Source organism: Eriocheir sinensis, unplaced genomic scaffold (genome assembly GCF_024679095.1).
Source record: "Eriocheir sinensis breed Jianghai 21 unplaced genomic scaffold, ASM2467909v1 Scaffold276, whole genome shotgun sequence".
In the NCBI taxonomy this organism is placed as follows: domain Eukaryota; kingdom Metazoa; phylum Arthropoda; class Malacostraca; order Decapoda; family Varunidae; genus Eriocheir; species Eriocheir sinensis.
In genome coordinates, this window is record NW_026111583.1 from 1 (window position 1) to 72,089 (window position 72,089).

The 72,089-nt window shown below is 44.1% G+C and overlaps 1 protein-coding gene and 1 pseudogene across 1 annotated transcript; both read left to right on the forward strand.

Annotated features, from left to right (window-relative positions):
- The first annotated feature begins 3,779 nt into the window (after window positions 1–3,779).
- LOC126991416 (uncharacterized) lies at window positions 3,780–28,232 on the forward strand. The gene is made up of 15 exons (XM_050850183.1): window positions 3,780–3,872; window positions 8,166–9,679; window positions 9,815–9,980; window positions 10,848–10,952; window positions 11,434–11,722; window positions 12,836–12,990; window positions 13,812–13,990; window positions 14,715–14,823; window positions 15,821–16,040; window positions 17,540–17,646; window positions 18,041–18,235; window positions 18,944–19,096; window positions 20,831–21,040; window positions 21,567–27,488; window positions 27,578–28,232. Exons 1-14 carry the CDS (start codon window positions 3,846–3,848, stop codon window positions 22,503–22,505), a joined length of 4,368 nt encoding a protein of 1,455 aa, XP_050706140.1. The 5' UTR covers window positions 3,780–3,845; the 3' UTR covers window positions 22,506–27,488; window positions 27,578–28,232.
- Window positions 28,233–33,020: 4,788 nt separating this feature from the next.
- On the forward strand, window positions 33,021–45,051 carry LOC126991423 (bifunctional peptidase and (3S)-lysyl hydroxylase Jmjd7-like; annotated as a pseudogene).
- Window positions 45,052–72,089: the final 27,038 nt, after the last annotated feature.

Below are 72,089 nucleotides of genomic sequence, written 5' to 3' on the forward strand. Positions count from 1 at the left end.
TCGATGACGACCTTGAAATGTACAGCGTCTTAAGGCAGTCACTTAATAACAATAACTCACTGATATTAGGAGACTTTAACCTCCCCCATATCGACTGGGCAACACTGTCAGGTACAGAAGTCGAGTCACATAGAATGATCGAATTTCTAGAAGAAAATTATCTAAGCCAAATGGTTTCTGAGCCAACTCGACAAAATAATATACTCGACCTTGTTATAACGACCCAAGATAACCTAGTCAGTAATGTCACGGTAGGAGAACACCTCGGTTCTTGCGATCATAAATTAGTGCGCGTCGACATTAGAGCTCAATCATCAGTGACTTAAAATAAAGTAAAGGTGCCCGATTTCAAAAGAGCTAACTTCGTAGAAATCCGACAAAAACTAACAGAAATACAACCATCAGATGACGGCAACGTAGAGGAAGCCTGGCTAAGCTTTAAAAATCACTTACTCACTCAGCAGAACACATTCGTCCCCTTGTGCGAGAAGCGAATTAACACTAATAAAAGCCCACCGTGGTTTAATAGCGAAATTAAAAAATCAGTCAATGAGAGAAAATTGTTTTACAGGTTAAAGAAAGAACAAAGCACGCCCGAAAACATTAGACTTTATAATGATGCCAGGCGACGAGTAAAAAGACTAGTAGGTCAGGCAAAGCGTAGATATGAAGAAAATATTGCAGCCAACTGTAAAAATAATCCGAAATCTTTCTTCAGTTACATAAACAACAGAAAGGCGATCAAAAGTGGTATTGGACCTTTAACAAACAACGACGGTGCACTAGTGACTGACAGCCAACACATTGCAAACCTCTTAAACAATTACTTTTCCTCGGTGTTTAATACTAACAGTCTTCCTCTCGCTACCACCAACACCAGTACTATTGTAAATCTCGAGCATGCATTGCCTAATTTTGAAATAACAACCGATGAAGTCCTTAAAGCTCTCCATTCACTTAAAACAAATAAAAGTCCCGGACCCGACAAAGTATTTCCTATACTGCTTAAAGAAACAAAGATCGAAATACTCTCCTCTCTCACTATCGTATTCAATATGTTCTTGCGACAAGGCATCGTCCCTTCGGATTGGAAAAAGGCTAACGTGACACCATTTTTTAAGAAAGGAGACAAAAAAAAAATACCAGGTAACCACCGACCCATTAGTCTAACTTCAATTGTAGGTAAGCTACTCGAGAGCATAATTAGAGACAAAATTGTGAGTTACCTCGAAAGCCACTCATTAATTGGGGACTCACAACATGGCTTCCGTAACAAAAGATCCTGCCTGTCAAACCTACTGACCTTTTATAACGACCTCTTCTCAGTTTATGACGTAACCAAATCAATGGACGTAGTCTACCTTGATTTCCAGAAAGCGTTTGATAAAGTCCCACATCATAAATTACTTTATAAATTAAAGCAAATAGGTATTGACGGTCAAGTAAACCAATGGATCGCGAATTGGTTGAACAACAGAAAACAAAGAGTGGTGATTGATGGATTTAACTCAGAGTGGGCGCCGGTCACTAGCGGCGTTCCTCAGGGCTCGGTTCTTGGCCCAGTGCTCTTCATTATTTACATCAACGACGTGGATGTTGGACTCAATAATCGCATTGGTAAATTTGCAGACGACACAAAGATTGGTAACTCGGTTCTCACTGACGAAGACAGGCAAAGCCTCCAAGAGGATTTGCACAAAATTTCAGCTTGGTCGGATAAATGGGAGATGCCCTTTAACGTAGACAAGTGCCAGGTACTTCAAGTTGGAACAAAAAATAAGAAGTTCGATTACGAAATGCGCGGCGTAAAACTCACAAGCGTTCAATGCGTTAAGGACCTGGGGGTCAAAATCGCGTCAAACCTCAAATTCTCACAGCAATGCATCGATGCAGCAAATAAAGCGAACAGAATGATGGGCTTCATTAAAAGAAACTTTTTATTCAAGAATAAAGATGTAATACTTCCGCTCTACAATAGTTTAGTCAGACCCCACTTGGAATATGCGGTACAGTTTTGGTCTCCCCACCATGCAAAGGACATTGCTAAATTAGAAGGTGTTCAGCGTCGGGCAACAAAAATGATCCCTTCCTTGCGCAACAAATCCTACGAAGAAAGGCTTTCCACCCTTAACATGTTCTCTTGAGAAACGTCGCCTGAGGAAAACTGATCGAATGTTTTAAAATACTTAATGGTTTCACGAATGTAGACAGAACAAAATTGTTTATGATCGATGACACTTTGCGAACGAGGACCAATGGCATAAAACTCAAATGTAGACAAGTAAATTCAGACTGCACCAAATTTTTCTTCACCAACGTTGTAGTGCGAGAATGGAATAAGCTTCCACCGTCAGTGGCCCAGTGTAACACGACTGACTCCTTTAAAAACAAGCTCAACCGTCACTTCCTTGAACTTAATATTAACTAGAGTAGAAAAGCAACGTTTTGGAGCCATCTGATTAATGTAGAATCACTTAGGTTTAAGGACAGACCACCTAGTCTGGACCATGGGGTCTGTGTGGTCTGATTTTCTATGTAATTCTATGTAATTATATGTACCTTCTCAGCCCTTGATTCAACCTCATTTTTAACCACAGATATTTCTTTAGATAATTCTTGCTTGAATTCATCCAATTTTTCCACAATGCTGTTAGCCAGAGACGCTTTATGGAGGCATGGGGTGCATATCTAATTTATTTTGGGTATATTATCCTGCTTGATCCCAGTCAGTTTAGCACACTTCACATGACACCACCTAGGACACAAACAACATCCAATCCACTTTTCGCCTGAGAATTCCACACAAACAACACAAATCCCCAGTCCCTTGGCCCTGACAGCCATGTCGACACATTCTGTGTGGAGCTAGACGCAACACACATCCGCTCAGTACCACGACCAGTCGACCACTCTCACCACACTTCAGTCGAGTGAGTCGACCTTACTTGAAGCCCCTCCAAACATAAGTATACCTTAAATCTAGTACCTTTGGGCCCATGGGAAGATTATTTAAGGTGGTGCTTGGGAGGAAGGTCCTGGTACGGCGCAGGTGAGTCGGTGTATGTAAGATTTTGGCCTTACAAGTGTGTTGCTAAAGTATAAATTCGCAATAAACCTTTTCCCGTGAACACACAACTTAGCATAGTCTGCCATTAAATCGTTTTCTATCTTTACTATTCTGATCATTATTCCTAATTAGTATCAGTCATGTAGGACAAGCAAGTCGTGGAAAATACATAAAAATAAATATGGTTTACGTTTTTTGTGTGTAAGCTAATATATAAATCTTTTGTCAATGTGAATGAGTGATTGCTTGGGGGATATATATGCCATGGTTTCTGCTGCCTTATCTCGTCGATATAAAGGTAAAGACTCATCTAAAACCACAATTAAATAATCTCTGCAATATTTAATGGTGTTTTGGGCTGTTAATGGCGTAAAATGGGTCGTGTTTGGGGTAAATATAGGTGTTGTGGGTACTTTTTTACCATCCCGTCAATATGAAGGCGAAAACTCATCCAATAAGCACAATTAAATAATCTATGCAATATTTAATGCGTTTCAGACTGTTAATGGCGTAAAATGGCCCGAGCTTGGGGTAAATATATGCCGTGGGTACTTCTGCCATTAGGTGTCACTACTATCTAGTCAAAGTGAAGGTGAAGACCTATCCAACAAATAAAGTCAAATAACTTATTCGTTATTTTATGGCGTTTTATGCTGTTAATGGCCCAAAAGGTGCCGTGCGTGGGGTAAATATTTTCCGGCGGCCGCCTCGTCCCGCCCCGCACGGCGGCTTGTTTTCCTCGCCATGACGCGGGAACAGGACGAGAAATACCTAAACAATGGACTCTCTCCGCGATCCTACTGAGGTGAGGACATCACTACTCCACCACAATAATCTACAGGCAATGTAGATTCCGCTGACAGGCTGGGGGGCACGGGGGGCCGGGGGGCGGCCGGCACGAGGGGAAATATCACGGTGGGCTGCAGGTGGCGTCCGTGGGGGCCATGGCGCCAGCTTTGAACACGTCGCCTTATTTACCGCTGCCCCCCCGGCCACGGCGCCCGCCGCCCGGGGGTGCTGCGGGCCCCGGGGCACACGCCGGGAGAAGGGCTGGGGCCGGCAGGGGGAGGGAGTGGCAGGGGAGCCTGGATGTGGAGGGGCCGCCGGGGAGGCTGTGGGGGCAGGGGCGAGGAGGGCTGGACAACACAGGGGGTGAAGGTGCTCTGATAGGGGGGTCAAGAGGGCGAAGCCCTTCTGTTAGGGAGATCGAGGGGGTGAAGACCCTGTTGGGTGGGTTGGGGGACGATGGGTAAAAATCTAGTGTTTGCCCCCTCTAGGCCCAGTGCCCCTCATTATTTACATCAACGATGTGGATGTTGGACTCAATAATCGCATTAGCAAATTTCAGCTTGGGCTGATAGATGGGAGATGCCCTTTAACGTAGACAAGTGCCAGGTCCTTGTTGGAACAAAAAGTAAGAAGTTCGATTACGAAATGCGCGTTGTCAAACTCAAAAGCATTCAGTGAATTAGTCAGGCTGGCGAATCAGCAGTGTGGCTTCCTTTTGGGCCCTGTGTCTACTGGGTTCTGGTAAGCCCACCAGGTGAGAGAATGCGTCAAGGACCCGAGTGTCAAAATCACGTCAAACCTCGACTTCTCACAGCAATGCATTGATGCAGCAAATAAAGCGAACAGAATGTTGGGCTTCATTAAAAGAAACTTTTTATTAAAAATAAAGAAGTAATACTTCCACTCTACAATAGTTTAGTCAGACCCCACATGGACTATGCGGTACAGTTTTGGTCTCCCCACCATGCAAAGGACATTGCTAAATTAGGTGTTCAACATCGAGCAACAAAATTATCCTTCCTTGCGCAACAAACCCTACGAAGAAAGGCTTTCCACCCTTAACATGCTCTCTCTTGAGAAACGTCGCCTCCGAGCAAAACTGACCAAATGTTTAAAATACCGTTTACCGTTGATGAAGTTTCAGGCCCTGCTCCGCCGCTGATGCAGCTCTCTCAAGGGCTATACTTAATGGTTTCACGAATGTGGACAAGTCAAAATTGTTTATGATCAGTGACACTGCGAACGAGGAACAATGGCACAAAACTTAAATGTAGAGAAGTAAATTCAGACTGCACCAAATATTTCTTCACCAACGTTGTAGTGTGAGAATGGAATAAGCTCCCACCTTTAGTGGTCCAGTGTAACACGATTGACTTCTTTAAAAACAAGCTCGACCAACACTTCCTTGAACTTAATGTTCCCTTGAGTAGAAATGCTAAATTTTGGACCCATCTGATTAATGTAAAATCACTTGGGTTTAAGGACAGATCACCTAGTCTGGACCATGGGGTCTGTGTGGTCTGATTTTCTTAGTAAATCCCCCAAAACAAGCTTGGGGACCTGTGGGAATGAGGGGCTTCAGGTAGAGGGGACAAAAAGTGTTGCAATCACATTTTTTAAATTATGGGGGGTAGGAAGAATACTCTAGATGTCGGGAAATTCTCCACATTTAGGGATATCCCCCCAGCCACCACTAAATTATATGTTTGCGCCAAATTTAGTGTTCCCAATATGGAAACCATGCATTCCCCCAGGTACCCAAGCTTGTTTTGGGAGAGAAGGGCAATGAACCCACCCACGCCGCCGCCACGTCCTGTCCCTCGCTGCACATTTCCACCGGCTCACACGCCATACCTAATATAGCCTATTCAAATTAACTTCACCTAAATCACCCTAACGTAACGTACCTTAACATCTCCAAAATTAAAAAGCATATTTTGTCCAGAAATAAACCATCCATCTCAAAAAGTAGACTACCCTTTGCTCAACAATCCCCCAGGGAAGGAGGCTGTGAGTTTATAAGGGCTGGGGGGAGGTTGAGGCCTGGCAGGGGAGCTGGGGGGTGGGTTGAGGCCAGACAGGGGTGCGGAGGGGGGGGGTGAGGCCTGGCAGGGGTGCCAGGGTGTAGTGGGGCCTGTCAGGGAGGGAAGGAGGCAGGGAGATTATGTGGGCAGGGGAGCTGGGGTGTAGTGGGGCCTGTTGGGGAGGGAAGGAGGCAGGGGAGCTGGGGTGAGGCCTGGCAGGGGAGCTGGGGTGTAGTAGGGCCTGCTGGGAGGGAAGGAGGGCAGGGGAGCTTGGGGGTGGGGTGAGGCCTGCCCCCACCTCTGTATTGTAGTGTTGTTGAACTGAATGCATGTCCTTGAGACATAACATGAAGGTGGTTGTCATAATGGTAAAGCCAGGGTCACATTCATGATCCTGACTCCTGGCGTTGGAAATGTCGCACTGCCAGACGTACGTTACGACCATCGTAAGTAGATCTTGAATGCCAACCACTGCCAACGTTGTTGAGACGTTGTTGAGATGGACATCTGATGGTTGTAGCTTTTTGACGACGAGTGACAGATGTCGGGGAAGGCTCCCATTGTTTTGAAATTTCCAAAACTGTCGGCTTGTGACCCGACGTCAGGAGGCGCTGGGAGTCAAGAATGTGACTGTGTGACCCCAGCCTAAATATATTAGAGGCTCATGTGATCTAATTCTGTGACACTGGCTATTCATTTTTATTGTAAAACATGATGCTCTATAATGGGAAATATTTATTCTCACCACAAATGTCTACACAGGCACCTGATTGAGTTTGTCTCAGAATCACATTCAGGCATTTCACAGTGAAAATGATTATCCATGACCTAAGTCACCATGTATTACACAGAAATGAATAGACAGTGTCTTGTGCTAACCCTAAAACCTCTTGGGGAATCATAGGAAAGATTTTATTCCTAAAAGAAAGTGTTATGAATATCTGTGCCGGCACAGTGCGGCAGCCACCAAAGTAGCCAAAGCAGGCTCACCACCATTACACTAGCCTAAAGAGTGTTTATGTTGATGAGGGGTGAGTGCCCTCAGCCCCCATAAGAGACAAGGGTACTAAGAGTGGTGAATGTGTGTAACGGCATGATGGCTGGCTGTAGAGGCGGTTGGCTGGGCCAAGAGTGCCATGGTCATGTTATGGTTATTTCTTATTTACACAACAAACAGTGCCACAAACACCAAAAAATAAAAAGCATCAATAAAGTAAGTAAGTACCCAATGAATCATTATATTAAACCTAACCTAGTAATACAGGTAACTCAATTTACGCCAGTATTGTGTCCTTGAAGAGGTCACGTAAATCAAAAACAATGTAAATCAAACAAGAGGTAGGTTTCTATCGAAAAATAGATATTCACTTCATTCAGTGGGGAGAGGGAGAGAGAGAATATCTATATCACTGAGATATCCACTCAGGCACCCAGCCTCAGCCTCACTCGTGTGAGGAAGAAATGAGGGACACCATGAGCGACTGGCTAGTATTGGTACCGGTACCGAGCAGTCTGGCACCAGTACCGTACTGTATAGCTGGTACCGTTAGTACCAGTAACTGGGCACCCCCACCCCCCCACCCCCTTTTTTTTTTTTTTTTTTTTTTTTTTTTACGTCGTTGCCTGTTGCGCCAGTAGGCATCTTCCTGGTGGGGCCTGATGGTCGGTCCAAGGCTTCTTCCAGGTGGGGCCTGATGGTCGGCCCAGCCCGTTCTGGCGCTGGCGAGTGTTTATAGTGGCGCCATCTTGCATTGTTGAGTAGCATGACAGTGTGGGTACTGTATAGTTGTTCAAGTTGCGCGCGGGAAGAACTGAGCTCAGCTGTGTGGCCACAGCGCCATGTGAGTCCAGTTGCGTGAGATATCTGGTGGCCACTCCATAATATATCGCATATAAGTGAAAAAAATGTGTAAATTAAACATTTATTTGGATTTTGGACCCCGCGTTATTTAAAAAATGCAGAAACCAAACTCGTGTAAATCGAGAGTTACCTGTATCATCTAATAGAAGGCCTTTGACTCTCTCCCTCGACCCCAATGGTAACCAAACCAAACGTAACAGAACCCTCATCTTGATCCAGCCGAGTCTAATCACTTACTGACAAATACTAAAGTACTGCATGTTACCTCTACTGAGAGCCACTGAAGTGCTGTACTGGTGAGAGCCCAGGCCTAACTCTTGCAAAAGGAAACTGGGCTGCAAGGGATGAGATTTAGTGTTGTTCCATATTCTGAGTGTGTTCACCGCGGCCAGGTAACCAGCACAGTCCTTTACTTGCCTTACAGGTGGATGACGGCCCTACCCTGACACCTGGAGGGCCAGCTGACGACGAAGACGACGGCGGTGGTGGTGAGGGAGGAGAGGAGGGAGTTGGGGAGAGCTGTGGCAGTGGTGGTGGTGGTGGTGGTGGAGAGGAGGGAGTTGGGGAGAGCGGTGGCAGTGGTGGTGGTGGTGGTGAAGAGGAAGACCAGACCCCAGCCAATGAGCTGCAGGAAGTGGTGGAGACCAGCACCAATGTGGAGGAGGGGAGCGAGGTGCCTGTGATGGAGGGGCAGGTGAAGGAGGAGGAGGAGGGGGGCCAGGTGGAGGAAAGCAGCCAGCCACCAGAGGAACAAGACATGTCCGAGGTGAAGGATGAGGAGCTGGTGGAGGAGGACCTGCCTGTGGTGAAGGACGACCAGCAGGTGGTGGTGGACGGGGCCCAGGTGGTGGTGGATGGGGGCCAAGTGGTGATGGAGGAGGCCAGGGAGGTGATGGAGGGCACTCAGGTGGTGATGGAGGGCACCCAGGTGGTGATGGAGGGTACCCAGGTGGTGATGGAGGGTACCCAGGTGGTGATGGAGGGCAGCCAGCTGGTGATGGAGGGGTCAGAGGTGGTGATGGAGGAGGCGCCGGTGGCCATGGAGGAGGGGGGGGTGCTGGTGGAGGGGCCGGAGGGGTTGAGCTTCGACACAGCCATGTTGGAGGAGAGCGTCAAGAACGGCGGCGAGGCCAGTGGTGGTGGTGGTGCGTCCCCCTCAGGCGGCCTGGTGATGGTGAAGCAGGAGGACCTGCAGGACACACGCTACGGCCACAACCAGCAAATCCTGGGCCTGATGGGTGGCCCGGGTGTGGAGGGGGAGGAGGAGGCGGCAGGGGGCCAGGACAAGCTGCTGCTGGACAGCCTGGTCAGCGAGGCCATGCAGTCCCCACCGCGGCCCGGCCTGGACAACATCGTGGTCACCACCAGCACCATCGGCGGCCATGCCCCCACACTGGTGCGGAGCACACCTATCCATGCTGCTGCCGGCCCCACCAGGATTGTGGTGCAGACCAACCAGAGCACCACCCCTAGGCCAGCCAGGCCACTTTCTCATCCAAGTGGTGGCGCTGCTGTGCCTGTGGCCCCCCCCGCCACCGTCATTGCCCCAGCCACCACATCGCCCTCCAAGAACCACATCGTAATCCGGGCAGGGCACAACCAAGCCCCGGCCGTCAGCCCCGTGGCAGCCCCGAAGGAGGAGCCTGGCAGCCCTGGGGCGGCAGGCAGTATCTTCAAGGTGATCATCCCTGAAGGCACCACCAAGTACACAAAGGCCGCCACGCCGCCCGCCGCTGACAAGCACGAGCCCGTCAGGAAGCACGTCCAGATCAACCTGTCCGACGGCAGCAGTGCCAAGCGCCCGCGGCGCTACGTGTCCCACACTGCTCAGACCTCCCCCGCCGCCCAGCCCAAGCCACAGCCGCCGCCCGCCAACCCCAAGAAACTCTACGAGTGCCCAACCTGCAACAGCAAGTTCATGCGCCCGCTGTACCTCAGGTGGGTGGCCCTGTGTGTGCAGGTGTGTGTGTGTGTGTCTGTAAGTGTGTGTGTGTGTGTGTGTGTGTACATATAAGTTTGGTCAGACCCATCTCCCACAAACATACATATCTAACCCTGTGTGTGTACCTGCAGGAAGCACATGAGAGGCTGCAAGAAGGAGGAGGTGAAGGTGGAGAAGTCGCCGCTCTTCATGTGCTCCTTCTGCAAGATGACCTTCAAGACGCGGCCGCAGATCTCGCACCATTTCCTCAAGTGTTTCCACAGCCCCTACCGCAAGAAGCCCCAGGCCGGAGTCAAGGTGGGCGGGGGGATGGGCTCTGGGTTTGTGCCTTTCCTTTCCTCTTATCAGTTTTCCTTTTCCATCTCTTACCTCTTTCCTTTCTCTTCCCCTGATTTTCCTCTTCTATCCTTCCCTCAGTTTTCCTCTTCTATCCTTCCTTTTCCTAACTATTCCCTCAATTTTCCCTTTGTTTCCCTATTCCTTTTTTATTCCCTTCCCGTCTTCCTTCTTATCTCTCCCTCTTTTCCCCTCATACCTTTCCGTCTTTCCCTCAATTTTCTGTCTATTTTCCTATGCCTTCTTTTCCTCCCTACCTTCCCTTCCTTTCATTACTTTTTGCTTTCTTTCCTTCCTTTCTCCTCTCTCAGTTTTCCTTTTCTATCCTCCTTTTGCTTTTTCCTTCCCTCAGTTTTCCTTTTATTTTCCTGTCCTTCCCTTCCTCATCTCGCCTTTCTTTTATTATTCTTTGCTTTCCTTTTTCATTCCCCTTGATTTTACCTCTCATTCTCCTCTCTATTTCCCTTCCATCTCCTTCTATTCCCTTCCCATCTCCTTTGTTCCCTCCTCCTTTCCTTCCCTGTACTTTTCCTTCTTCCATCTTCTTCGTTCCTTCCTTCTTTTCCCTTCCCTACTTTCTGCCTATCCTCTGCATCCCTTCCCTTCTCTTCTTCTTCCTTTCCCTTCCCTTCCCTTCCTTGTTCCATCCTCTCTTTACCTTCCCTACCCTTCTCTCCTTCTTTCTTTCCCTTCCCTTTCCGTCTTCCATCTATCCTCATCCCTTCAAAAATTACAAGTTATAAAAATTAACATATGCCCCCCTTAATACCCCATCACCCCACCCTACCAGCATCCCCTCTGTCACCTGTCACCCTTCCCCCATAACAGCGGAAGAGCGACGGCCAGCCATCATCCGTCGCAGCCAAGCGGGGACGATCGGAAGACCCTGACATCGACCCACTGCTAGAACAGGCCGTGCAGTTCAGGTGTCAGGTGAGAGAGAGAGAGAGAGGGGGGGGATATATGAGGAAAAAGAGGAGAGAGAGGAGTGTGAAATAACAAGACATAGGAAGAAAAAGAGTGAAGTGGAACGGAGAGAGAGAGAGGGAGAATCTTTGACGTAAAGGAAAGAGGGGATTGGAAAGAGGAAAGTTGATAAAGTGTGTGTGAGTGTGTGTGTGTGTGTGTGTGTGTGTGTGTGTGTGTGTGTGTATTGAACCTAAGAAAAAGAAAGATATGGAAAGTGAGAAAAAAAGAAAGAAGATTTAAAAGTGTGTGTGTGTGTGTGTGTGTGTGTGTGTGTTGAACATAAAAAAAAAGAAATATGGAAAGTAAGAAAAAAAGAAAGAAGAAATAGGAAAAAGAAAGGTACGAAAAGTAAAAAAAAGAAGAAGAGAGAAGATTAAAAGCGTGTGTGTGTGTGTGTATTTAACGATGTACTACTACTACTACTACCACTATCCCCCCTCTCCAGGACTGTGACCGCACATTCAACAAGGAACGTCAGTACACCAGTCACATCAAGCGTTGCACCAAAGTCTCCGTGCATGACCTGACCGGCCCGCGCACCGAGGCCAAGGGCGAGGATGATGACGATGACCCAGAGTCGCAAGAGGACCCCTTCGCCGACCCAGACCCCTTGCCCCCACCCCCCCGGAGAAGCAGGGGGCCGGGGCGTCGGGGCAGGCCTCCGGGGCGGGGGAATAATAATGCCGCCATGCCCCGCACCCCCACCAAGCCATCCAACCAGCTCTTCGACGGGGGTGAGCATGCAGGAGTGTTATGTTTTCTTCTTTTTTTTACTTTTCTTGTTCTTTTTTATATTATTCTTCTTTTTTTTTTGATTCCTCAATTCTGCCGTCGATTTTTTTTCCCCTTTTTTAACGTTTTTTCCCACTTCTGTTTTTTTTTTATATACGTTTTTCCACTTGCGTTTTTTTTCTTTTTCTATACGTTTTTTTTTTCCTTTAATTCCTCTGTTCTTTTTTTCCTTCATTTCTGCCATTTTGTTTTCACTTGTTTGTTTTTTTCATACTTTTTTTTTGCTGTTTCTTTCCTTTTCCTTTTTTTTTTTTTTTTTTTTTTTTGCCATTTTTTTGGTGTTTTGTTTCCTTTTCTTTAGTTCTACCTTTTTTTTTTCTTCTTCTTCTTCCCTCTCCTGTCTCTTGTTTTTCCTCTTCTCCACTTCTGCCTCTGTTTCCTTTCCTCTCTCTATTACCCTTTATTTTATTATTTTTCTCTGTTTTATTTTATTTATTTTTTCCTCATTTCTGCCTTGTTCTTTTTCTCTTCAGTTTTTCCATTCCTCTTTTGCCTCTTTTCCTTTTCTTTTTCATCTTTCCCATTTTTTTCTTCATTTCTTCCATTTCTTTTCCTCTCATCTTGTTTTACCTTGATTTCCACTTTTTTTTTTTTCTTCTCTGTCGTGTATTTTATCTTTTTCAACTCTGCCTCCTCTTCTTTCTTGTTTATTCTCACCTTCAATTCTCCCATTTCTCTTTTTTTCTCATTTTCTTTATTGCTTATTCTTATCTTCAATCTTCCCATTTCTCTTTTTTCTCTTTTGTGTCTTTGTTTTTTCTCTTCTTCAGATCTGCTTGTGTTTCCTTTCTTCTCTCTATTTTACCCTTGATTTTATTTGATTTTACTTTATTTTTTCTTCTTCATTTGTGGCTTTTCTTGTTTTTTCGCTTCTTCAATTCTCCCATTCTCTTTTTTCTCTTCTTCAAATCTGCTCTTCTTTTCCTCATGTTCCAATTCCAATGTTCTCTTCTTCTCTCTTGTCATGAGTGTTTCTTTTACATTTACGATGAAGAAGCTTTGACACACACACACACACACACACACACACTAACACACCCCCTCACCCCCCCCAGAGTACCCGGTTGGCACGTCACGCGGCCTGATGGTGGCGGACAACGAGGGTCTGGTCCGCAGCACGACTGGCCTGGCCCACACCGTACAGCTGACCCTGGAGACGGCCAGCCAGGAGGGCCAGCCACAGCCCTCGGCCCTGGTGGCTGACTCAAAGGTGGGTGGAGGGTGGGAGAGAGAGAGAGGGAAGGAGAGTGAGAGAGGATATGTGATGGAATGGAAGAAAGAGGGGAAAAACATGACAGAAGAGAGTTAGAGAGATGAAGGAAAGTAGAGAGAGAGAATATGCGATGGAATGAAAGAAGGGAAAAATATAACAGAGGAGAGGAAGAGAGATGGAGGGCAGACAGGGGGTGACAAATGTTCAGGTAATATTATGTGCTCCTGTTCGCTTTGGTAATTCTTTTGATGCGGTGGAGTCTACAAAACTTCATTAATATCACGCATTACGTATTAAGGGCCTTAGGTCACTTAGTATACAAATTTACTTTATTATTGTTTGTTTTTCGATAAGAACATTAAATGAGATGTTTGGCTTTCATGGTCGTCGTCCTTTAATTACCTTTGCTCTCTACAATCTGCTTGAGTCTATTTAAGTGTTTATTTATTGTGCTGTTATGCAATTTATAAGGTGGGTGAGAGATGTAGTCAGAAAGGATGCGATCATCACTCTTTTAATTGCCTTTGCTCTCTCTATGATCCATCTGGCCTGCTTTTAGGTTCTATTTATGTATTTATTTATTTATTCTGTTATGCGATTTGTAAGGCAAGGGAGAGCTGGACAATAAAAAAAGTGCGATTGTCATCCTCTGACTGCCTTTGCTGTCTCCATAATCCATCTGACTTGCTTTTATGATCAGTCTTTATTTATCTATTAATTTATTTACACTATTATGTAATTCATAAAGTAGGGGAGACCCATACACTCACCTGTATGACCCACCTAACCCTCCTTCCATTCCTGCCCCCTTCCCCCAGGGTGTGAGAGGTAGGGAGCGCCCCCCCCAGGCCTGGTCGCTGGTGTGTGCCCTGTGCCAAAAGATGTTCATCACCAAGGCGGCGCTGGCACACCACGTCATGGCGGAGCACGGGGCCGACCTCATACACTCACGCAGCATCCTGGAGGGCAAGATAAAGAACAGCCAGCCGCTCTCAAGGTGTGTGGGAGAGAGAGAGTGTATGACTGTATGAGTATATGTCTACAGGAGGGAGCCCATTGGTAAAAAAATATAAAAGAAGAAACAAAAATAGCCTTCTTATAAATTGCAAACAGGAAGAGAATTGCATGAGAGAGGGTCAGAATTGTGTGTGTGTATGTTTACAGAAAAGGAGTCCGCTCAAAGGCAGAAAACAATAGGAAACAAAAAGTGTACTGTCAAAGAATTCTAAAGAAGAGGGTCAACTTGTGTGTGTGTGTGTGTGTGTATTTGAATAGGATTGAGTCAGGCTTGTAGTGTCATGTATTCTGTTGAATATTATCACAGAACTTCTTACGACAATGCGGTTTAGTTCTGACACACACATTCACTCAGTGCTTGTGTGTGTATGTGTGTGTGTGTAACGGGCAAGAATAAGAGGATGATAAAAACTCGTTAACATCTTTCCTACCTTTCCCTGGCCACCTTACTCATCCACCTTTGGCCCTGAAAGTGTCCGGTCATAAAGAGAGAGTTCTAATTCTTTGGGAAGGGGGCCGAGTAAGTAAACTACAAGAGTGACATGAAAGGTACTTGATGATAAAATTCAATTAGTATCCAACCTCTCCCTTGATCACCCTTATTCTTCCACCTGTGACACAAAAGGTTCATAACATATACTCCATATACTCATTAGCAGCCAACCTTTCCCCCAACCACCTGACTCACCCCCTTTGTCCCTCAGGTGTCCAGTGTGCAGCCTCAACTACCAGTCAGAGGACCAGTTTGTGGAGCACATGGTCCTGCAGCACACCGCCCGCCTTCAGGAGACCTTCACGCGCCTGCAGGGGGAGGTGAGAGAGGGGTGAAAGAAAGAGAGTGTGAGTGAGAGAGAGAATTATCAAAAGCTAAGTAGATTTCTGAGACATTTTTGCATCATGTCTTCAGCCAGCTTCATCTTCCTTGATAGAAATGTCACCTAAGATGGGGTATGAGAGAGAGTGAGATTATTATTTTATGCCAGACTTAGGTTTGTTCACAGAAAAGATGGTGGTGCAGTTACAAAAAATAGAAAGAAAGACAGAGAGAGAGAGAGAGAGAGAGAGAGAGAGAGAGAGAGAGAGAGAGAGAGAAAATGGGATAGATTATATAGGTCAGATAGGTAAGAAGTTAGGTAAATAAATTGATACATACTCATAGATAGATTAAGAGAGAGGGAGAGGTTATCACATGCCAGATTAAGTTTTGTTTACATAAATGTGGGTTAAGTTGCAGAAATGGGGGTGCAGGTACAAGAAGTCACTGCTGTTGATAAATGAAAAAATAAAGTGATGAAAAGTGCATCATTCCCAGAACTTGCTGTAAATAAATAAGATAGATTGAAAAGAGTGAAAAATACATTAATCTGAACACTTACTGTAAACAGATGTGTCCAAAATAAGATAGAAGATAAAAAAAAGAATAAAAAATACAGTAATCCCAGAATTCACTGTATTAAATAGATAACAGGAAAAAAACTAAATGATCACTAGTCCGAGAACTTCCCCGTACGCCCTGTGACGACTTTCTAAATAAACATGACAGGAGAAGAAAAGAATAAAACACTAATGACTAATCAATCAATCCTAGAGTTCACTATAAAGAAACAACAACAACAACAACACGAAAAAAGAAAAGAAAACAACCACCAGTCGAAGGACCCACCATTATCCCCTCCAACTCTTTGTATATACTAATAATGGACGATAGGAAACAGTGAAAAAAAATAGTAATCCTCAAACTCACCATAAATAAAGTAGAAAAAACAACCACCAGTCTGAGAAACCCCTCACCCCTTCCTTTCCCCCCCAGACCTCCACCTACGTGTGTTCGCTGTGCTCGCTGGTCCTGCTCACCAAGAACCTGCTGGTGGAACACATGAGCCTGGTGCACCTGGAGGAGCTGGAGGCCCAGGCGCGCGGGGACACCCACGTCGAGATAGCCTCCAAGGTGCCCGGCCGCCCCAAGGTGCAGCCAGCGCCCACCCTCCGGGACAGGAGTGCCACCACCGCTGCTGCCACCGAAGGGGAAGGTGAGGGTGTGGGTGTGTCCTGTGTTGCTCGGGTCTTCCTGTATTTACCTAGTTGTCGTTTTACAGGGCCTGGGCTTTACATTCGTGTGGTCCCGTCTCTGTATCTACATTTATCCAACTTTTCCTTAAAGCTTTGCACACTCCTTGCTGATAGTACATCCTCACTTAGTCTGTTCCAAACCTCTATATTTCTTTGTCTGTCAAGCATCTTCCCTTCCTCAATTTTTTACTATGTCTTCTTGTGTTCCTGGTGGTAATTTCTTCTTTTAGTAGTAACTCCACGTTGTCTACTTCTTCCAATTTGCTCAATAATTTGTAGATTTGTATTACGTCTCCTCTTTCTCTTCTTTGTTCTAGTGTTGGTAAGTCATTTCCTTTAGTCTTTCCTTGTGTGTCAATCCCTCCAGCTCTGGAACCATTTTTGTTGCCATCCTTTGTATTCTTTCTAGTTTCTTTTTATTTCTTTTTATGTGGAGACCACACTGCCTCTGCATATTCCAACTTTGGTCTGATCATAGTGGTAATTAATTTTTTCATCATTTCCTTATCCATGTAGTGGAATGCTATTCCTATATTTTTCACCATGTTATACGTAGGCTGAGAAATTTTGTGGTGGAGGATGGGAAGCTGACTGATTAATGACATTCTTACCTGGTGAGCTTACAAAATTAAATAGATGAGAGCTAAGCTATAGCTAATCAGTGATATTTAACCCCTTCACTCCGGCGATGCCGATGGGCGTCCGACTGTGTCACTGTATGGAAAGGATTAGTCCTCTTCTAAACCTCGTAATCCTCTTCCATTTCCTCTTAATCCTCTTCTAAACCTCTTAAGAGGAAATGTAAGACGAATTTAGAGGAGGATTGAGAGGTTTAGAAGAGGATTAATCCTCTTCCATTTCCTCTTAACCCTTCCCATACTGTCATGCCGACGTCGGCGTCACGGATGGAAAGGGTTAAGGAGTTTATCCCCCAAAATGCTTATCAAGTGCTGATTTGAATGTAGACACTGTAGAGCAACTAGTGAATCTGGGAGGGAGTTCCACAAGGATATTCCTCTTACACTGAAAAACCTCATCCTCACATCCAACTGATCTCTAACATGTGCTGTATTATATTGATGACCTCTAGTGGATGGATTGAAAGGTCTGACACAAAAATTCCATAGGAGACATTGCACTCTTATGAAAGGTCTGCCAGTACCTTACCATATGATAGAAGATAAATTAACCCGGTAGCATCAGGGATCATGTTTCTTAATGGTCCCTCCAAGCGAGAAAAATGAGAAAAAATCACCCCTCACACAAACCATTTCATAATATATATCAAAGCATTTGTGATCAGATTATGTATCATCTATTTTGAGGGGTTTATATCATGGCACAGATTTTGCCCGTCGCAGCTACACGGTAAAGCCACAAATTTGGCCCGTCGCTGCTACCGGGTTAAGAGAATAAAAGTGAATTACCGTAGCTTACTATCACTGCTCTCCCTCCACAGGCGCGAAAGAGGTGAAAAGGGAGCAGGAGGTGAAGATGGAGCCGGGTGAAGAGTCCTCCCTGGAGTGTGGCTTCTGTGGGGAGGAGCTCGCCAACCAGGAGGAGATGGTGAGTGACATGCTGCCTCACTTCACTTTCCTGCACTATTAACCTCCTTTTTTTGTGTGTGGCCTATGACACCATCAATACCGTGTTTATTGTTCATCATTCACTATATAGAACCTTCATTGTGCTTCCTCTTGATTGTGTTTTGGGAGGGTCTCTCGATGTGTTTTTGATCATAAGGGAAAAGAAATGCTGTCATATATCACCATTATTTTCATCATTATCACCATCTAACATTATCTTGAGTATTATTATCACCACCATCATCTTCACCCATCCTCTTCACCATCACTTGTATCACCATCATCATCATCTTCACCACCACCATTACCACATCATCATAATCATGCATCCTCTTTACCCCTCATCACCACACCACCACCATCATGATCTGCAGGTGGAGCACTACATCGAGAGTCACGGGGTGGAGACGGATGAGGACGGGTGCCTGCTGGACCTGGGAATCGATGTGGATGTGCGGGTGAAAGACACCAAGGGGCTGCTGCAGCTGGCGGATGGCCGGATGAACGACACAGTGCCCGCCAAGACCGTGCTGCTGCGGAAGAAACCAAGGCAGAGCTGGCAGTGCAAGGTGAGTGAGAGCGGGGGAGGGAGGCAGGGCTGGTGGGTGAAGCAGAGGGGAGTGGGTGAGGTGAGGGGGGTCATAAAGAATACAACCACATGATGAAAGGGAAAAAAGTAAGGCCTGTATTCTCTCACAAGTATTTTCAAGGTGTGAGGTGAGTGAAATATCTTGTGTTCCCATGGGCAGGTGAAGCATTAGTTAAATTCAGACTCACTTCATATGACTGCTCATCCCAATGCCATCCAAATCCCCTATGCAAGAGTTAACCAGCATCTTCATTCCTTTCACTGGTTAACTCTGGAACAGCCTTTCTCTACAGACTCACTCTATATTCCTGTTCATCCCTATGCCATCCAAATCCCCTATGCAAGAGTTAACCAGCATCTTCATTCCTCTCACTGGTTAACTCTGGAACAGCCTTTCTTTGTATGTCTTCCTGCCTACGACTTGGACTCTTTCTCTCCCTTCAAAATTGACCTCTCATGTGGCCACTCCTTCTGACAGCTTTTGCAGGAGCAGTGATTAGCATTTTTTTATTGTTGTTTGTTTTTCCTTGTTTATCACCCTTGAGCTGTTTCCTTCACCATAAAACAGAATCTTCTCTTCTGGTCATGTATTTCTCATCTCTTCTCACAAATCGATAGGTCAGCAAATAATGATCAAGAAAACTCCATCTTCTCGTTCCTTACCCTGCCCCTTCTTCCCCCCCTTCAGGAGTGCCAACAGGTGTTCTCGAAGCACTTTGACTTCCTGCGGCACACTCGGGAGGTCTGCACGGAGGTCAGCCAAAGCAACAAGCCCACCGTCTCGCGCGGGGGGAACTTCAAGTGCCAGGAGCCAGGGTGCAGCCACCTCTCCTTCTACCAGGTGGGTGTAGTGTTCTTCCTCTTCTTATTTCCATTTTCAGTTTTTCATATTCTTTTCTTTTGTTTTCGTTTCTTTGTCTTCTTTTTCTTTCCACTTTTGTTTCTTCTTTTTCTTCTATTAGGTGTGGTGTGGTGGCAGGGGGAGGTGTTGTGTGTGTGTGTGTGTGTGTGTCAAGCTTCACTACTTCTCCATGTATACCTATTAGTGTATCTATCTATTTGTCCAGTGTGTGTGTGTGTGTGTGTGTGTGTGTGTGTGTGTGTGTGTGTCCTTACCTGCATTCTTCTCACCTTGTTGCAGTGTTACAGGCTTGACTCCTTCCTCCAGTGTGGGTTTTATTTTCCTTTATATAGCAGGTTTTTTTTCTGTATCTTAGTTTTATTTATCTATTAATTTTTGCTTATTTTATTCTAGTTTTATTTTTCTTGGCCTGTCTCCTTAACTGTAAAAAATATACTCTTCCTGTCGTTGTCCTCTTATGCACTGTATTTATATAGTGCCTTTGTTTATTATTTTTTCTATTTTTTCATTTCCCCTCGAGTCATTTTGTCTGCCCTCTGACCTTGACCCTCTTTTCACATAGTAGACTTTTTTTCTGTTTACTTTTTTGTGCCTCATCCATCTCCTTTAACAACAAAAATTACCGTTCCCTTGCGTCTCATACATCCACATAGTTAACCACACATATAATTCTTGTTTTGGTGTTTTCTCTTTTCCTTTAGTTATGTTCTGCTTCTCTTTCTTGGTAACACTTGGCTATCTGTCTCTGTTACTGATTTTTACTCACCCATTTACCATTGCCACTAATATTTGTCTTTTACTCTATAGGCTTCCAATTTCTTTCCCATCCTTTCCCCTTGTGTCGCCGAGGTCAGGCCGCTAAAGTAGGTCCATAAGATATAATTCCTCTTTTTCTCTCATTCTCTACCCTCAACATGGACCACTACAGTATGTCCCCACCTTTCTCTTTCATCTTTTTTACATCCATCCTGCATATGCCCGAAATCTTACCTTATAACTTCACTATATACCTTCTTTCATGTCCAACTCCACACCCTTATAAGTGTCCCAGCCTTACCTTTGACCACCTTTTACCTTATACATCCCTCAATATGCACCCCCAACCTAACCTACCCTACCCTCCCTTCCCCAACCTTTCCACTCCCTTGTGTCGTCCAGGTCAAGCTGCTGTTCAAACACATGGGGCAGATTCATGTACCCCAACCTTACCTATCACCTCCTTTTACCTTCACATTTTACCTTTTACAGCCCTTCATGTGCCCCCATAACCTTACCTTTCCCTTGTGTCACCCAGGTCAAGCTGCTGTTCAAACACATGGGGGAGGTTCCTATACCCCAGCACGTACCCCAACCTCACCTTTCAGCACTTTTTACAGCCCCTCATATCCCCCCTAACCTTACCTCTCCCTGTGTGTCGTAGGTCAATCTTTTGTTCAAACACATAGGGAAGGTTCCTACACCCTAGCAAGTACCCAAACCTTACCTTTCAGTACCTCTTACCTTCACTTTTTTTACCTTACATCTCTTCATATGCCCCCCTAACCTTACCTCTCCCTGTGTGTTGTAGGTCAATCTTCTGTCCAAACACATAGGGGAGGTTCCTACACCCCAGCAAGTACCCAAACCTTACCTTTCAGCATCTCTTACCTTCACTTTTTTACCTTACATCCTTTCATATGTCCTCCTAACTTTACCTCTCCCTGTGTGTCGTAGGTCAAGCTGCTGTTCAAACACATGGAGGAGGTGCACAAGATCGTGGTGCCGAGGGAGTTCAAGACCTTCCGCAGCCTCTCCCTCTTCTACAAGTGGCTGACGGGAGAGGAGCAGAAGTACAACGTCCGCTACATCCGCGACACCACACGCATCGAGAAGAACGACATGAAGCTCATCCAAATGGTCTGCCACCGCTTCCACACGGCCAAGGTGAGGCGGAGGGATGGGGACGGAGTGGGTGGTGTGTTCTTCTGTGTCTTCTTTTTCTTCTCCTCCGTCTTCTTTCTTTTTCTTCTTTTCTTCTCTTATTTTTTTCTTTTTCTTTGTCTTCTTTTTTCTTATTTTTTTTGTTTTTCTTCTGATTCTTCTTCTTTTCTTATTTTTATTCTTTTTCTTTGTCTTCTTTTTCTTCTCCTTTTTTTGTTTTTCTTCTTTGCTTCTGATTCTTCTTCTCTTTCTTATTTGTATTCTTTTTCTTTGTCTTTTTTTTCTTCTTTTTTATTTTGTTTTCTTCTGATTCTTCTCTTATTTTTATTATTTTTCTTTGTCTTCCTTTTTCTTCTTTTTTGTTTTTCTTTTCTTCTTATTCTGATTCTTCTTCTTTCTCATTCTTATTCTTCTGTTTCTTCTTCTTTTTCGTTTTTGTTTCTTCATCTTCTTCCTCAACTTTTCTCCCTTCCTCCCTCCCTCCTCTTTCCTCCTTTCTCCATATAAAATTTTGCGTGTGCCTCCCCAGATTGACCAGTCCAAGGAGAAGAAGGAGGGTGAGGGCGACGCTGACTCCCCCAGCAAGAAGCGTCGCTGGTTCGTCCGTATCCAGCGGTCGAGCAACTGCCACGCGCGGATCCACCTCAAGGTACAATACAACCCCTTGACGCAGGACTACGACGGGGAGACGCACATGGTCTACTACCCCCAGCACACCCACACGGACGGCGACCACCCGCAGGACCTCATGAACCGCATCATGGAGCGGCACTCTCGTTCCAACTACCTCTCTCGTAACGGCAATCGGAAACGCCTCCCGACACACCCGAGCCCAGGCCGCCGCACGCCAGCCAGTGCCGCAGGAGGGCCGGGCGAGGCAGATGACAATGAGGAGGAGGAGGAAGAAGACATGGAAGAGGAGGAGATACCACAGGAGGAGGGAGCCTTAGCCATGGACCAGTACATGAAGGAGTTTTGCCAGACACAGTTGGCCGGGGTGTCCGAGGTCGACGGTTCGGCCTTAGTTGTGTCATCCTCCGCTGGCCCTGCTCACCGACAACCACCACAGCAGCCGCCACAGCAGGAGCAGGCACAACAGCAGGGGGAGGTGTTACTTGGGGAGGAGGCTGTGTTTGGGGAGGGGGGTGGACAGGCGGTGCTGGTGGAGGGCGGAGAACCAGGGACATATGTGGTGCAGGAGGCCGAGGATGGGGAGGAGGTGGAGCAGCGTGGGGACGGGGCCACGGAGGAGTATGTGCTGCCGGCGGATGAGGACGAGTGGACCAAGCTGTTTGAGGTGCTGCGGCTGCGTCTCATGACCTCGGAGTTGACAGCGCAAGAGAAGGGCGATGGGGAGGGCCTTCTCTCGTACCAGAATGTGATCTCGTATCTGCCCCTTGCCGAGCAGGTCACCATCTTCCAGCAGCTGTGTGTCCTGACCAACACTGCGATTGCCACTGCTGACTAGAGCACTTGCTGATTACTGCTGACTCTCTCTCTCTTCCTCTGTCTCTTGTTCCTTTCTTTTTGTCAGTTTTCTTTTTCCTCCTCCTCAACTTATTCGTTCTCCGTTTCTCTTCCTTTTTTTCTCCTCCTCCTCCTCCTCTTTATCCTCTCTCTCTGTCCCTGTTTCTCCCTTTCTTCTGTTCCTTCCTTCTTGTTGATCTTCTTAATCCTCTTTCTCATCTCATTTGTTTTCCTTTTCCTTTTCTAATGCATTCTTTTTTCCTCCTCTTCCTCCTACTCCTATTCCTTCTTCTTTGTTTTCCATTTCTTTTCCTTCTCTTCTAACTTGTTCCCTTATTTCTCCTTCCCCTCCTCCTCCTCTTCCTACTTTTCTTTCTCTGATCTCTATCGAATCTTCTTATATCACACCACATACCTCTCCCTTCTCTCCCTTTCTCCCTCTTCTTATATCACACCACATACCTCTCCCTTCTCTCCCTTTCTCCCTCTTCTTATATCACACCACATACCTCTCCCTTCTCTCCCTTTCTCCCTCTTCTTATATCACACCACATACCTCTCCCTTCTCTCCCTTTCTCCCTCTCCCTTTCTCTTCATATCTCACCGTTAACATTGAGAGCTTAACCCTTGACCCTCCGTTCCCTTCTCTTCCCCTCTTCTTCCCCCTTAAAGACACACTAACAACCCAGCTATTTCCTCTGTGCACACTATCAAGAAACAATATTAATGATGTTAATACTAATGGCGGTAATATATTGCAAGGCCTCCTTTTTGATTCACTGCACAAGACTCACTCACTTGTTCATTCTCTTTGCTTGCTTGTTGCCTTGCTTTCCTTCCTTCCTTCCTTTTTCTTTCCTCTTTTCTCTACCTTTCTCCCTTTCATTCTTTTCTTCGTCTTTCTTCCCTCTCTTCTTCCTTTTTTCTTCATCATTTATCTTTCCCTTCTTATCTTCCTCCTCCTCCTCTTCCATCACTTCTCTATCATCCCTTCAGTTCATAATCGCTTTCCTTCTCTCCTCTTCCTCCTCCTCCTCCTCTTCTCTCTTCCTTCTTTGTCCCTCCCTCATTCCTCTTTCCCTTCTTATCTTCCTTCTCCTCTTTGCCACTTATCACTTTCTTTGTCCTTTTTTTTCCCCCTCCTCCTCCTCCTCTGCCTCCATTGTACACAGTAGGCCTAAGCTCAACAGAAATGTCTCGCTGGTTTGAGAGAGAAAAAAAAATGTAAATAAAAGGAGGATCATATTTTTTTACGCGCATCCCAGCCGGAAGTGTTGACCTGGGCTTGGACTGTGAGAGCGAGGACGTAGGTAGTGTGACGACAGACCGAACATGCCGTATTAATGCCCCGTATTATCCCCGTGTTTGTTACTGTTGTTACTGTTATTACCGTTTTTATTTTTATTTTATTTTTTCTTGGTGTTTTTCGTAGCAGTGTGTGTGTGTGTGTGTGTTTGTATGCTCCTTTCCGCTCGGCATTTGTTACATCTACTACTATTATAATTTTTTTGTTTGTGTGTTTGACAGCTTGTATGTGACGCTCCAATTGGCATTCAGATTGCAAGGAGAAGAATGAATCCTTGAATTTTCACTGTTGCATTTCCAGAGTTTAGGTTCATGGCTTCTGCGAGTCACCATTCACTTCTCACCCCTTGAATTAGATACCGTCAGATTCAGCAAAGACATTAGCAAGAATTGGTTTACTAACAGAGTGGTGGGTGAGTAGAGCAGGCTTGTCAGTCATCTAGTGAGTGCCGGTGTGAGACAATAAAAATGAAAGTACATAAATTCGTGGATGTTGATGTTAGGTTGGGTTAGGTTCACAGGAGCAGCCTTGTATAGCCTTCCGGCCTCTTGCAGACTCCTTAAGTTCTTGTGTTCTTGTATCTGTTAACTAAAAAAATATGTAATCTGAAAAACATACCTGGTATTTTTTTCTTCATTTTTTTCTTTTCCCTGATACTAGTCTTAATTTGGGATGATAGTACAAATTGATATCCTTTCCACTTATCCCCTTTTTTATCCCTTTTAACTATATCTTATCTGTCAACTGGAAAACATACTTGGTAATCAGTTCTTCTCTCATTATAATTTTCTTCTCTTTTTTCTCTGGTACGAGTCTTAAATCACGATACCACACACAAATCATGTAATCAAACACACACTCAAACACATACACTTTTTTTTTTTTTTTTTTTTTTTTTTATATAGTTTTTGTTTTCGTGTTCACTCTGCCTCCCCGTTCCCTATCCTCCTCCTCCTCCTCCTCCTCCTCCTCCTCCCCCCGCACGCTCGGTCTCGGTCTCGGTCTCGCCATTGTGTACATAGTCTTGTTGTTGATGATAAGTTGGTTTGTACGTACCTCTTAGTGATCCCAGGAGTGGCTGCGGCGGTGGTGGGGCCGGGCAGCCACTCCATCTACACACACATACACTTATTATTCGATTTATTCTCTTGTTCATTTCATTTATTTATTTTTTATTTATTTATTTATTTTTTTATTATTTTACTTTTCATCCATGCCCAGCGGTTTAGTCAAGGTCGTTCGTCGTCGGTGAAAGACAAAACACGAAACCATAGATGTAATTTTTTCATGTCAGGAGAAAAAAAAAGGAGATGAGTTCCATGTGTTGATTGACTGACTGATTGTTCTTGCTTTTTTATTATTGTTGTTATTATTATTATTATGTTTGGGCACCACACGGAGGATATTGAATGCTACACACACACACACACACACACACACACACACACACACACACACAAGATGATTGCCACATTGCACACACCATCCATTCCTTCCTTCCAACTCCCACACACTCGAGTTAAGATAAATACTCCCGTCAAAATGCCCTGCCCGGCCCCCAGAAGACAGTGAATAATTAATTGATATGTCCGATTATATAATAAATCAAGCCATAATTAAAGTAGTATCCATATATGAGTTATCTCCTTGAGCCATCCCTTCAAAGAACTTAAAATCTCCATCATTCAGTTTATTTCATTTATTTTATTTCTTTTTTTTTTTTTTTTGTTCTTAAACTTGCCTTCCATAAAATTGTTGAAATCACCATCGATTCCTTAATCTAATCCACGAAAGAAGTTTAAATCTCACAAACTGCTTCAATTTATTTATTTATTTATTTATTTATTTTTTTTTTTTACCTACTTTTTTTACCTAGCAAGAAAAAAATGTTGAAATCACCAATTTTTTCCAGCAGTTTTTTCTTAATCTAGACTTTCAAAGAATTAAAATCGTTAACTCCATGTCATTTTTTTCCCCTTTAAAGTTGGCTTTCCAAAAATTGTTAAAATCACCAACTCAGTCCTTCATTTTCTTCCCTAACTGTGAATACTTCTTAAAAATTTTCTTTCAAAATCATTAAAATCACTAACTCCCATGAATTTTTTCCCCTAAGTGAGAGGACTCCTTCAACTAGGCGAGAAAAAATCATCAAAACCACCAACACCACCCATCACTTCTTCCCTAAATACATGTACTAATTCAAATGCAAAAATTATTAAAATCAACGAATTAGAATCACAAACTCGTCGGTCTTTTCCCTTAGACATGCGTACTAAATGGAACGGTGTGTGCAGAATGGCGAACACCCCCCACTACACCCCCACCAACCCACCCCATGTGTACATAACAGACCCCAGACCCCATCATGCCCTCCCTTCGCCCGGCCACACACGTCCGGCTGTCTGTTGGTCCCGGGGGCGGCAACGTCATGCAAACACTGTAAATATGTGTTCCCAGTGCCACTCTTCCTTTCTTAGCTTCTCTGAGTATTGAGGCGGTCTGGGTATGTTGACTGACCTGCACCGGCCATTCCAAGCAGTTGGGGATAAGAAACTACTGTTGGAACATTGGTGTAAAGATTATCTACACCACTTTTGATTTGTGTTGAGTAATTGTCTATTCCTTTGCAATGGAGGAGTGAAAGGAAGGGAGAGTAAAGATGATAGTCAGGCCACCCGGCACAGATATCGTTATCCTGCAACTCGGGCTTAGTAATGGGTGGAGAGAGAATGGGAAATGTTCTTGTGTAGGGTGTTTCTGCTGATTCCTCTGTACTGTATCTGTTGAGGTTCGTATCAGGAAAAGATCGACCTGGGATTTTTGAGACAAGGCAGAAAAATGAACTGTACATTTTTGAGACAAGGCAAAAAAATGAACTGTACATATCTTTGGACTAGTGCCATACTTGTTCAACTGTGGCAAGTGAAGTGATTGAAAGTAAACACAACTATATCATGTAAATACACAAACTATATGAAAGGACAAAAATCTGGTAAATGTTGAAAATAGCCGTAAAGTTATCTTATGAAAACCAAAAAAAAACACAGTGCATAAGTGATGGAGATAAAGAAGAGATACACAGCTGATAACAAGTGACTACAGAAAGAAATTGGTACAGTAAAACCTTGTAAAAGTTGAAAAAGTGTTACTTAAACCAGATACAACACAGTACAAACGTAACTGAAGGAGGCGAACCAATACCCAGAAAGCCTGTACAGTGTCTTTTTATCTTCATTTATCATAGTTTAAGTTATCTAATGTAAGCAGAAGCAACACCTATATTTTCCTGATGTTAGTGATAATATTTACCGTTCTCAGCGTGTTGATTTTTTTTCCTCATCTCAAATTTTTCCTGATGCAAATATAACTGGTTCACTGTCTCATTTTGTCAGTTTATTTGTCTAATAAATTTTTGGGAGGTAATATTGTAAAAAAAAGTTGCCTTTCTCTTATTTTTGCTTTATTTTTGGGCCTAATTTTTTGGGGGGGAAGGCGTTATTGAGCTAAAACTTCACTGTAAAGAATGGCTGCCTTTCTCTTTTTCATTTTTACTTTATTTTTGGGCCTAATCTCTATTTTGGGAAGGCGTTATTGAGCTAAAACTTCACTGTAAAGAATGGCTGCCTTTCTCTTTTTCATTTTTACTTTATTTTTGGGCCTAATCTCTATTTTGGGAAGGTGTTATTGAGCTAAAACTTCACAGTAAAGAATGGCTGCCTTTCTCTTATTTTTACTTTATTTTTGGGCCTAATCTCTATTTTGGGAAGGTGTTATTGAGCTAAAACTTCACAGTAAAGAATGGCTGCCTTTCTCTTTTTCATTTTTACTTTATTTTTAGGGCTAATCTTTATTTTGGGAAGGTGTTATTGAGCTAAAAGTGCACTGTAAGGAATAATAGCCTGTCCCTTTTTCATATTTATTTTATTTTTTGGTCTAATCTCTATTTTGGGAAGGCATTATTAAGCTAAAACTTCACTGTAAAAAAATGTGGCCTTTCCCTTTTCATTTTGTCAGTATTTTCATGCCTCGTCTCAGCTTTCGGGAGGAGTTATTTCCCTGGTGCAAATGCTGATGGGAAGGTGCATTGAAATCAGCTGGAATAACACCCACACACACACCTTCTCAACCTGGGCCATCACACCCTTCACCCATCGCCCAACCAGGAACATCGCAGGGGCAGTCGTGACAGTCTTGATTGAGTACCTGAAGCCAGTGCTCTTGTGTATTTTAAGTCTTATTATTGTACTACTACTGCTACTATGACTACTACTACTACCACTATCACTACTACTACTACCACTACCAGTACGGCGGGCCCTGCGTTGGCCGCCCTCTGTTGTATAGCTGTAAAGACTAAAAAAAAAGATTATGACGTTCTATTTGCCTCTTCAGTACCTGCAATGAAGTATCGATGCCAGAAGATTGTGTGTATGTAATTTTTCCTTCACCCTGTATTATTGAGTGTGTGTGTGTGTGTGTTTGGTGGGACATAATAAGGTTTAGTTATCTATATTCTCCCTCTTGCTATTTATCTATCTATCTATATCTATTTTGTGATGTATTATGTTTATGGGACTTAATGGTTTAGTTTTTTCTCTCTCTCTCTCTCTCTCTCTCTCTCTCTCTCTCTCTCTCTCTCTCTCTCTCTCTCTCTCTCTCTCTCTCAAGGCATCGTCCCTGCGGATTGGAAAAAGGCTAACGTGACACCGATTTTTAAGAAAGGAGACAAAAAAATACCAGGTAACTACCGACCCATTAGTCTAACTTCAATTGTAGGTAAGCTACTCAAGAGCATAATTAGAGACAAAATTGTGAGTTACCTCGAAAGCCACTCATTAATTGGAGATTCACAACATGGCTTCCGTAACAAAAGATCCTGCCTGTCAAACCTACTGACCTTTTATAACGATCTCTTCTCAATTTATGACGTAACCAAATCAGTGGACGTAGTCTGTCTAGATTTCCAGAAAGCGTTTGATAAAGTCCCACATCATAAATTACTTTATAAATTAAAGCAAATAGGCATTGACGGTCAAGTTAACCAATGGATCGCGAATTGGTTGAGCAACAGACAACAAAGAGTTGTGATTGACGGATTTAACTCAGAGTGGGCGCCGGTCACTAGTGGCGTCCCTCAGGGCTCGGTTCTTGGCCCAGTGCTCTTCATTATTTACATCAACGATGTGGATGTTGGACTCAATAATCGCATTAGTAAATTTGCAGACGACACAAAGATTGGTAACTCGGTTCTCACTGACGAAGACAGGCAAAGCCTCCAAGAGGATTTGTACAAAATTTCAGCTTGGTCGGATAAATGGGAGATGCCCTTTAACGCAGACAAGTGCCAGGTCCTTCAAGTTGGAACAAAAAATAAGAAGTTCGATTACGAAATGCGCGGCGTTAAACTCAAAAGCGTTCAATGCGTTAAGGACCGGGGGATTAAAATCGTGTCAAACCTCAAATTCTCACATCAATGCATCGATGCAGCAAATAAAGCGAACAGAATGTTGGGCTTCATTAAAAGAAACTTTTTATTCAAGAATAAAGATGTAATACTTCCACTCTACAATAGTTCAGTTAGACCCCACTTGGAATATGCAGTACAGTTTTGGTCTCCCCACCATGCAAAGGACATTGCTAAACTAGAAGGTGTTCAGCGTCGAGCAACAAAAATGATCCCTTCCTTGCGCAACAAATCCTACGAAGAAAGGCTTTCCACCCTTAACATGTTCTCTCTTGAGAAACGTCGCCTCCGAGGAAAACTGATCGAATGCTTTAAAATACTTAATGGTTTCACGAATGTAGATAGAACAAAATTGTTTATGATCGATGACACTTTGCGAACGAGGAACAATGGCACAAAACTCAAATGTAGACAAGTAAATTCAGACTGCACCAAATTTTTCTTCACCAACATTGTAGTGCGAGAATGGAATAAGCTCCCACCATCAGTGGTCCAGTGTAACACGATTGACTCCTTTAAAAACAAGCTCGACCATCACTTCCTTGAACTTAATATTAACTAGAGTAGAAAAGTAACGTTTTGGAGCCATCTGATTAATGTAAAATCACTTAGGTTTAAGGACTGACCACCTAGTCTGGACCATGGGGTCTGTGTGGTCTGATGTTCTATGTAAATCTATGTAAATCTGAACAAATTGCAGGAAAAAAAAGGAAGGAAAGAAAAAATATAGCATGAAATTCTCTCTCTCTCTCTCTCTCTCTCTCTCTCTCTCTCTCTCTCTCTCTCTCTCTCTCTCTCTCTCTCTCTCTCAGTGGACAAAGAAGAGATAGATAAAAAGGAAAAGCTAGAACAAAACTAAAATAAAAAATAACATCAAATAAATGAAGATAGAAATAAACACTCGTAACTCAAACACGCAATAAATTATAAGAAAAAGAAACTCATTAATTGTCTTCACCGTAATGTAATGAAGAGCACAAAATAATATAAATAATGTGCCGTACGTCTTTCTTCACGAGACAGTAAAGTAAAAATTGAAGCACGCCAGGATTCGAACCCGTGCTCGCAGATTCGGCGTCAATTATAAGACATTTTGCCTCCCAAGAACACATGTTTGACCAGGCTTTCGTATAGGAGTTTGGGGCATTTCTAGGGATAGTTTTATGGCCCTGGTGGTAGTTTGACCCTTCTTCTGTACCATGAACCTAGAAACACATATTTTACAAGGTTTCGTATCGGAGTTTGGGGCATTTCTAGTTCTTCTGTACCATGAACCTAGAAACACATATTTGACAAGGCTTTCATAGGAGTTTGAGGTATTTCTAGGGATAGGTTTATGGCCCTGGTGGTAGTTTGACCCTTCTGTAACATGAACCTAGAAACACATATTTGACAAGGTTTTCGTATAGGAGTTTGGGGCATTTCTAGGGATAGTTTTATGGCCCTGGTGGTAGTTTGACCCTTCTTCTGTACCATGAACCTAGAAACACATATTTGACAAGGTTTTCGTATAGGAGTTTGGGGCATTTCAAGGGATAGGTTTATGGCCCTGGTGGTAGTTTGACCCTTCTTCTGTACCATGAACCTAGAAACACATATTGGACAAGGCTTGATCATATAGGAGTTAATTGGGGCATTTCTAAGGGTAGGTTTATGGCCCTGGTGGTAGTTTGACCCTTCTTCTGTACCATGAACCTAGAAACACATATATGACAAGGCTTTCGTATAGGAGTTAATTGGGGCATTTCTAGGGGTAGGTTTATGGCCCTGGTGGTAGTTTAACCCTTCTTCTGTACCATGAACCTAGAAACACATATTTGACAAGGCTTCCGTATAGGAGTTTGGGGCATTTCTTGGGATAGTTTTATGCCCCTGGTGGTAGTTTGACCCTTCTTCTGTACCATATGAACCTAGAAACACATATTTGACAAGGTTTTCGTATAGGAGTTTGGGGCATTTCTAGGGATAGGTTTATGGCCCTGGTGGTAGTTTAACCTTCTTCTGTATCATGAACCTAGAAACACTTTTGACAAGGCTTTCGTATAGGAGTTTGGGGCATTTCTTGGGATAGTTTTATGGCTCTGGTGGTTGTTTGACCCTTCTTCTGTACCATGAACCTATAGAAACACATATTTGACAAGGCTTTTGTATAGGAGTTTGGGGCATTTCTAGGGATAGTTTTATGGCCCTGGTGGTAGTTTGACCCTTCTTCTGTACCATGAACCTAGAAACACATATTTGACAAGGCTTTCGTATAGGAGTTAATTCGGGCATTTCTAGGGGTAGGGTTATGGCCCTGGTGGTAGTTTGACCCTTCTTCTGTACCATGAACCTAGAAACACATATTGGACAAGGCTTGATCGTAGTATAGGAGTTAATTGGGGTATTTCTACGGGTAGGTTTATGGCCCTGGTGGTAGTTTGACCCTTCTTCTGTACCATGAACCTAGAAACACATATATGACAAGGCTTTCGTATAGGAGTTTGGGGCATTTCTTGGGATAGTTTTATGGCCCTGGTGGTTGTTTGACCCTTCTTCTGTACCATGAACCTAGAAACACATATTTGACAAGGCTTTCGTATAGGAGTTTTGGGCATTTCTAGAGATAGTTTTATGGCCCTGGTGGTAATTTAGTTTTTTTGACCCTTCTTCTACACCATGAACCTAGAAACACATATATGACAAGGCTTTCGTATAGGGTCCGGAGTTAATTGGGGCATTTCTAGGGGTAGGTTTATGGCCCTGGTGGTAGTTTAACCCTTCTTCTGTACCATGAACCTAGAAACACATATTTGACAAGGCTTTCGTAGGAGTTTTGGGCATTTCTTGGGATAGTTTTATGGCCCTGGTGGTAGTTTGACCCTTCTTCTGTACCATGAACCTAGAAACACATATTTGACAAGGCTTTCGTAGGAGTTTTGGGCATTTCTAGGGATAGTTTTATGGCCCTGGTGGTAATTTAGTTTTTTTGACCCTTCTTCTATACCATGAACCTAGAAACACATATTTGACAAGGTTTCGTATTGGAGTTTGGGGCATTTCTAGGGGTAGGTTTATATATGGCCCTGGTGGTAGTTTGACCCTTCTGTACCATGAACCGAAAAGAACACACATTAGAACTCGACTGGTCTCCATTTTGGCCTCTGGAAATAGCTGATATGCGAAGCGAAAGTGTCTTATAACCAACCAGCAGGGACGCTAACCACTGCGCCACGGACCGCCATCTCACCGTCTGGCAGCGGCGTCAACACGTGGTTTTATTTACATTATGGGATTAGTTTATTGTTGCAGATATACAGCAAAGGAGATTATGGGATGATTGATTGGTGGATTATAGTTGTACTGTTCTAATAGTATATAGTAGTGGTAGTAGTAGTAGTAGTAGTAGTAGTTGCTGTAGTTGTTGTAGTAGTAAATTGCTGTACTTTTAATAGTTGTAGTAGTACGTAGTAGCTAATATATTGCTGTAGTTGTAGAGCACACGTACGTAGCAGACGTAGTAGTAGTAGTTGTATATAGTAGTATTATAGTAGTATAGTAGTAGTATATATAATAGTAGTAGTAGTAGTAGTAGTAGTAGTAGTAGGTTACAATAGAGCCTATATATATCTCTACAATAAAAAAAGAAATAGAACGCACGTGGCTGATTTCTTTGCCTTCTCGGATGCAAACTTAAAACAAAAAAAGGGACACAAAAGAAGACCAAAGGCAACAGACACATGAAAAAGAAACTGAGAGGCTCAAAGGTCACAAGAAGAAGAAGAGGAGGGCTTGTTTACCTTCTTTCAGGCTTCACAACTTTCCTTATTTTCACCTTTTTTCACACGATGGCGGATTCTTCAGGCGGTAAAGGTACGTAAGGGAGGACGAGGAAGATTATGGGCCAAATTTATATGGGTTTCGGTGGCTGTGTGGGTCTAATTACTAAGATATCAGCACGTTAGTAGAATAATCCTTGCTGGAGCGGTTCTTGTGCATCTCAAAGGGTTGTATTTCAAGACATTTCCCAAGAACACATATTTGACAAGGCTTTCGTAGGAGCTGTGGGCATTTCCAGGAGTAGTTTTATGGCCCTGGTGGTAGTGTGACCCTTCCTCTGTACCATGAACCTAGAAACACATATTTGACAAGGCTTTAGTAGGAGTTTTGGGCATTTCCAGGGGTAGTTTTATGGCCCTGGTGGTAGAGTGTGACCCTTCTTCTGTACCATGAGCCTAGAAACACATATTTGACAATTGGCTTTCGTAGGAGTTTTGGGCATTTCCAGGAGTAGTTTTATGACCCTGGTGGTAGTGTGACCCTTCCTCTGTACCATGAACCTAGAAACACATATTTGACAAGGCTTTAGTAGGAGTTGTGGGCATTTCCAGAAGTAGTTTTATAACCTTGGTGGTATTCTGACCCTTCTTCTGTACCATGAACCTGAAGAAACACTCATTAGAACGCAACTGATCCCTCTTTGACCTTTAGAAATAGGTGATGTGAGAACCGAAGGGTTTTTTATAATTCCAATCAAAGTCATTAGTTCTTAATATTATACGTATCTAATGAACAAAAAGTAATATATGAAGTTGTTTAGTTATTTTTTGGAGTCAATGGAAAATAAGACTTAAGAAATTGAAGTTCAGAGAGAAGGTTAAGAAGGTTACCCTGTCTTTATTATAACATTTCATTAGTAAAAATTAAGAAGTAAGTTAATAAATGAATCAATTCTCTTAGGGAATGAAAAACGGTGAGGCTTGAGAGATTAAAGGGCAGGTAACGGTGAGGGACATTGAATTAACCTGTAGTGATTGACGGATTTAACTCAGAGTGGGCGCCTGTCACTAGTGGAGTTCCTCAGGGCTCGGTTCTTGGCCCAGTGCTCTTCATTATTTACATCAACGACGTGGATTCAATAACCGCATTAGTAAATTTGCAGACGACACAAAGATTGGTAACTCGGTTCTGACTGACGAAGACAGGCAAAGCCTCCAAGAGGATTTGCACAAAATTTCAGCTTGGTCGGATAGATGGGAGATGCCCTTTAACGTAGACAAGTGCCAGGTCCTTCAAGTTGGAACGAGGAATAAGAAGTTCAATACGAAATGCGCCGTTAAACTCAAAAGCGTTCAATGCGTCAAGGACTTGGGGTCAAAATCGTCAAACCTCAAATTCTCACAGCAATGCATCGATGCAGCAAATAAAGCGAACAGAATGTTGGGCTTCATTAAAAGAAACTTTGTATTCAAGAATAAAGATGTAATACTCCCGCTCTACAACAGTTTAGTCAGACCCCACTTGGAATATGCGGTACAGTTTTGGTCTCCCCACCATGCAAAGGATATTGCTAAATTAGAAGGTGTTCAGCGTCGGACAACGAAAATGATCCCTTCCTTGCGCAACAAATCCTACGAAGAAAGGCTTTCCACCCTTAACATGTTCTCTCTTGAGAAACGTCGCCTCCGAGGAAAACTGATCGAATGTTTTAAAATACTTAATGGTTTCATGAATGTAGACAGATCAACATTGTTTATGATCGATGACACTTTGCGCACGAGGAACAATGGCGTAAAACTCAGACGTAGACAAGTAAATTCAGACTGCACCAAATTTTTCTTCACCAACGTTGTAGTGCGAGAATGGAATAAGCTTCCACCATCAGTGGTCCAGTGTAACACGATTGACTCCTTCAAAAATAAGCTCGACCGTCACTTCCTTCAACTTAATATCAACTAGAGTAGAAATGCAACGTTTTGGAGTCTTCTGATTAATGTTAAATCACTTAGATTTAAGGACAGACCACCAAGTCTGGACCATGGGGTCTGTGTGGTCTGATTTTCTATGTAAGTCTATGTGAGTCTTCATTTTAACATTCCATCAGTAATAAAACTAAAAATAGATTAATAAATGCTAAATGAAATAAACAAAGACTAATATCCAAAACTTAAACAAAGGCTACATTTTTTGCTTGGCCTGGTTGTTTGACATGACATCCGCTGACCTGTCTTAGATAAGGCTGCAAACATCATCATTTCCCATCATTTCCTTTTTTTTTTTTCAGTAAAGGAAGCAGCTCAAGGGGAAAAAAAATGTATTAATGAGAAAAAAAAGCCCACTAAACACTGCCCCTATAAAAATGAGTTCAAAAGAGTGACCAAAAGAGAGGTCAATTAACCCGCCCGCTGCAATTGGCACGGGTTTGGCCTTTGCTGGTAGCCCTGGTAAATTCTCCCAGGTTTTTCTCTGCCTCGGTGGTGGATAGTGGAGTGTTTCTCATGTGGTATTGGTATGCTGGATATCCTCTCCCAAGGTGCATATAACTTTACATTTTTCTTCATTGAATTGCAGCAGCCATTTTTTGTTCCACTCCTGTAGCTTGGTGATGTTTTCTTGTAGGAAATCCGCAGTCAAGGGGTTAAGTTAATCCGTTAAGTTATGCCATTTATATTGTTTGCAGGAGACCAAGACCACCTCAACCCCATGCCGGAGGGAAGGGTGAAGGAGGCGCTGCTCAGGCTGTCCACCGAGGCGCAGGGTGAGTGTGGGGACCTTTTTTTTTATTTTTATTTTATGGGCCAATGTTAAAAAGAAGACAGGTTGATATCCTCCACCTTCTCCTGCCTTCCATCCCCCAAACCATACTCTCTGTTCACTCACAATTATACCTACTTATTTATTTATCTATTTATCTATTATTTTTACTGATAGAATGTTATAGTAAGGATAGATTAATAACCATATCTCCACCTTTTTATGCCTTCAATCATGAGCCGTACTTTCCACTCAGTCAGAAATGTATCTAAATAACTGCATATATTATAGGTTAGTTTAATGTCCTTCCCTTATTCCTGCCTCCAATCTCCTGCATATCTGCCCTCCTCTCATCGTTACTATTATTTTCTGTGATTTTGTGTTTTTTTCTATATACTTCAGGGTGAAAAAAAAGCTATTACTGTTATTATTATTATTATTATTATTATTATTATTATTATTATTATTATTATTATTATTATTTTCCGTTCACTCTGAAATCTACCTAAATAACTTTTATATTACTCTGTTTACTTATTTATCTGTTTTTCTGTGAATATCTCTGAATTTCACAACAAAGACAGATTGATAACGTCCATCGCCTTCTCTTAATCTTTATTTTTCATTCACCAAGAGTTACATAAAGTACTTTGAACCTGCATATTACTCTATCAATTTATCTGTTTATACATACTGGTGGTTGCATGATAAAGAAAGGGTTATGTTCACCTCCTCCTACCTTCACTCTCAAGCTTCACCATTTTCAATTCACTCAGATGTCCAAACAACTGCATATATTACTTTTTTCTTTCTTTCTTTATTTACTTATTTACCTTTACAGATGTAATGTTATGATGAAGACAGGTTACTTTAATATCCACACTTATTCCTCCCTTCAATCTCCTGTTTATTTGCACTCCTTTCCTTCTATACCATTAATTTTCTGCATGTTTCTGTATTTTTTCTCTATACTTCAGGGCGAAACAAAACAGTCGCTATCATTATTATTCTCCGTTCACTCAGAGTTATACCTAAACAGCCGCGTCCCCGTGCTGGCTGCTGCTCCTGCCACTCCCTTCTTCCGTGAGTGGGTGGCCAACAAGCCGTGGTGGTGCAGGCGTGACCAAGCGCCTGGCCCTCACCAGGTGGACACACGACTATCTCAGGTACAGGGAGGGGGACGGAAGGGAAGGGAAGGAAAGTAGTGAGCTATTGTCCTCTGATATACACTTGCTCTCCCTCCCTCAACTCCTCTATTATCTCCTCTCTGTCCACATAGCTGTCTAAGGTGAAGGAAAGGATAGGAAAGGGAAGGGATAGGATTGGGTAGGATAAGGGATAAGATGGGAAAGGAAAGGAAAGGGAAGGGAATGAAATGGAAGGGAAGGGAGACAAAGGAAAGGGAAGGGAGGGAAGGGAGAGGAAAGGAAAGGAAGGGAAGGAAAAGAGAAAGAGAGGGACAGAAAGGGAAAGGATGGGAAGGGAGAGGAGAGGAAAGGATAGGAAAGGAAGGGAAGGAAAAGGAAGAGAAAGGAATGGGAAGGAAGAGAAAGGGAAGGAAAGGAGAGAAGAGGAGAGGAAAGGAAAGGAAAGAATGGGAGAGGAAGGGAAGGAAAAGGAATGGGAAGGAAAGGAGAGAAGAGGAGAGGAAAGGAAAGGAAAGAATGGGAGAGGAAGGGAAGGAAAAGGAATGGGAAGGAAAGGAGAGAAGAGGAGAGGAAAGGAGAGGAAAGGATGGGAGAGGAGAAGAAAGGGAAGGAAAGGAAGAGAGGGGAAGAAAGGAAAGGATGGGAAGGAAAAAGAAGGGGAAGGAAAGGAAAGAAGAGGAGAGGAGAGGAAAGTAAAGGAAAATATAGTTAATTAATCTTGAGTTCTTCACCTTATACCTGTTTACCTATTGATACTTCCTCTTCCTTTTATTGCTGTATTTTCTTTCATTCACTCCTTTTATTTTCTCTGGTCTCTCATTTCTTCACCTTCTTTCATATCCCTCCTTTCCCTTAGTCAGTCTTTCATTCCCCTTCTCATTTCCTCATCTGTCCTCTTTCATCTCCTTTCTTTCCCTCTCCTCTTCCTCCTTCTCCCTACCTTCTCCTCCTTCTCATTTTTTTTTCTTATCTTATCTTCCCATTTCTCTTCTCTATCATTTTCTTCTATATAGTTGTTGTTCTATACTCTTTCCTGCATTCATCTTCCTCCTCCTCCTCCTCCTCGTCCTCTCTTTTATTTTTCTCCTTTTACCTGCATTGTCACATTCCTTGTACTCTTTTTTCTGCATTTTTCTTCCTCCTCCTCCTCCTCCTCACCTCCTTTTTTTCCTTGTTGAGTTTTCCTATTTCTTCTCCTCTCTCTTCTCTTTTCTCCTTGTTAGTGTTTTCCTAATCAAATTTTCCTCTTTCCTTCTCTTTTTTCTTCTCAGTGTTTTCCTAATCAAATTTTCCTGTTTTTCATTCTCTTTTTTCTCCTCGGTGTTTTCCTAATCAAGTTTTCCTATTTTTCCTTCTCTTTTTTCTCCTCAGTGTTTTCCTAATCAAGTTTTCCTATTTTTCCTTCTCTTTTTTCTCCTCAGTGTTTTCCTAATCAAGTTTTCCTATTTTTCAATCTCTTTTTTCTCCTCAGTGTTTTCCTAATCAAATTTTCCTGTTTTTCCTTCTCTTTTTTCTCCTCAGTGTTTTCCTAATCAAATTTTCCTGTTTTTCCTTCTCTTTTTTCTTCTCAGTGTTTTCCTAATCAAATTTTCCTGTTTTTCCTTCTCTTTTTTCTTCTCAGTGTTTTCCTAATCAAATTTTCCTGTTTTTCCTTCTCTTTTTTCTCCTCAGTGTTTTCCTAATCAAATTTTCCTGTTTTTCATTCTCTCTTTTTTCTCCTTTTCAGTGTTTTCCTAATCGAATTTTCCTGTTTTTCATTCTCTTTTTTCTCCTTTTCAGTGTTTTCCTAATCGAATTTTCCTGTTTTTCATTCTCTTTTTTCTCCTTTTTGGTGTTTTCTTAATCAAATTTTCCTGCTTCTCCTTCTCTCTTCTCTTTTCCCCTCTTACTTTTAATGCTATATTTCTTTCACTCATTCCTTTTACTAATTTTACCGTCACATTCTTTTTACTTTCTTTGCTTCATTTTTATTCCTCCTCCTCCTTCTCACCTCCTTTTCTCCTTCTCAGTGTTTTTCTAATCGAGTTTTCCTGATTCTTCTTCTCTCTTCTCTTTTCTCGTTTTACTTTCATTGCTACAATTCTTTTACTCTTTGCTACATTTTTCTTCCTCCTCCTCTTCAACCCTCCTTGATCATGTTTTTAATTATTTACCATTATTTTTATTAATAGTTTTATTTTATAGTTTATTTAGTTTACGTTCGGCGCCATATGACCCTGCAGTTGCGGCGCCCCAATAATCATCATCATCATCATCATCCTCTTCTTCGGCAGGGACAGACTCGGCCACAAGGAGGTCTCGGTAGCCGTCACCCCCAATGGTTACGCCGATGCGCCATGTGATGGATTCTTTGTCATGCCCGAAGAGCGCACGATGAAGTTCGGACAGTTCCTCGACATTATGGAAAATCCCGAAAGCCAGCCTGGGGTAAGAGGGCAGTGGGTACCATATTGACCATAGTAGTAGTAGTGGTAATAGTAGTAGTAGTAGTAATAGTAGTAGTAGGAGGAATCTGTCTCAGGGTAAGGGAGCAGTGGGAAGTGTATCATTAACCATTGAAGACCACCGATCAACCCGGCCCCACCAGTGAAAAAGCCTAACGGTGCAATAGGCCACGACAAAAAAAAAATCCTTCAAAATCCCTAACAAACCGCTTGGCATTGATAATAATATACCACGACAAGCACACAAAAGACAAGCTTGTGTCAAACAGAGTAGTCAGATCATACCCGAAGGATCTATGGCTCCTCAAATGCCTATAATTCATATCAGTTCAGGTACATTAAATGATCTGGCTGTGCAAGTGCAAATCAAGGGTGTTTTAATAATTTACTGCATGTAAATAACAATTAGTATTCAAAGTAACATGAAATAGTCAATACTGTCTGTTGATTGTGATTATACCTAGGCTGCTTTGAATATGACCCGTGTTATAAATAAATCATCTAAACTTGCATACAAACACTGACAGAGCCAGACGTCAGTTTATTTACCTATTATGAGATGAATTATAGTTGCTTGAAAGGTTGTAAATCGTTCGAGTATGATCTGACAATACAGTTTGATACAAGCTTGTCTTTCGTGTGCTCGTATGGTATATTAAGTACGCCGTCACCTGAACTTCCCTGTTCTCAAGGTACAGTTTGAGTTCTGGGACCGAATACTGGGAATAAATATGATCCACAGGTATGTGCAAGATGCCGTGGGCGATGCTTCCACGTGCGTGACCTTCTTTTTCCCTTGGAAGTGTTTTATAGAGGGCCAGTTATGCTGTGGGGCCACGGCCTCCACAGCCCCTCCACCCAATGTTTGTTTACATTCGTCGCCGCTTCTTCTTCTTTAGACCTGATCGCACGCCAAGGGCCTCTGGTGGTGAAGAGGCGAACTGACAGCCAATATGGTACATTCACATTGCTTATTTATGAAACCGCAGGTACACAAACACACACACACTAACACTAAGGCTCGGGTCACACGTACGCGGTTCAGCGATACGTTTCACTACAGGTTGAATTTTGGCGGTTCCGTGCGGAATGTTACAGATAGTGGCGGATTATGGCGGATGGCTATATGTTTCATTGCGGATAGCTATCCACGGAGAACTGTATCGCTGAACTGCGTACGTGTGATCCCAGCTTAAAATTAGTTGCAGTTCATTGCGGATCAAATACGTTCAATATGGATCGACTACGTACAATACGGATTGATTGCGCACAACACGGATTTATTGCGTATCTCTTGCGGCGCCACTGCGTTTCGATTGCGGATGCTCAGCCGTGGCGCCATGCTGCAGTATTTTTTAACATTTCAGACCAACTGCAGCCCCTCCACGGTTCCGTGCGGAATGTTACGGATAGTGGCGGATTATAGCAGATGGATATATGGTTCATTGCGGATAGCTATCCGCAATGAAGCGTTTCGCTGAACTGCGTATATGTGACTCGGTTCTAACATTAACACTAACACACTAACTTCTCTCTGTCTCCCTCCTTCCCTTCAGGTTTTCTACATCCAGAAGCAAAACTCAAACTTCACAGAGGAGTTTTCTGAGATCCTCGGTGACGCTGCGACGGAGGTTCCCTGGTTCTCGGAGGCGCTCGGCAAGACGCCCGACGCTGTGAACTTCTGGATGGGCGACGGCCGGGCGGTGACTTCAAGTAAGTGGCGGAGGGGAGGGGGAGGAAGTAGGGAATAGACCATATTGGCTATTAGTTCACATCTTCACTGCTTGAGGCCCCTCGCATGTACAGTCATACCTTGGTGAACGAGCTTAACTCATTCCAGCATTTCGCTCACAAACCAAAAAACTCGTAAACCAAAACTGAAGCACAAAGATCACACACTAGAGCACAAATGTAAGCGGACACGAGCGCGCAGGTGGTACCTCTGCGAGTGTATAATGTGGACTGAGACCCCATCCCCATTGTTTTCCACTCTGAGCGCTATCGTTTTGCGGCGAACAAAAGGAACCCACGCTCATGCCTTCGACCTGTACAAACAGAAGGCTCATACAGTAAGTCACTGCTCATAAACGAAGGCATTTTCATTGAATTTTTTTTTGCTCGTAAATCAAAACACTCGTAAAGTAAGGCACTCGTTAACCAAGGTATTACAGTATTTCCAAGGCAATGGGGATGCTTTACCATTTCCTTACCAACATTCTACAGTATGTGGTGCCTACCGTAGCACCGTGTATGTAAAACAGTTATTATTAGACCAGAAGTCGAAATAACCACACCATCAGAAATACTACCCATCTAACATCAAATTGAATTATGCTGAAGACACTAGAAATGAAAACACAGCCACAAACCTGCTTACATTCGTCACTCACTGGTCAGAAAGGGAAGGGATGGGAAGGATAGGAAGAGAAAGGAAGAGAGAGGAGAAGAAAGGAAAGGAAGGGAAGGAAAACGAAGAGAAAGGGAAGGAAAGGAAAGAAGATGAGAGGAAAGGAATGAAAAGTAAATGAAAATATAGTCAATTATTCTTCAGTTTTGCACCTTATACCTGTAAACAACCTACGGGCAATGGGTGACATGCTTTTATCGACCAGGAGGCACCGGGTTTGGACATTTCACTTCAAACTGTGACTTTTCAATTCTCCTTCCCCACCTCCCACCCCCCCCCCCCCTTTTTTTTTTTTTTCTCCTCACCTTCCTTTTCCTCTCTGTCCATTCTTTTCTCCTCTCCCTCTCCTTTTCCTGTCTTATTTTCTCCTCTTCTCCTCCTCCCCGCTCCCTTTCTCTCCTCCTGCTCCTCTTCCTCTGTTTTCTTCTCTTCTCCTCACCCTTCTCTTTCTCCCTTTTCTCTCCTCTCCCTCTCTTCTTCCTGTCTTATTTTCTCCTCTTCTCCTCCTCCCCTCTCCCTTTCTCTCCTCCTGCTCCTCTTCCTCTGTTTTCTTCTCTTCTCCTCACCCTTCTCTTTCTCCCTTTTCTCTCCTCTCCCTCTCTTCTTCCTGTCTTATTTTCTCCTCTTCTCCTCATCCCTCTCCCTTTCTCTCCTCCTGCTCCGCTTCCTCTGTTTTCTTCTCTTCTCCTCACCCGTCTCTTTCTCCCTTTTGTCTCCTCTCCCTCTCTTCTTCCTGTCTTATTTTCTCCTTTTCTCCTCCTCCCCTCTCCCTTTCTCTCCTCCTGCTCCTCTTCCTCTGTTTTCTTCTCTTCTCCTCACCCTTCTCTTTCTCCCTTTTCTCTCCTCTCCCTCTCTTCTTCCTGTCTTATTTTCTCCTCTTCTCCTCATCCCCTCTCCCTTTCTCTCCTCCTGCTCCTCTTCCTCTGTTTTCTTCTCTTCTCCTCACCCTTCTCTTTCTCCCTTTTTTCTCCTCTCCCTCTCTTCTTCCTGTCTTATTTTCTCCTTTTCTCCTCCTCCCCTCCTTTCTCTCCTCCTGCTCCTCTTCCTCTGTTTTCTTCTCTTCTCCTCACCCTTCTCTTTCTCCCTTTTGTCTCCTCTCCCTCTCTTCTTCCTGTCTTATTTTCTCCTTTTCTCCTCCTCCCCTCTCCCTTTCTCTCCTCCTGCTCCTCTTCCTCTGTTTTCTTCTCTTCTCCTCACCCTTCTCTTTCTCCCTTTTGTCTCCTCTCCCTCTCTTCTTCCTGTCTTATTTTCTCCTCTTCTCCTCCTCCCCTCTCCCTTTCTCTCCTCCTGCTCCTCTTCCTCTGTTTTCTTCTCTCCTCACCCTTCTCTTTCTCCCTTTTCTCTTCTCCTCCCTCTCCTGAGCTTAGATAAGAATGCTACTAATGCAACCTCTGCCAAAGCCTTATCTGATGTTGGTTTGTAGGTCATGACGTGGAGAACATGGGCCATATTTTTAAACATTTCTGTGCCCGAGAACACATAATTTACTAGTCTTTCGTGGGAGTTTGGGGCATATCCAGGGGTACTTTTATGACCCTGGTGGTAGTCTGAGCCTTCTTCTGTACCGTGAACCTAAAAGAACACTCATTAGAACTCGATGAACCTCCTTTTTGGCCTCTGGAAATAGTTGGTGAGGGGGGGTTGACCATTTGACAATACCAACCTATGGGTCTACGTTTCCTTCTCTGCTCTTGACAGTGTACACAAACTCATATAGACAGATTGTTAGGCATTCTCCTCCATATTCCTCACAAATTCACATTGCTCACTTACGAAACAGCAGATACACACACACACTAACACTAACACTAACACACTAACTTCTCTCTGTCTCCCTCCAAAAGAAAAAGTTCACTAGGGCGAGTACAGTCTGTCGGGAAGGCGGTGCTCGGGTAACAAATAGAAATAGAGATGAGTAGAAATAAACTGATTTAAGGAGTGTGATGTGGATTGTGTTGCTGTGTTCTTTCCATCATCTTATTCTTGTTTGTATTTCTTCCTTCTCTTGTTTTCAGTCAATATATTCATTCTCATAATTCCTTGTTGTCTTACCCTTTCTTCTTCCTCCCCCTCCTCCTCCTCTTCCTCTACCACACCTTCCTTCTCTCTTCCTCCTCTTCTTCCCTTCTTCCTTCTCTCTCTTTTTCCTTTTATCTTCTTTGTTTTCCTCTCTTCCTCCACTTCCTCTCTTCTTCCTTCTCCTCCCTTTCCTCTCCTCTCTTCTTCCTTCTCCTCCTCCACTACCACCCTCTCGTCTCTTTCTTTCCCTCACTTCCTCTTCCTCCGTTCTTCCTTCTCCACCCTTTCTTCTCTCCTCTTCCTTCTCTCTTTCCTCCCCCCCCCCCTCCCCCTCCCCCCAAACAGTGCACAAGGACCACTACGAGAACATCTACTGCGTCATCTCCGGCTACAAAGACTTCATCCTTCTCCCGCCCTCTGACGCTCCCTGGGTCCCCTACCGCCTCTACCCACCAGCCGCCTACCGCGAGACACACCCGGGAACCTTCACCATCGAGCCAACCCACGGCGAGGAGGTGCCCTGGGTTTGCATCGACCCCGTGACCCCTGACCTAGCGACCTACCCCCAGTATGGTCATGCGTCACCGGTGCACTGTAGGGTCCATGCTGGGGAGGCGCTGTACCTGCCGTCGCTTTGGTACCATCACGTGCGGCAGTCCCATGGTTGCCTAGCGGTGAATTTCTGGTACGATATGGAGTATGACGTGAAGTATAATTACCATAAGCTCCTGCAGTCCCTGTCGTGGGTGAGGGAACCTGGGGCTGAGTGTACAGAGGCTTAACCCGGTAGCAGCGGGGATCATGTTTCTTAATGGTCCCTCTAAGCGAGAAAAATGAGAAAAAAATCATCACTCACACAAACCATTTCATAATATATATCAAAGCATTTGTGATCAGTTTATGTATCATCTATTTTGGGGGGTTAAATCATGGCACAAATTTGGCCCATCACTGCTACACGGTAAAGCCACAAATTTGGCCCGTCGCTGCTACACGGTAAAGCCACAAATTTAGCCTGTCGCTGCTACACGGTAAAGCCACAAATTTAGCCTGTCGCTGCTACACGGTAAAGCCACAAATTTGGCCCGTCGCTGTTACACAGTAAAGCCACAAATTTGGCCCGTCTCTGCTACACGGTAAAGCCACAAATTTGGCCCGTCTCTGCTACACGGTAAAGCCACAAATTTGGCCCGTCGCTGCTACACGGTAAAGCCACAAATTTAGCCAGTCGCTGCTACACGGTAAAGCCACAAATTTAGCATGTCGCTACGGTAAAGCCACAAATTTGGCCCGTCGCTGTTACACAGTAAAGCCACAAATTTGGCCCGTCTCTGCTACACGGTAAAGCCACAAATTTGGCCCGTCGCTGTTACACAGTAAAGCCACAAATTTGGCCCGTCTCTGCTACACGGTAAAGCCACAAATTTGGCCCGTCTCTGCTACACAGTAAAGCCACAAATTTGGCCCGTCGCTGTTACTGGGTTAAAGGGCCCTCACACCAACACTGGTCACTTGTTTTCGCTATGGTATGGAAAACGTCATGAAATGCAACACCCAGAAGCTCCTGCAGTTGCTGTCGTGGGTGAGGGAACCTGGGGGCGAGTGTACTGAGGCTTAAAGGGCCGTCACACCGACACTGGTCCCCTACAATACCATAAGCTCCTGCAGCTGTTGTCATGAGTGAGAACCTCTGGGTGATTACACAAAGGCTGAAGGGCCCTCACACCGACAATGGTCCCTTAGGCTCGCTTCACATTGGGCACTGGGCATTGGAGAAGCTGAGGCAATGGACAGATATAGCTAGAAGTGCATCATCGACCATCTAACCTCATGAGAGATTATGGAAAAACCTGATGATGATGATGGTGTTTTTTCCCACGTGTTAGAGTGTCAAGAAGGCACGTCTTCACAAGTATAACAGTGTGTGTGGCAGTGTGCTGCTCAGTGCTGGAACAATGCTTAGGTTAGATCTGGATGTTGTGAGCTGACTGAACTTTTTGAGAAATGTGCTGAGGTGCTCGGGGCTGTGGCGACTTCTCACGTAATTTCCCCTAGTCACTCTGAACTCTGTTAAGTGTAAAATAATATTGTTACGCCAGGGGTGTTATTGTGTGTGTGTGTGTGTGTGTATGTGGGGGGGCGCAGTATTGTGAGCGAAGGGTTGAGGGGCGAGGGCAGCGCAGGTGTGTGTTGCGGAGGGGAGAGAGACTCCACGGAAGACAGAGTGGCTAGAGCAGTGGTTCTCAACTCTTCTCAGGTCACGGACCACCAACCCAATAAAAGACATGTCGTGGACCATGATTTTAGTTTGAAATATATTTCTTCAAAACAATTTCAAGAAATTATATAAAATAATGGCCAAATAACATTTTAATCTGAAATATATTTCTTACAAACATAATTTCCTGGAAATTTATGCATTTGTATCTATCATTTTGACGTGAAATTTATTTATAATAAGCAGGATTTTGAAATTATGGAGGAATATACAAGTAATCAATACTATCCTTCCAAATTTGATGAATTATTTTCCTTGCAAGCAGACTTTTGGATTCTCTTCTCACTGCCAAGCTTGTCAGTGTTGGGACACAGGACGAATAATACAGCCAATCAGCTCAGCAGCTCGGTGACTACTAGCTGCAGCACTTTGCGACAGTGTGACGTGTAGCCGCGCGGCAGCTGAAAGGAATCAGGAGATGGCTTGTTGCCTCTACTCGTACAGGAAATCATGGATATTCGTTTTATAATAGATTGAATTTAGAAACTGAAAGTGACTCGAAGTACTTCTTAGCAGCTACAACTTAAAGATTGCCAATACATTTCTTAAATATTAATAATTTAATAAAATGAATGGTCAATTATTTATCTTGATTAAATCATTCACACTGAACTTTCAATATAATTTGAAATTTAGTACATCCATTTTCCAGTTTATTACCAAATACAGTGGACATCCTGTGGACCACTCAAAAGTCACCATCGACCACCAGTTGAGAACCACTGGGCTAGAGGGAGACGCGTGCTCGTTGTGTGCTCGTATTGCCTGCCTGTGCCGTGCCCCTTGCGCTTGGATAACTGTACTGTGCCCAGTGGACTAGTGTATGGTGGTTGGAGCCTGCTATTAAAGCGAGGAACCCTGTGCTGTGTTTCTCTTGTGCCCAAGCCTCTTGCCTCCCCTCCTTGGTCCACGGCCCACAAGTGTGGCGTCCTGTGTCAGAGAGTGTCTACCGCTGTTCCGGGTCACTACCCTGCGGTTACTACGCTGCCTGCCTGCCTGGTGTTGTTGGTGGGTTGAGGGGGTGGCGTAACAGTATACGTACGATACAATTTTAACTTAAACAATGCCTTTAAACTTACTAGAGAGAGAGAGAGAGAGAGAGAGATTGCCTTTTGCCGTTCGCCTACGTCGCCAATTTTACGGACTTGCATCTGAGGGCAAGGCTTGTGTTATCTGCATCACGGGAATAATGAACAGCCTGATGAACACGTCTTAATTCTTTATTCGTAGATAATATTACATCACCAGGGCAGTAGAGCCAGCATGAGGAAAGGGAGTAAGACAGCAGCTACATACTAACTATAGTGATCTTACGTAACAATTATCATGCTAGTAAACAGACGGGCACGGAAGGTGAGGCACAAGGTATCGGGGAGAACCTTCACCTGCTCACTGAATTCAGGCAGGGAAAGGTGGACGGCAGACTCTTCCTTTGTGTTCTCATCTGACGAGAATGTTGGAGTGTTTAGGTCCCTCCTGTGTCCCCCTGTGCCATTGGTACTAAGCTCCTAGTAGTGTGGTAGTTTGGTGGCCTTAATGCTAACAGTGTGGTAGTTTGGTGGCCTTAATGCTAACAGTGTGGTAGTTTGGTGGCCTTAATGCTAACAGTGTGGTAGTTTGGTGGCCTTAATGCTAACAGTGTGGTAGTTTGGTGGCCTTAATGCTAACAGTGTGGTAGTTTGGTGGCCTTAATGCTACATTGGCACACACACACACACACACACACACACACACACACACACACCTACAGGATGTCTTGGCTGAACAAGACAAATGCCATTAACAGTGCCACAAAACAGGCGGCGAGGAACACCTGGAAGGTAGTGTTGCACCTTTCGGCAGCCAACACCTTTTTCATGAGGTCAGTTTGTGAGCGTACCTTTGCGACCCTCAGAGAATTGACAAGCGCATTAGCAAACACAACAATAAAGCAGAGGACCATCAACACGACGTACCACACGTCAATTAACTTATAGTACGATGTTTTGACATAGGTGTTCGTCGCCTGAGAGAAGAGGGTGACGAGGACAAGGAGGGCTGTCAGGGAAACCATTATTCGCTCGTTGAAACACGCGGTGGGGAAGAAAAGAGACAAGTAGCAGATCAGAAACATAAGGGAGCTTGGTAAGAAGCTATTTATGACGTGGTAACTAGGTTGGGCCACCAGTTGAAGGGTTAAGATTTTCCAAGCAAAATCCTTCTCTATTGTTATCTTCTCTAGACGGAATTCATTGAGGTCCTTGTCCTTTCGGTACTCGATATCCTGGTAATCACTGTCCACAGGGGTTTTCCATGTTGCATGTGTATTTTGAAAGCCTAGGCTCCACATGTAGCTGCCAAATGGGTACCTGGACAGCCGAAAATAGCATGGAAACTCCACCTCAAGTAACGTATTTTGTTCGATGTTTGGCTTGGTGACTGTTATGTCTGTGAAGGGAAGATTGGAGGGAAGGAATAGTTTAAGGGGAAGGAGATAAATGATAGGGACAGGAGAGGTGGAAAGGAGTAGAAAGTAAAGGGAAAGGAAGAATGAATGAAAGAACATGGAAATTGAAGAGAAGATTGGAGGGAAGTGAAGATGGGAAGAGGAATGTGATGATGAAAGGGTACAACACATAATTGTTTGTTTGCAAAGGAAATGCATGAATGGACAGTGAGAGGTAGAAAGAGGAAAAGATTACAAAGACAGAGACAGGGAAAGTGAAATTTGGGAAAAGAAAAAAATGACATTAGTACTTGGTATTTTCTGTTTCCTCAATATATTGAAGGAAATAAGTATATATCAGTGTGCCATTATTCCTCATCACCCAACATGCACACCCACACGCACCCATCAGTGGATCTTCAAGTTGCAGCTCCAGCCTGTCCTTAGTTGGTTCTAGAAAACAAACTGTGACATTGCGGTGAGGGTATATGAATGGTCCAGAGAAGCGCCCTGCGTACATGAAAAGGATAGGTGTCCAGAACCCACACGGGATAAGCCTTGCTTCATCCAAACTGTTGTGTTTAAGATGTAAATCTTGCCACGTAAATAGTATATGAAGCTGCAAGGTGGCCTTCCCTTCCACAGTGCTTATCTTGAAAATCCTACGAACCTTTATCTCGTAGGAAAAGCTCTGTTGGTCCACCCGGGTGAAAGGCCCGTATTGTGTATCGTAGTCTTCAGCGTCAGTTATTATTCGGGTTTTGCAGTTCCTTTGATCACTCCAACCTGAGGAGTTTGTCCCTAGGTCACACATTTCTCTGCGTAACAGACACTCACCGTCGTCAGAGGAGAAATAGAGGGCGTTACAGACTGTGAAGGTGAGGAGCTTTGAGGCAGTGTGTGTATCCGAGTTTTTGGAGTTGTCTGTGCATGTGTGGGCGTTTGTCAGGTGACCCAAACCTGTGCGGTACCAGCGGCGGCGGCCCATCACCCACAACCTCTGGTGGAATTCTTCGTTGTGGTGTCTTGAGCCCAGCGTCCACAACGCCCTGGTAGATGACGCTCGTCCCCATCCCTTGGAAGTCAAAGGTCCCGTCCAGCAGTGTCCTGAGGGTGTAATGGCGGTCAAAGCCTTTGGCCTGACCGAAGAGGGTGTATGTCAGGCCTTCAGGAACCAGGCAAAACGCACAGTCCAGCTCATTGAGGCAGGGCAGCTGTCCCGCCCCGCCCCCCGCCAGCAGCACGGGGCAGAGGGCATCGGAGCCAGCACCCATTTCTACACTTCTACTCGCCCAGGTCAAATACTTCCCTGTGGAGCAGTTGTGCTCCATCATCATATCATCAACCCTAGTCGGAAGGTCTCCTCCAAGGCTGCGACACAGCCATAGAAACGCCTGGTAGCCTCCAGGCCCCTGGAGCCTCACCGTCTGGGGGGGAGTCCTCAAACAGGGGTCCTCCGGCAGCTCCTCCTCCAGGGTCAGGGAATAGTTTTTCAAAAACCAAGAATCGTCCAGGGGGTGAGTGAGGACATTCCGAGCCACTAAAGCAGAACAGTCAGCAGGAATTCGCATCCTTCCACCTTCCTCTTCCTCCTCCACCTCCTTCCCCTTCAGCAGGGTGAGCCCGGTGACCATGCCGGTAAAGTTGTTACTGAAACATACCACCATGCCGTTCTGCCACCCCTGCCACCCACTCATGAAGCCACCGGCAGTGGTGTCATGGCGGCGGCCATGTAGGGACACCCACACCTGAGGAGAGAGATGGAACCCATTACTCGCCTGTCTCTCACCCCCCATCACCTGTGCCCTTGTATACGATAGTCACGATCAGTAGCGTACCACGAAAATTGAAAAGGGGGGGGGCCAATATATATATATATATATATATATATATATATATATATATATATATATATATATATATATATATATATATATATATATATATATATATATATATATATATATATATATATATATATATATATATATATATATATATATATATATATATATATATATATATATATATATATATATATAGTAGCTGGACCCACATTAGCAGCGTGATGGACGTGAGTTGAATCCTCACGCTACCACTCAAATTTTTCGGTCACCGCCGAGTGGCTTAAAACTACCCACATGCTGTCCTGAAGACCACCCATCAACCCATCAACCCGGACTCTAGAGGAAGTCGTCCAGCGAATCAAATCGAGTTCGAGGCAGCATGAGCCAATGCAAGATGGCGCCACTATAAACACTGCCTGCGCCAGAGCAGGCTGGGCCGACCATCAGGCCCCACCTGGAAGAAGCCTTGGGCGACCATCAGGCCCCACCGGGAAGATGCCTACCGGTAATAGGCAACAACGTAAAAAAAAAAATAAATAAATAAAATATATATATATATATATATATATATATATATATATATATATATATATATATATATATATATATATATATATATATATATATATATATATATATATATATATATATATATATATATATATATATATATATATATAATTTTTTCTCGTCAGTATTATTATTGGCGCAGGATCCCATACAGCTTGAGGATTCGGGTTAGATCGCTAGGGTAAAGTTATTATTTTTTATACATACATGCATTGATACATACATATACATACATTGTACATTTTAGAAGTTTGTTGGTAGCATATAAGTACAACATAAATCGGGGAGATTTAAATAATCTTTAAAGTACTAATTTTATGTTACTTGAGCGAACATTACTTTTATAATCTTGTTCATTTCTGTAATTTGGACTGCAAATATTCATCCTCGAAACAACACTACGTACTTACTTAAGAACTACACGTTCTAATAAAAAAGTAATATACTGGCAAGGAAAAAAATGTTATCTTCATATAACATGTATAATTTTATTTTATACAGGCTGCTGCTGTAATACATATTTTTACGTACAAGATACATGAAAACTGGGTCAGGTATTTTATGAATATAAAATAAAAATGAACTAGATGAATTAGATTAGTTACTGTTAACAACAATACATTGAAACTGGTTTACCTCAAATTTATGCGTCTGTTCTTACGTGCAAATTCATCAAGGACTTCATGATCAAGATTTATGTCACAATAGACAAAGTAAGACCAGTCCATTTAAACGACGTTCACTCATTGCGTTCCTAAGGTATATTTTAAGCAATTTAAGGGCACTAAAGGATCGCTCATTGGTGGAAGTGCTAACAGGTAGGGTTGAAAAAATTGCAATAAGGTGGAAAATTTTGGATATGTGCCCAATTTTTTGGCACATGCCAATGTCTCAACAACTTGCTTTGACCTCTCATGAGATTCACGACTCTTCCAATAACTTTGCCCCCGTAGATATTCAGCTTCAACGAGATCTGCATCTCCACCAAGAAATTTTCCATAAAATCCAACTGCCTCCTTCAGTTCACTAAAATCAGTATCAACTGAAAGAGAGGGAACAAGATTTCCCAACAAAAGACTCCTAATGTGTTTAGATGCAAACCTTTCCCTGAGTTGTGCTATAGCAGTGTCCGAAAATGGGAGAAAAATAGCTCTTCGATAGTAGGGGAGAGCCGGTATCATTCGGACTTTTTAGAAAAATATTTTTAGAAAAAGAAGTTTAAGAAGTAGTGTAATTTTGTTGATCTCAAAATGTTCCTCCATCATTTGGCTCTTTAGGCTGCTAATATGACACTCATAGCTATTTCCAGTTTTCAGATGTAGGTGGTGAAAGACAAGTTTCTTAATTATCTGAACCATTCCCACCTGTGGTGATGGTTTGGCCAGGGAGGTGGGATGGTACGGACACTCATAATACTCGCCATAATATTGTTATGCCGGACGTGTACTTGGGTTCCGTGTCGCCGTCAGGAGACTCCGTGGGAGGGAGATATGTAAACACTTTACACAGCTTCTGTAGTTTAATATTCTTCCTTAGTAGCACACTTCACTCTGACTCTTCACTTACCACTAGCTTACTATGACTAGGACTGTCTCTCTCGCCCTCTTCTCCTATATATATCCAGAACAGTACAGTCTAGAATGTTACAGTATATTTTAGATCATACAAGAACATGTAGCAAAAATATATGCGAGTTGGCAAAACTTCCAGCCTGGCGTCTGGCCGCGCCCCGGACGGCTCGCCTTGCTCCCCGCCCCCCTGCTCGCTTCTCCCGGAGCCTTCTAGAGGCCCAACACCTTCGTCGTGCATCGCTGCGTCACCGAAATAATTTACATCTCGCTAATTGGCACGTTTTTGAAGCGAGAGCTTACGATACACCCTGAAAATATTACATACGAGATGCAAAAAAGCAAAATAGGACTTGCCTCGAAAATAACAGCTCCGAGGGCGTGGTTGTCCCTTTGTGGGCCAAGGCAAAAACTTGCACATTCACACAAAATCTCGCGGCACTCAGTCCCATACACTTTACAATAAGTGCTATGTCTGGACCATCCCACTGTCCGAATCATCACCGCTCTCCCCTACTCCTATGGAGTTGCTGTTGGAGTGTTAGCCTTAATTATGTTTCTGATGACCACTGATTGTTCAAGGCTTCTGGATGATATCTCCGTACCTTTCCTCAGCTTGGGCAAAAAGTTGGTTCAACTTATTTCCATCACGATAGGACTGAAATGCATCTATGCAGCTCTGTGTAGCTACACTTCTAAGAACACCCATCACTTCTTGTTGTGACCCCTGCAGCTTTTCTGGCAAGGGTTTAGTGACACTTAGAACTGAGGCGAGCACTTCCAAACTCATGAGAAAACCTGGGTCACTTATTGCTTTAGATTAGGCTTAGCTGCTGATTCTTGACCTAACGTGTTTTATAGTAATTATTCTTAATCATTATTTCATTATTTACCTACCTGATTAATTGAATTATCCGGGGCATCAGCTGAGTCAGTGGTGACTTTCCTACACCAGATAGAGTACGCACGTGCAGCGTTTTCTGGCGTTTTGTGACCAAAGAGGAAATATGTAAAGAATGGAAAGGCACAAATCCCAAGCCTGCGTGAATTCAAGAAATGACACACGCTATAGAAAAAAGTACTACATAAACAGAAAATTAAGTCTAGCAATCATAATTTTCAGAAATTTGGATTTTTTTTTTTTTTTTTTTTTTCCCGTTGGGGATATACCCCATTGGAGGAAGGCGGTGCATGCCACGCAACCCCCCAGACGGCTGGTAGAGAGATTCCCAATTCTTTCAAGGAGGAGGCCCAACAACGGGGCTGAAGGTGTCTGAAAGAGCCCACCTTTCCACCCCCATGGTAACTGATAGGTCTCGAACCCACGCTCCAACACCCCGCCGAAGCGCAAGGCAGAGACTCTACCACGGGACCACGGAATCGGCTACGGCCTCGTGAGCCTACGTCGTCAATGAATGTTTCTCAAAATAGATCACCTGCTCTTATTCAACTCAGCAGCTCCATTGATCAAGTGCTGAGCATACAATAGTTACTCAGCCACTCTACACTGTCCACTGTCAAGCACAAAACGGTCATTAAAGGTGGTAATAAAGCGGCAAAGGTCGACTTTACAGGTCCCATACGCGTCTCGCGTCGCCTGCCACTCCCCCCGTCATAATACAGAATCACATTACATACTCACCACTGTCACCAGACAAGCTCGCTTGCTGCCTCTATGGTATAATTATATAGTCCTCCAATCACTTTGACAGCACCTTACACCTAAAATCAAGTAAATATGAGAGGCAAGAAGGAGAGAAGGCACACTTACGACTTTCGTGCTCTCTCTGCCAAAGCCATTCCAATCTCGTATTCCTCTTCTTCCTGTCTCCCCGCTCGCGCTACAAACATCCCTCCGCCGCTTTCAATTGGCAGCTTGACATCGCACTCTACACGCAATTTTATGAACCCATCATTGAACACCTTATTTTTTTCACTCAGAGCACACCTTATATCCTACCATCAACTCAAAACATAACCAAAGGGGAAATAACTCGGTCAGTCGGTGTCACTGAGCTCTCAACTCCACACACACACACACACACACACACACACACACATTCGTAATCGTAATACTTATATAGTACATATTCCTATTATTTTCCTGTAATATTTATTTATTCATTATTATTTTTTTCTTTGCTAAAAGGGGGGAGGGGCATGGCCCCATGGACCCCCCCCCTCGGTACGCCACTGGTCACGATGTTAATAGTAATAATAATAAAAGCAACAACAACAACGAGCATTTACCTTATATATCCATAAATCCTGCTGGTCTTCCTCCTGTGTGTGAGTGGCGTGGGTGACGGACACGCCCACACACACACATGTTCCACGCCCCTGCCCTCAGCGTAGCGTTCAGCTCGTTCGCCGTGTTGATATAATTCACAACGAGTGCGAGAGAGTTGTCAATATCTGTTGAAAGGTGACGCTGTAGCTATGCCATTCTCATTTGAACAGTTGTGACAGGCAGCCTAATGGGAGGGATACACGAGTGGGTGTACAGACGGACGGACTCAAAAAATAATAGTAATGATAATAATAATTATAGTAGGCCGCTAAATACACACACACACACACACACACACACACACACACACACCATTCCGTTGCTCAATCGGTTAGAGAGCTGCGTTTCCAGGCTTCACGGACTGGCAGGCAGCGGTTCGAGCCCCGCTTAGGCCGGAATTTTCCCTTTGACAAGATGTGGTTACTGTCCCCCCTTGAGCAAAGGGGATGGGGTGTGTGGTGTGTGAGGTCCTGGCAGTACCCATAGATCGACTATAATGAGCATGAGCTTGCTCATGTCGGGAGGGTCCTTGCTGGCGATTGAGAGTCCAACTCGTGATCAGGCCGTGGTGAATAGGCGCACCTAACAATATCATAGCCGATCCAGGATTCAGGACGTTTCCTAAGTTAAAGAAGGTAATGTTATACTTGTATTTCGTAAAGAATCCTTATAACCAAAAACTAACTAAAATTATGAGTATTCTTTTTCTTGAACACAACATTCATTAAACAACAGAACAATAATATGAAAATACGTATAGCTACCGTTGCCAGATTGTCGTACTCAGAACACACTATTTACCGGTTTCTGACGCCTAACTATTGCCAAGAAACATCAGGATCTTACTCTTTTAACGATAACTATAAATTAGTTTCGTTTTTGGAGCCCAAAAGATAGTTTTGGGGCAGGAAGTCGGGAAATATAATCGGCTGAGTATGACAATCTGGCAATAATCTGTGGCCGAGGCAGCAGCAGCCTGCCATATTGCAGGTGTCAGATACCTAAAATAGCATACTTTTACTGCGTAAAGCAGGTGATGTCACTTATCATGACTTCGTGAGCTTTCATATTTATCTATTTGTGTATATTTCATGGTGGCAAAACTTAAATTACTAGTTTAATTTTTACTAGTGACACGAATTTGTGACTGTTTATCACAATAGAATTTCACTCTAATAAGTGAATTAGACTCCACAGAAATGTTACTAGTGTGTGTATGAATGAATACAAAGATAAGCTCATACTTTGATTTAACTCTAGGATGTCTCGTGGGTCATTAATAAATAAAAACAAAATATCCGGCTAAGCTACTCTTTAGCCATTACCTTTAATGGCGCCCAAAAAACAGTCCCTCCGCCAAGTTTGTACCCCACATTTGGTAATGTTAGGTGCGCCTATTGCACACACACACACACACCTCACCCCACCCACACAACCCTCCCCACTCACCTGCCTTCACAGTCCGACCACGGAAGCCAAGGCGGAGCATAAAGTTTGAATTCCTCATTTGTTTCGCCTCAGGCTTCACCAGCATACACACTCCCGCCGAGCTGCAAGTGGTCGTGTTCGCTTCCTCAGTCACGATGTCATTTCTGGTAAGCCTTCTACATATTGTATCCTTTTCCTTCCATCCCAGCACCAGCACCGCCGCCGCCTCGCCTGTGGGGGAGTACGAGGTGTGAGGTGAGGGGGAAGGGAAGGCAATGCCGGTGTGGAGGTAATCGGCAGGCAAGGAGAGAAAGGAAACTAAACCAGTGATAATTTTTTTTTTAACATTTGTTACCTTTTTTATGCCCTTGAACTGACTCCTCTGCTGAAAAAAAATACAATCAAGCAATGTAGGTATACGCCGAGGGGCGCGTCGCCTCGCCCACCCTACAACGCCAAGTCCGAGGGTCCCTCCGGGCGAGTCTCCATGCAGGCCCCCTTCCCATCTTGAGCACCTCCTGGCAGGATCTGTCGACTTGCTCAAGCCACGAACTCCGTAGGCGTCCCCTTGGCCTCCTCCACTCAGGATTGTCTCTCAAGCCGCGTTCACACCACGCCTCACGAGGCGACTCATGAGGCGACTCGTGCCCCGCCTCAAGCTGCTCCCACACTAGGACTTTTCAAGCGCGTCATCACGCGACTCGATCGCCTCAACTCCCATATATGGTAAAATGGGCGGAGCTACGCGGGACTCACCGAGAACCTAGCCGAGGGGCATTTGGCGGGACTGGCGAGTCCCGCGCTCAGTTGTTTCCATACAGTGAAGATGGCCTAGAGGAGTTTACAATCTATACGGCATAACCTCAGAGGGCCAACGGTCCGCTCACAAGGGGATACGAGAGAAACACTGCATGTTAATAGCCTAGATTGCCCTAGAACTTACAATCTACACGACATGACCTTGGAGGACCTACGGTTCGCTCACAAGAGCTACGAGAGAACGATTACATGTTGAACATTAATTGGGGTAGGAGGGAGTTTGGGTGGTGTGTGCGAGTGTGTGTGTGTGTGTGTGTGTGTGGACGAGACGATTGTGTCGCCGGGTCGTCACCAGCAGGTTGAAATGATCGAGAGCGGCTTGTGGGCAAAAGGGTAATTACTCGCCCCTAAGATATTAATCAGTATGGTAAGCCGGGGGACAGGGGGGGGGGGGGGGATGATGCACTGGGAAAAGGGGAGGAATGCTTCACTGGGATGGGTGTGGGAGGGCGTTAAATCACTGGGCAACGGAAAGCTGCTTACCTGTAGGTTGAAATGAGGGTGGCTTATGGGCCACTTCATCGCTCTGCGCTCTCTTTTATACCGGGGACAGGGAGAGAAGAGAGGGATAAAGGGATTCCCTGTATTACCCCGAGGGAAGGAACCGTACAACGTCCACTGACGTCTGACTCAGACGGTCGCCTCGCCCGTTTGGGAGTTTCCCCCCCCTTCCCCCTCGAAAGTCCGACTCATGACGCGCGTTACCAACCCCAGTGTGGGAGCAGCTTCACGGGGGTGCGTGTCCTCCGTGAGGCGGTGCACGAGTCGCCTCGCCAGTCATTTTTATCTTTATATTGTTTATTTTCACCTGCCAGACGTACGCAGCGGTGCTGCTTCAGAATATCAATCAGCATGTGAGTGTTGACCCGAGTCCACTCGACGTTGTCCTCAACGTTTTCAGCCATGATCTGAGAGTAGCGTGCAGCAGCCGATGTTCCCCCGTGAGTCATGTCATGCCCCCCAAAATGCCTCTCGCCAGAGTTGCCGGCAGCGGCCTCATGCCCCTCCGTTTTCTATTGTTTTTGTGAGTCCGGGGCCACGAGCAAGGCCATCTAGACGGGAGGCCTCTTCACTTCCTCAATGACGTCAGTCGAGTCGGGATAGCGGTCAGGTCAGCCTGGGCTGCTGTCAGGCCTCATCCTCACTGTTTTCCTTCTGTTGTTTGTTTGTTTATTAGTATTATTACTTGTGTTAACATACATAATGAAAAGGTAACTGACTGCAAACAAACTATCATTTATTGATTGATAGTTTATTGTTGCAAGTAAACAACAAAGGAGAAGGGAGGAGCATGCCATCCCAACCCCCAGGCAGTACAGAGTGTGATTATGCAACTAAGGATACATGTGGAAGTAGCACCAGGAAACTAAAAAGATACAATGGTAGGGGACAAGTGCTAAAAAAAAATAAAGGCCTTGATTTAGTCAAGGGAGCAGACATAAGGGACTGAAAATATGGACTACGTGTACAATCTAGGGGCATATGCAGGATAATCACGAAGCACAGCTGAGAGAACATTATTGTTAATGAACCAGCCCAGCACAGGCAGGTCCCAGTGGCCCTGTTATTTAACTTATTGTATAGGAATATGCTGATCAAATACTTTATTCATTAATTATGCATAATAGTGATAATGATACATATACCTCAACTGAAACTTGTCAGCGATGTCTTGAATGTTAAAGAACATAATGTCAAGACATATGAGCTTCTTGATGGGTCAAGATGGGTCAAGGAATATACATATACAAGTGTAAGACACACACACACACACACACACACACACACACACACACACACACACACACACACACCACACACACACACACACACACACACACACACACACACAGTATAATGGTACAGTACAATTCGTGTGTAAAACACACACACACACACACACACACACACACACACACACACACACACAGTATAATGGTACAATATAATACTCGAGACACACACACACACACACACACACACACACACACACACACACACACACACACACACACACACACAGTATAATGGTACAGTATAATTCGTGTCTAAGACACACACACACACACACACACACACACACACACACACACAAACACACACACACACACACACACAGTATAATGATACAGTATAATTCGTGTCTAAGACACACACACACACACACACACACACACACACACAGTATAATGGTACGTATACTTTGCTACGAAGCAAGGCTTTGCCGTTTATTGAAACCGGTTGTAATATTCATATCAAATTATTTATATATAGATACCATATATATCGTATGATATTCAAAGTCATATACACTCAATATAACACATTCATGTTCACATCAGAAAATATGTTTTTCATCGTATCCATGCCGTATCAAATACTCTTATCACATTCATAACACATTCATATTTATAACAGCCTATCACATCTCAGTAACAGTATATATATATATATATATATATATATGTATATATATATATGTGTATATATATGTATATATATATATATATATATATATATATATATATATATATATATATATAGATATATATATATATATATAAAGCTATAGTTATTCATATTCATTTCTCATTCATCTCATATTAGCATATTTTATTCATATCGTATATTCATATCTTTTGCATCTTTATTCATATCCATGTTTAATGTTTATATTCATATAATTATATCAATTAAGTTATTCTTTTTTCACATATATTATGCCCAGCATATCTAAAGAATCACATCATGTTCATACTATATTCATCAGTAATTAGTCACACCATATACATAATCATATCACAGTCACATTCCTCTCATAACGCATCATATTCATATATTCACATCAATGAACATTCATATTCATTTATAATACATGTGTAACACTGGCTATTTTATAAGCTATATTATTGACTGTTATAATGCCTGACAAACCCTCATCTTCCTTAATTTAATACACCCGTAATGGATTTTATATCTACTGACTGTACTAACTATACTTATTTCACAATGCTGAACATATCGTGCAGCTACTTAATTTTTTTTTTTTTTTTTTTTTTTTTACGTCGAGGCCTATTGCGCCGGTAGGCTTCTTCCCGGTGGGGCCTGATGGTCTGTCCAGCCCGTTCTGGCGCAGGCGAGTGTTTATAGTGGCGCCATCTTGCATTGGCTCATGCTGCCCTCCCAGAGCTCATCTTTGATCCTAGAATCTAGAGTGGTGGTCTTCTGGACAGCATGTGGGTAGTTTTAAGACACTCGGCGGCGGCTGAAAAATCCCAGCTTGGTGGCACCGGGCGGAGATTGAACTCGCGTCCTCCTGAACGCGGGGGCGTCACTCTGTCGACTCAGCCACCGCCTCCCCAACTTTGTTGCTTAGTTGGTGGCACGCAGCCACTTGGCGGACACTTCCTTGTCTTGTGGGAAGGAAAACACGATCACTCTGGGTCCAGTTTTGAAGTTTCCTTCACAGTAAGGCACACAGCACTTGTATGGTAGTATTATCTTGGTATGAAACATGGAAACATGGACTAGCAGGCAGCAGAAAGCCTGTTGGCTCATTACTAGGCTGCCTGCTTTCAGTGATTTAATCAATCCGTTTGCCATAGGAGTGGCTTGCAGGGAAGGATTAAAGCACTTGTGCACCTACTCTTGGATACGTTCAGTTCACTCCCGATGCAGCAAAGTGGCGATCAATGCGTTTCTCGAATGAGTTGATGGCCTTTGCGCTAACCACTTCTGCAGGGAGGCTGTTCCAGTGGCGAACCACTCTATTCGAGAAATAACTCCTGCCGATGTCGGTATTGCATCGCTTTGCTTGAATTGTTTTTCCGTTGTTTCTTGTTCTCAGGTTAGTTTGTAGCGTGAAGAGCTTGGAGTGATCAACGTTGCTGAGGCACAAATCATGTTAATGTTAACAAGTTTTTCACTGTTTTCGGAGTCAATAATGCACAAAACAGAGAGCGTGACCTCTCCCGACCGCAGCTGACCCGACACTATCTATAGTCGGCCCAAAATGTCGAGTCCAGTCTGGCGGAGCCCCGAGAGGGGAATTCCCTTGGTGCGGCGTTGCCAGGTGTACTAGCAACAATTATTGTCTTATTGTTAGATTACTTCTAAATGAAACTTCATAATAGTGCATTTATATAGATTTCTAATAAGGATGTATAGAGAGCTTTGAATATTGTTCTAGTGGAATGATAACAATGACTTTGTATAAATACCACAAAATGTGGCAGATCTGTTCTCCAATGTTGCCATTTTTGAGGCTGGGTCAGGGGTACATTGACCGCGCTAATCCGCAGGTAAACGGAGAGGTCGAGTCTCATGATAATCCGACACACACACACACACACACACACACTGAGAGAGAGAGAGAGAGAGAGAGAGAGAGAGAGAGAGAGAGAGAGAGAGAGAGGCGTGGCTACTTTGAAGTAAGGAATAGCTGACCGTTCCCAGGGCGCCGTTAATCAGGTCAAGTCAAGCATGGCCTTGACTCCCCAGTGAGTCAAGTCATTCTCCCTCGCGCTGACGTTCGAGATGGAGGCTTCCCGTGCTACTCGTCCTCGCCAGCTACACAGTAGAGAGAAAGAACTTATTTATAACGTTAATAAGTTCTTCATAGAAGAGAAGGCATACGGGGCACCTTTAATTCATCCCTCAAAAGCTGCTGCCAGGACTGCAAAAGCAACAAATGTCTGCGAAAAAAACTGTTCGGAGAATCTGCTCTGGCATCAATCAAGCCCGCATGACACAAGGGTCTCCTGAACAGCATGTCTTCTCATCGCCAAAAAAGAAGCGCTCCGCAACTGTGACGAACTTGGACGATTTAGACAGACGTGTGGTGAGAACAGTGTTGCAATTTTACGAGAGGAAAGAAATTCCTACATTGAATAAAATAAAGGAAGAACTTAGCAGATTATTTCCTTTGATGGATACTCAGAGTCGCTGCGCAAGATCCTCATTGATATCGGGTTCAAGTATGGAAAAGTGGATGGCCGGAAATTCCTTATGGAAAGGACTGATGTTGTGGCTGCGCGAACCCGATTTCTGCGAGAAATGCGGCAGGTGAAGCAGTCCTCACACAACATTGTGTATTTCGATGAAACCTGGATGAACCAGAATTACACCGACGGGAAATGCTGGACAGACACCACATCGCGCGCAGCAACAGGCATTAATCCACCCACTGGCAAAGGAAGTCGCCTTATTGTGCTGCATGCCGGAACCAAAGATGGCTTCAGCACGTCGTTCATGACCCCCAAGTCCTTGACGCAATAAACGCTTTTGACTTTAACGCCGCGCATTTCGTAATCTAACTTCTTATTCCTTGTTCCAACTTGAAGGACCTGGCACCACTTATCTACGTTAAAGGGCATCTCCCATCTATCCGACCAGGCTAAAATATTGTGCAAATCCTCTTGGAGGCTTTGCCTGTCTTCGTCAGTGTGAACCGAGTTACCAATCTTTGTCTCGTCTGCAAATTTACTAATGCGATTATTGAGTCCGACATCCACATCGTTGATGTAAATAATGAAGAGCACTGGGCTCTCTCTGAGAGAGAGAGAGAGAGAGAGAGAGAGAGAGAGAGAGAGAGAGAGAGAGAGAGAGAGAGAGAGAGAGAGAGAGAGAGAGAGAGAGAGAGAGAGAGAGAGAGAGAGAGAGAGAGAGAGAGAGAGAGAGAGAGAGAGAGAGAGAGAGAGAGAGAGAGAGAGAGAGAGAGAGAGAGAGAGAGAGAGAGGAAATAATTCACACTTCCTTACTAAGCCTTTAATTGTTGCTAGTAAACCGGGCAACGCCGCACCAAGGGAATTCCCCTCGCGGGGCTCCGCCAGACTGGACTCGACATTTTGGGCGGACTATAGCACTACTTGGCCTACGTCACGGCCTTCTCACCCCCCCAGTGAAGAGACCTCCCCCTCTAGATGGCCTTGGCACGAGTCCCCTCATGAGTCGCCTCGTGAGGCCAAGTGTGGATGCGGCTTTACAGAGACAATCCGATGAGCAGGATCAGCTTCGGGGTAACGTGCCACGTGCCCGTATAGCCGGGGTTGGCGCTGACGGACTATAAAGGTAATATATATTGAATCATGCCGGGGTCCCACTATTCCGATTTTACGGTTCCGTCGACCGCCAATGACGTCACCAACGGCGACGGCAGTGGGAACCCGGGCCCCGCGCGGAGCCCAGTCCAGAGATGAAATCAAGTTAAAAAGTCAGGGCTCGCGGCGGAGATGGCCCGTCCATTGATGGTGAGTATTCTACATATGAAAATATGAAATGGAAGTACGTGGATACAAAGTATACTGAAATATAGTTGTTTCAAGATAATAATAGTTTAGAGATATTTGCATTATGTAGTACGTCTAGTACGTGTGGTGAGAATAATTTTCGTTGAGAACTGGAAGTGGGGCAAAAAGCACACCGCCGCACCCACGTGTAAACAAACCCACGGGTGTGGTGGGGAGATTGGGGGCAAATATATGTATTCTGCTGCAGAGAACACCCGGGGGTCATTTGTGAACTACTTCAGTTCCCCACATGCAAAAATGGTATTGTGAATAGGGGGCGATCTCAATAGGCAGGCAGATGGTTGAGAATTGTTGTTTTAGTTGTTCACCAGCTGTCTGCCACAGCAGACTTCAGATCCTGCCGTGGACTGGGTTTTACCACAGCTCCCTTGTAGAGTGCATGTTGTGTTGTCTGCGAGTGTGCTTGTCCCGTCATTCCACATGTAATGATCTGTAGCATTTAATAATAATTTAAGGCTTGAAATATTTATTGGCGCGGCCAGAACCTTCTCCTCCTAGCTGGCCTGTCTTCTGACCCAGCAGCCAGTACAAAGGCAGCAGTCAAGAAGTTGCTGTCGTCCATGCGGTCCAAGTTTTGTTTGTCAACAAGCGGCGTGACGGATCGCGTCTCCTCAGTACCGAGCGCCTACCATTTTTGTGACGTCATTTTGACGTCATTAACGTCGACGGAACCGTAAAATCGGAATAGCGAAAACCCGACCTCAGTCTCACGGAAGTCCTCGGTTTGATACAGAATCATCCCAGCGGTATCCCATGATTCTGCAAAGACATTTATTACCAAAGGCATCAATCCGCCTCTCCAAGTCCCCATGTCTCACAGCCATAGAGTACAAGGGACATGAAGATCCAGAACTTGTCCTTCTGCTCAGGTATCGACAACGCCTTATACTCGTGCTGAGCGAGTCCATAGCACCGTGTGTCGCCAGTCCGCCGTAAGACTTCCTGGCGAGACACAGTTGTTCTGAACTACGCTACCAAGGTACGTGAAATTTTTCGAGATCTCAATAGGAGAAAAAACATAAGAACCTAAGAACATAAGAACATAGGAGTCTGCAAGAGGCCGGTAGGCCTGTACAAGGCAGCTCCCCTGAACCTAAGCTCCCGTGTAGCTCCCGTGTATCTAACCCCACCTAATATCGCTCTCCATGAATTTATCTAATATATTTTTGATCGTGAAAATTGTATTGGCACTCACCACATGACTGCTAAGCCTATTCCACTCATCCACCACCCTGTTTGTAAACCAATTTTTGCCTATGTCCCTGTTGAATCTGAATTTATCCAGTTTAAACCCATTACTTCGTGTCCTACCCGGGCCTCTTACCAACAAAATCTTATGAATGTCTCCCTTATTAAAGCCCTTCATCCATTTATAAACCTCGATCATGTCTCCACGCACCCTTCGCCTTTCTAGAGAATGCAAGTTTAACTGTTTGAGTCTTTCCTCGTATGGCAAGTTTCTCAACCCCTGAATCATCTTAGTCATCCTCCTCTGCACTGATTCTAACATTTTGATATCCATTCTATAGTAAGGTGACCAGAACTGAACCGCATAGTCAAGATGAGGTCTAACTAATGCTAAATATAGTTTGAGGAAGACTTCGGCGCTTCTGTTGCTTACGCTCCTTGAAATAAAACCCAGTACCCTATTTGCTCGATTTCTAGCTTGAATGCATTGTGCCCTTGGACGGAGATCAGAGCTCACTAAGACCCCTAAATCCCTCTCGCACCCAGACCTGCTTATGAGAGTGTCATTTAAGCAATAGTTATGTGAGGGGTTGTTCCTAACTACACTCAGAATACTGCACTTCCCTACATTGAACTCCATCTGCAATTTATCTGCCCAGTCATACAATCTGTTTAGTTCACCCTGGAGAATACTAGCGTCCTGATCCGACTCAATTACTCTACGGATCTTGGTATCATCTACAAACTTACTGACATCACTACTAACTCCTGTATCTAAGTCATTGATATAAATAATAAACAAAAGTGGACCTTATACCGAACCTTGTGGGACCCCACTCGTAACACATCCCCAGTCAGATCTTTTACCATTGATTTGCACTCTTTGCTTCCTATTGCTAAGCCACGCCTTGACCCAGTTCAAAACTTTACCCTCTACTCCGTGAGCCTGTAATTTAAGCAACAGTCGTTGGTGAGGAACTTTGTCAAACGCTTTACTAAAATCAAGATAGATTACATCATAATTCTGATCTCTGTCTACCACCTCAAATACTTTATTGTAGAAGGACAAGAGATTGGTGAGGCATGACCTACCTTTAGTGAACCCATGCTGCGAGTCGTGAATTAAGCTATGTTTCTCTAGATGCTCCCGAATGTTCCTGGCTATTATGGACTCCAGCATCTTGCCTATAACCGATGTTAAGCTAATTGGGCGATAGTTTGAAGCAACTGACCTGTCCCCCTTTTTGAAAATCGGCGTCACATTAGCTACTTTCCATAGGCTCGGCACATAGCCAGTATTTACCGACATCTTAAAGATGTCGGTTAGTGGGTCACTGAGTACATCACCTAATTCCTTTAATACCCTCGGAAATATCCCGTCAGGACCTGGCGACTTGTTCTTCTTAAGCTTATCTATCTCATCCTGAACTACTTGCCTGGTAATGATTATCTCTCAATTTATCGCCATCTCCGCCCTCGTACACCTGAACCCTTTCCGGTATAGTCATTCGATCCTCCTGTGTGAATACTGAAAGGAAGTAGTCGTTCAACAATGTGCTCATATTTTCGTAATTTTCTACTAGCTCCCCTGTGTTTGTTTTCAGCGGTCCAATTTTCTCCCGTGTTTTTGTTCTATACATCTGAAAGAAGCCCTTAGGATTACTTTTCGCCTCATTTGCTACTTTGATCTCATAGTTCCTTTTTGCTATCCTGGTGTTTTTCTTAACTAATCTAGATAGTTCGACGTACCGCCCCCGGAGATGTGTTTCACCATTCTTTATTTTATGATAAATTCCCTTCTTTAACCCGATCTCGTGTTTTAGTCCACGAGTCATCCACTTAGGGTCAATGTTTTCTTTTCTAAGTGTTCGCTGTGGTATATGCTGTCTTTGCCCCTCTACTATTTCTCCAACGAAATTATTGTAAGACATTTCTACCTGGTTCTCCTGGCTCTCCAATCCGCAGTTCTGGCCCTCATGAATCCCTAAATTATCCCAGCTTACCCCTTCAAGATGTCTTCGACGCCCCTCGTAATTTGCTCTTCTAAAATCTAGCACTAACACTGGGTTTGGTTCGCGGGTTACCCCCCAGTCTAAGCTGTGGTCACTATTTCCTAACTCTCCGCCCACCTCCAACTCACGTAGCAAATTCCCATTATTGGTTAGGACTAAGTCTAATATGTTATCTCCTCTGGTAGTCTCAGTAACTACCTGCTTAAGGAAATGATCTTGTATAACTTCAAGAAAATCCTCGGCTTCCAGGTCACCCACTAGGTCTTCCCAGTCTATATTCCTATTATTAAAGTCCCCCATTACGCAGACATTTCTACTCCTACTCGCCCTGCCAATCTCCTGTAGTAATATACTCGTGTCCTGCCTGTTAAGGTTGGATGGCCTGTACAGAACTCCTAGAGTTAGTTTTTGTTTCCCTTTGTAAACGAAAAAAGAGAGAGAGATAGACGAAGAGGAGGACAGGAAGAGAAAAGAAGAAAGGAAAGAGAAAGGAAGAGGAGGAGGAGGAGAAGAGAAAAAAAAGAAGAGAGGAATAGGACGGGAAGAAGAGAAAAAGAGAAAGGAAAAAGATAAGGAAGAGAAGAGAATAATACGAAAAAGAAGAAACATGAAAAGAAGAAGGAGGAGAAAAGGAGGGGAAGGAGGAGGAAAAAAGGAGAGGAAAGGGTGAGAAAGGAAGAGGAAGGGAGGGAAATAAAAAATAGAGAGAGGGAGAGGAGGGGTTGGAGAATAAGAGACCATAAGAAAAGAAAGGGAAGAGAGAGAGGGAAAATAAAATAAAATTAAGAAAAGAAGAAATGAAGAAGAGGGGAGAAAAATGTGGGTGTATGTGTGTGTGTGTGTGTGTGCAAGATAGGTGACGCCTGCCTGGCCCGTGCTGCCCCCTGGTGCTCCTCGTGACCGAAGTCGCTGGAGTTCGGGTGACTGGTGATCCGGGCCATCTTCCGCCACTCGGCGATGGCTGAAAATTGTCAGCGTCTTGCGGTGGGACGTGAACCCGAGTCCTCGGGATCACTACGTCCCTCCGCTGATAACTCGGCCACCGCCTTCCAATAATGGAAGAAGAAGAAGAAGAGGTAAGGCGCGTGAAGGACGGAGGGAGGAGAGGGGCATTTTACCTGGAGGAATCACAACCTCCACGAGGAGGAGGAGGAGGAGGAGGAGGATGCATCCCCACAGGTGGGGATGCACTGCCGGTCGCGACGCCCTCACCATGGCTTCGCCTGCCGCTCACTGACGCCGCCACGCCACGCCTGTCCTGGCCTCACCTGGGCTACCAGTCACCGTCACGACGCCGCGCACCTCTGGACTGGAGGTTCACACGCCGCGCACACAGGAACAGGGGCACACTCGTATATACTGAATGAACGTGCACAAAAACAAACCTTACACAAGTGCACTCATACAGCATGGACATAGAACACACACGCTGAGCCATGCGAATACACAGATACACCGATTACCTTCCCTTACCCGCCTCGGCCCCCTACTTAGAGCCCCAATAAATGATGATCTTAAAGAGTTCACACAAACACACAGGTACACCGATCACCTTCCCTTACCCGCCTCGGCCCAATACTTAACGCTACAGTAATTATCTTTGCGTTCGTACAATAATTCATGTATTTCTCTGTTCCCTTTTCGTCTGTGTGTTGCATGTTGTTATGTTATTTTCGTTGTCTTTTCCCGGCGGAACAGTTCAATTACCTTGATAGCGAAAGGCGGCGCGAGAGATGAATATGGAACAGGTGCCGAGCTGGTAAGAAGATCTTTATCAACCTGACCTCCAGGTGTACTCACGCCCACTCCTCACCTCACTCATGTCACCTGTCGGGCGCCTTTCACGCGGGTCACAAATGAAGCTACAAATGAAGTAGAAAAGAAGAAAGGATGGATAGAGGAAGAGAAGGCTGAGAAGAAGAGAAATTAAGAAAGAAATAAGAGAGAAAGAAGAGGAGGATAAGAAAACGAGAAAAGATAAAAAGGGAAGAGACAGGAAGAGGAGGGAGAGCAGAAGAATGGGAGGGTAAGGAGAAGGAAAAGAGGAAGAGGAGAGAAGGGAGAAGAAGAGGAAAGATAAAAGGAACGAGTAAGAGGTTGAGGGGGAGGAGAAGATTGAATAAGAAAAGGAAACGAATATGCAAAAGAAAGGAATAATATGAAAGAGGAGGGAGAGGAGAAGAAAGGAAAGAGAAAGGAAGAGAAGGGGAGAGGAAGGAAATGGAAAAGAAGAAAAAAGAGATAAGGATGAAAAAGGAAGAGCAGGGAGAGGATAAGAAGAGGAAAGAGGAAAAGAGCAAGAAAGAAGTTGAGAGGGAGAAGAGGAAATAAGAAGAGAAGCAAAAGAAAGGAAGAATATGGAAGAGGAAAAGGATTTACATAGATTTACATATAAATTCAGACCACACAGACCCCACGGTCCAGACTAGGTGATCTGTCCTTAAACGTAAGTGATTCTACATTAATCAGATGGCTCCAAAACTTTGCATTTCTACTCTAGGTAACATTAAGTTGAAGGAAGTGTCGGTTGAGTTTGTTTTTAAAGGAGTCAATCGTGTTACATAGACCACTGAAGGTGGGAGCTTATTCCATTCTCGCACTGCAACGTTGGTGAAGAACAAATTGGTGAGGTCTGAATTCACTTGTCTACATTTAAGTCTTGTGCCATTGTTCCTCGTTCGCAAAGTGTCATCGATTACAAATAATCCTGATTTGTCCACACTCGTAAAGCCATTAAGAATTTTAAAGCACTAGATCAGTTTTTCTCGGGGGCGACATTTTTCAAGAGAAAAAATGTTAAGGGTTGAGAGCCTTTCGTCGTAAGGTTTGTTGCGCAAGGAAGGGATCATTTTTCTGCCCGACGCTGAACACCTTCTAATTTAGCAATGTCCTTTGCATGGTGGGGAGACCAAAACTGTACCGCATATTCCAAATGGGGTCTGATTAAACTATTATAAAACGGAAGTATTACTTCTTTATTTTTTAATAAGAAGTTTTAATGAAGCCCAACATTCTATTCGCTATATTATTTGCTGCATCGATGCATTGCTGTGAGATTTTGAAGTATGACGCGATTTTGACCCCCAGGTCCTTGACGCATTGAACGCTTTTGAGTTTAACGCCGCGCATTTCGTAATCGAACGTAATTTCTTATTCCCACTTGAAGAACCTGGTCTGTATCTACATTAAAGAGCATCTCCCATCTATCAGACCAAGGTGAAATTTTATGCAAATCTTCTTGGAGGCTTTGTCTGTCTTCGTCAGCGAGAATAGTTACCAATCTTTGTGTCGTCTGCAAATTTACTGAGAAGATTATTGATTCCAACGTCCACATCGTTGATGTAAATAATGAAGAGCACTGAGCCCTGAGGGACGCCACTAGTGACTAGCGCCCACTCTGAATTAAATCCGTCAATCACCACTCTTTGTTGTCTGTTGCTCAACCAGTTCGCGATCCATTGGTGTACTTGACCGGCAGTACCTAGTTGCTTTAATTTACAAAGCAATGGAACTTTATCAAATGCTTTCTGGAAATCAAGATAGGCTACGTCCAGTGATTTAGTTACGTCATAAACTGAGAAGAGGTCGTTATAAAAGGTCGGTAGGTTTGATAGGCAGGATCTCTTTTTACGAAAGCCATGTTGTGAATATTTAATTAATTAGTGACTTTCAAGGTAACTCACAATTTTGTCCAATTATGCTCTCGAGTAGCTTTCCTACAACTGAAGTTAGACTAATGGGCCTGTAATTACCGGGTATTTTTCCATCTCCTTTCTCAAAAATCGGTGTTACCTTAAGAGAGGAGAAGAACGGAAAGAGAAAGGAAGAGAAGTAGAAGAAGAATTAAGGCGCATCTCAAACTTTCACTCGTATTCGCACAGGTTTTCCTCAGTCGCTTCATCATTCGTTCATCTGTTCACCGGTTTGTACATGGTTCGATATGTTTAGTGCTCGTGAGACCGCCTCCATGTTCCTCCGCCTCCTCCCTTTAATTGTCGCCCCACGCATACGTTAAGATAAGGACGATGATTTTTTTTCTGCCCTGCAATTTCCCTCGTAATGGCGGATGATCTTCGTACAGAGAGCATAAGTGTTGTAACCAGGACATGTTGATAAGGAGCAAGAGGAGGAGTTGGAGGAGGAAGAGGAGGAGAAAAATAATAAATGACTGACAAACCAAACTAGAATAAATGCAACAATTACATCAGGAACATGAATAAATGAAACGAACGAAGAGAGAAAGAAAAAAAAAACAGAAGAAATATAATAACGTGAATACAATAACACAGAAAAGAGTGCAGAGAGAGAGAGAGAGAGAGAGAGAGAGAGAGAGAGAGAGAGAGAGAGAGAGAGAGAGAGAGAGAGAGAGAGAGAGAGAGAGAGAGAGAGAGAGAAAACTAAAAAAGATCGTGACTCACAAACGAAAGAAAGAAAAGAAGGAAAAAATAAAAAGCGCAAGTAAATAAAAATAAAAGAGGTCAAGAAAAAGGTAGAGAACAACAGTAACACAGTAAATTAACATCACGGAATGGAGAAATAACATAGAGGAGAAGGGAGGAGGAGGAGGAGGAGGAGGAGGGATGGAAGAGGGAGGTGGGGTGAGGGAGAAGAAGTGTGAAGGGAGGAGGAGGTGAGCGTGAGGGACAGTGTGATAGGGTGAGGGAAGGGTGCAGGGAGGAAGGGACAGTGTGATAGGGTGAGGGAAGGGTGCAGGGAGGAAGGGACAGTGTGATAGGGTGAGGGAAGGGTGCAGGGAGGAAGGGGACAGTGTGATAGGGTGAGGGAAGGGTGCAGGGAGGAAGGGGACAGTGTGATAGGGTGAGGGAAGGGTGCAGGGAGGAAGAGACAGTGGGATAGGGTGAGGGAAGGGTGCAGGGAGGAAGGGACAGTGTGATAGGGTGAGGGAAGGGTGCAGGGAGGAAGGGACAGTGTGATAGGGTGAGGGAAGGGTGCAGGGAGGAAGGGACAGTGTGATAGGGTGAGGGAAGGGTGCAAGGAGGAAGGGACAGTGTGATAGGGTGAGGGAAGGGTGCAGGGAGGAAGGGACAGTGTGATAGGGTGAGGGAAGGGTGCAAGGAGGAAGGGACAGTGTGATAGGGTGAGGGAAGGGTGCAGGGAGGAAGGGACAGTGTGATAGGGTGAGGGAAGGGTGCAAGGAGGAAGGGACAGTGTGATAGGGTGAGGGAAGGGTGCAGGGAGGAAGGGGACAGTATGATAGGGAGTGAGAGAGGGGAACAGCATGGCAGGGTAAGGGAAGGGAACAGGGATCGAGTATTGGTATTGGAACACATTCGAATACAGTATTTACGTGATTTGAATTATACGAAAAGGAGAAAAGAGATAAAATATGAAGTATTGCCTGCGGGTTTGGATGGCAGGTTCCTCCCTTCTTGTGTAACCTTGCAACAATAAATCATCAATCAAGAAGAGGAAAAGAATGGAAGAATATAGAGCCGTAGGAAACAAAAGAAGGGGACAGAAACTCGAGAAGGAAAGAGGGGTGCAAAAAAGAGTTTGTGTAAAGGTACGATATTCTGTGCTTGCATCAAAA

Bases quoted from the DNA above. Each gene is read 5' to 3' on its own strand.
- LOC126991416 (XM_050850183.1), top strand. From the start codon at position 3,846: ATGGACTCTCTCCGCGATCCTACTGAG. The intron at 18,236-18,943 runs GTGAGTGAGAGC...CCCCCCCTTCAG, and splicing joins GGCAGAGCTGGCAGTGCAAG to GAGTGCCAACAGGTGTTCTC. The intron at 21,041-21,566 runs GTGAGGCGGAGG...GTGCCTCCCCAG, and splicing joins ACCGCTTCCACACGGCCAAG to ATTGACCAGTCCAAGGAGAA.